General features: G+C 57.1%; 1 protein-coding gene across 3 annotated transcripts; it reads right to left on the bottom strand.

Annotated features, from left to right (window-relative positions):
- Positions 1-306: 306 nt before the first annotated feature.
- On the bottom strand, positions 307-53,663 carry TLN1 (talin 1). 3 transcript variants are annotated; one of them, XM_082241733.1, is made up of 57 exons: positions 53,576-53,663; positions 34,741-34,906; positions 34,368-34,465; positions 34,078-34,207; positions 33,733-33,885; positions 33,462-33,604; positions 31,907-32,034; positions 31,537-31,597; positions 31,158-31,262; positions 30,768-30,923; positions 29,057-29,158; positions 28,737-28,813; positions 28,459-28,639; positions 27,291-27,404; positions 26,861-27,178; positions 25,710-25,808; positions 25,519-25,569; positions 24,613-24,780; positions 24,060-24,354; positions 23,747-23,913; positions 23,122-23,250; positions 22,887-23,000; positions 22,098-22,211; positions 21,833-21,967; positions 21,478-21,606; positions 21,269-21,371; positions 20,830-21,038; positions 20,625-20,744; positions 19,556-19,753; positions 18,946-19,085; positions 18,687-18,780; positions 18,478-18,567; positions 18,225-18,347; positions 17,964-18,107; positions 17,367-17,528; positions 16,309-16,449; positions 15,941-16,122; positions 15,664-15,796; positions 14,393-14,494; positions 13,338-13,508; positions 12,989-13,138; positions 9,743-9,844; positions 9,479-9,598; positions 9,030-9,176; positions 8,494-8,660; positions 8,220-8,403; positions 7,923-8,048; positions 7,493-7,609; positions 7,211-7,396; positions 5,613-5,720; positions 3,933-4,038; positions 3,617-3,741; positions 3,319-3,444; positions 2,788-2,850; positions 2,442-2,624; positions 1,620-1,748; positions 307-1,408 (listed from the first exon to the last, which is right to left on the bottom strand). In XM_082241733.1, the coding sequence occupies exons 2-57, from the start codon at positions 34,868-34,870 to the stop codon at positions 1,277-1,279; spliced, it is 7,680 nt and encodes a 2,559-aa protein (XP_082097859.1). In that variant the 5' UTR covers positions 34,871-34,906; positions 53,576-53,663; the 3' UTR covers positions 307-1,276. The 3 variants fall into 3 exon arrangements, with proteins under 3 accessions (XP_082097859.1, XP_082097858.1, XP_082097860.1); XM_082241732.1 differs by having other exon boundaries at positions 34,741-34,904; positions 53,573-53,655; XM_082241734.1 differs by lacking the exon at positions 25,519-25,569 and having other exon boundaries at positions 34,741-34,904; positions 53,573-53,655.
- Between the last annotated feature and the right edge of the window lie 2,878 nt (positions 53,664-56,541).

The following is a 56,541-nucleotide window of genomic DNA, read 5'->3' on the forward strand; positions in this document are numbered from 1 at the left end:
CCGTGTCTCAGCAGGCTTTTCTTCCTTTCGGAGGAGCAAATGGGGGTGACACCTCCTGGGACGGGACGGACAGGGCTGCTTGTGGGACGTGTGAGTGGGGCTGGGGGGGGGGTTCCCTGCCTACGGCTGCAGATTATTAAGGCAGGCACTAGACTGGCTCTGAAACTCTTTCCAATCTTCCTCAGGCTCTTCTTGCCCCACAGCTGAGCCCCATGCATCACCCTCAGGATGGTCGAGTGGGGAAGAGAGACCCAAAGGTGGGGGGGGGGGGCGTAGCACCTGTTCCACACCACTGAGAGACAGAAATTGCAGGGAAGCCAGTTTATTCAAGGCAGGCCCTTTGCAGGCTTGGGGGGTGGGTGGGGGGCGTGTCTGGTTCTTTGTGTGCTGATCACACACACCCCACAATCCATAGACTCATGCAACTGTAGAGAGTTGGAAGGGACCCTAAGGGTCATCTAGCTCAACCCCCTGGGACACAGGAGTCCCTCCACCCGCCTCCCCTGGATTCCCTGACATAGAAAGGACACAGGCGGCTTATGGATGTATCAAAATTACAAAAGGTGAGAAGCCTCAGCAAGTGTGTGGGGGGGGAGGGTTTCAAAAAAGGGGGGTGTCGAGCCTTGTGGTTTGGGGGTTTGCAGCACAAAGCGAATTTGCTGCTGCTGCTGTAATGGGGGGGGGTTAGGGCAGGACCTGGAGGGGGGCAGGCAAGTGGGTGCCAGAACCAGGGGGGATGTTCTGGGCCCACACAGACAGGCACTTGGGAACAAGAGCAGCTATGACAAGAGAGGAGTGGGGGGCAGAGGCCTGGGGGGCAGCAGGCAGAGAGGGGGCTGAGGGGGGCTGCTGCCTCTAAGCCTCCCCCCGGCTCCCATTTAAGGCACCCAATATTTGGTTGGAGTGGAGGCTAATCCACATTGCACAGTCAGGCCACAGGCAGCGACCCCCCCCTCCAGAGCAGAGCCCCTCCCAGAGCGAGAGGCAGGCTGAGAAGCCAAGGCACAAGGAAGGAAGATTCTTGGAAGAAAAGGCGAGGGGGCTTGGGGAGCCTCCGCCCCCCCACGCTCTTCCTGGAAGGGCAGTCCAGAGCGTGGCACGTGGCGGGGGCCGTGGGGGCAGGGCAGGCGCAGGGTGGGCAGTGGCAGGCCCCCATCTCTCCCTGCTCGGGAGGAGGCCTGGCTGGTCCTTGCTGGGGGCGGGGGTGTCGGCATTAAATAGGGGAGCGGGGGGGGGGGGCCGCGGCGGTGCTCAGGGGCAGAGGCGATGGCAGAACTCAGTTTGGCCCTTCATCCCGCAGCTCCGTGGGCAGGAACTTGTACTGCTGCTGCCGGATCATGGCCAGCTTCTTGCGTGCCTCCTCCAGCTCCCGCTCCTTGCGCAGCATCTCTTCCTGGGCAGCAATGATCTGGGGGGGGGGGGGGAGAAGCAGGGCAGACCGTGAGGCAGGGGGTGGGAGCAGCTGCCCCATTGCTTGACAGCAGCGCCTGCACGGGGGGGGGGGGCACCTGGCACTCCCCCCTTCCTCGCTTGCAACCACTGGGGGGGCCAGAGTCCCACCTGCCTGCAAAGGCAGCCTTGGCCCCCTGTCCTCCCCCCACCCCTCCCTGGGGACTCACCTGCGCAATCCCGCCCACCATCTTCTCCTTCACCACCACCGTCTCGTTCTCCTGGTCCTGGAAGGCGGCTGCTTTCTGAGCTGCCTTCACCAGGTTGTCGGACGCCCTCTTGACGGCGTTGCCAGCGGCCTGGAGGAGGGGGGAGAAAGAGGGCTGGGACTCTCCCCCAGGATACAGGCATGGGGGGGGGGCAGGAAGGGGCCGGCCAGAGGAGGCTCACCAGCCCTGGCTGCCTGCCCCAAACCAGACACAGGAAACTTTGGGGATTATTATTATTATTATTATTATTATTATTATTTAGGTCTTGTGGGGTGGGATTAAGTCTGGAAATAAAACCTTCCTAGAAGGCAAAATAGTCTAACAGCCACAACGTGAGGCATGAACTGCAGGAGAGCAGAGCTGCCCTGGGCTGTCCATTCGCAGGACCCCTCGCCCGTTCCCCCTGCCCACAGCCAACTGCCCCCCCATTTGGCTTATGCTGGACACAGGGTGCAGGGTGAGGGAGGGGTCGGCAACGGTGGGGGCCAGGGGAGACATGCCCCCCCCAAGCCCTTCCTGCCCACCCTTGAAGACTTGCTGCTCCCACGATTTGGAGAGCTGGAAGGGATCCAAGGGTCATCTAGTCCAACCCCTGCAATGCAGGCCATAAAACGAGGGCCCCCCATGGGAAAACTCAAGAGCAAAGGCCGTCCTGTACCACCTCCCAGGACTGTGCTGCAAGGGCACAAGGCAGGGGGGCAGCATCAGCCAAGCGGTCCCCTCGCTGCGCCCGACTTGGGTGTTCCCGAGGCCGCACGGCCCCCGGCCTCCCTGCTTGCTCACCTGCAGGCGCTTCATGGCCTCCGAGTCCTGATCCGCCTTGACCTTGCAAGCCACCAGCAGCTGGGCGGTGGAGGCAGCCACCTGCTTGGCGGAGGAGATGAGCTTCTCCTCGCTGGCGTGTCCCTGCACAGCCGCATTGGCCGCCTCACACAGGTTGTTGGTGGCAGCGGCCACCATCCGCGCCTTGGCAGGGGAGGAAGGAAAGCGAGTGAGCGGAGGGAGGGGGAAGCCAGCCAGCCGCTCACCCAGGCTCCCCTGCAAAGCGGATGCAGACGGGGACTGTGGCCCCCACAGGGGGAAAGGAGCCTCTTTCTCCCCCCCCCCCTTTGGCCCCCTTTGTACTCACCGCTGAAATGAGGCCCTGGGACCACTGCCCGTCGTCCAGGGCGTTGGCAGGGATGGCACCCACCTGGCAACAGAGAAGGCGGAGGGGGGTGAGCCCAGAGGGTCCCCGGGAGGCCAGGCCTCCCCCCTCCCGATAGATAGATAGATGATAGATAGATAGATAGATAGATAGATAGATAGACAGACAGACAGACTTTATTCGCATTAGCCAACGGCCATAGCAACATAAAACAAGCAATATATACAAATAAAATATATACAAATAAAAAAAGACAGCAATGGGCAAAAAGGGCAATCAAATGACCAGGATTATCATTCAGATAGTGGCCCTTAATCTCATTGCGCCCTCGATCAGCCTAGCAACCTCTGCTGTTGTTCTGATCATTTTGATCTGCGGCCTCAGATGGGCGGCCTGGGATGGTAAGTAAGAGTGGGGTGATGATCTCCTTCCTCAGATCTTTATAAAGGGGGCGAGACAGGAGAACATGAGCCACTGCTCCCCCCCGCCCCCCGCCCAGTCCACAGGACTCACCTTCCCTTGGGCCACTAACTCTCTCTGGGCGGCTGAGGCTGCTTTCACCAAGGCGCTGGTTGCGGCTGCAATGGACTTGGCAGCCTCCAGAATCTGCTCCTCAAAGTTCAGGCTCTCGTCTGCCTGCTGTTGGGGGGAGAGCAGAGTCAGTGGGGAGAGAGGGGAGGGCGGGATCACCTGGCACTGTTGCAGGATTTCGAGACACCCCCCCCAAACCCCCCATTCAGAGACCAGGCCAGCAGACCCCTCCAGCAGCAGCCTTGGGCAGACGGGTGAGGGTGGCATCTGGGGGGCCCACCTTGGGCTTTGCCCGCGGCTTCAGCTGCTCCAGCTTCTTGGCGGCAGCCTCAATGGCAGCAGCGGCGCCCAGCAGCTCGTTCTCTGCGATGACGGTGGGATCCTCAGGGTCCACCCATTCCGTCCCTGGTGGGAGAGGGAAGCAGGAGTCAGGAGAGCAGAGAGCCATTCCTCCCTCCCCCGGGAGCCCCAACAAGACCCCACCCACTTTCTTCAGGCGGGCATTTCTGCCCCCTGCTGGCTTCACTTTCTCCTGCTTCAGAGGGGTCCCTTCCGGAGAGGGGAAGCAGGGGGCCTCCCCCGGGGGACCCACCCACCTTTCATGGCCTCCGCTGCCTGGATGAGCTCCGTCACCGAGCCGGCCACTCGCTTGGAGTACGCGGCCAGCTGCTGCTTCAGGTCATGGCTGGGTTTCTGTAGGATCTGGAGGAAGATGGGGGGGGGGACAAGGGGTGAGCCATGCCCAGACCCACAGGGGGAGGGCGGAAGGCGGCGCGTGTCTTGGGGAGGGTCCCCCCTGGCAGGGGCTTGCCTGCAGCAGGGCACCCAGGGGTGGGGGCCGCGGAAGACGTGGACACCCTGGCAAGAACCACAAGGGGTGAGGCCAAAGGAAGCCTGGGGAAAGGGGCAAGGAAGGTGCAAGAGGCTGAAGGAGGGAGGGGAGAAGGGGGAAAGAAGAGCAATGGAGGTTCAAGGCCGCACAGACTTCCCGGCCCCATGAGCTGCCCAGCAGCAGCAGAGCGAGGGGTCAGGGAGACCCTGAAGCTGCCTCCCCTGGAGAAGGCTGGGCACCTCTTGTCTGTTTGCATTGCTTAGTGAAGAAAGTATTGATCTGATGTGCAGAGATCTTTCCTATTCTACTTAATTCAAGAGGGTTCTGGAAGCGTCTCTGCGTGAAAGAAACAGGCAGAAGGTTCGTGGTGTTTGGGTTCTTCCTTCAGAGATGCTGAGGACAGTTGGCTTAAACTGGTCCTCTTATCTCTTCTGTCAAGGTCAGGCTGACTATAACAAGAGGCCAGAAGGAGCCTGTTTCTCTCTTTCTCTTGCTATCTCTCTTCCTTCTGGTGTTCTGTACATAGTATGCTGAGTGTTATGGTTCAGACTTATGAACTATTTTAAGTGAAGTCTGCTGCACCTGTGGACAGGGCCAATCCTGAATGTATGGGATTTGTGACCATTATGCTCATTTGCCTTCAGCAGCAGTAAAGCTCTGCTGGATGAAATATAACTGCCTCCGGTCTATTTTTTGGGGAATCTGCAACGTGCTTGTTGCTCTGCTAACTGCACATCAGAGTTCTGCTCTGGATCAATATTGAGTAGAATTTCAATGACGCCTCTAAGGGAGGCTGCTTGGCCTCAAGTCTCAGAATCGCAAGATTTAAAAGGACCCCAAGGGCTCATCTAGTCCAACCCCTTGTAGTGCAGGAATCCCAGCTGCCCTGACCCCGGGGAGCAAGAAACCTTCTGGGCTGCACCCCTGAGAGTGGGAAGACCTTCTTTTGCCCCTCCTTCCCGCAACACAGAGAGGCAGGCAGAACTGCCAGCTCAGGCTAGTCATGGCCAAGCCAGGATTAGAACCCAGAGCAACACTGCCCACCCCTGATCCAAGTGAGATGTTAGCCACACTGCAGCTGGGACTGGCTCCCAGCGGTTATTCACCACGGCATCCCAGAATCCAACACAGCACAGCAGAAAGGCAGGCACACAGCAAGGGCCCAGAGTTAAGGGGGGCAGGAGAGCCTGGCTCACCCCTCCCTTCTGCCAGGAGACTCCCCCCCATGCTTGTGAGCACACCCCCCCAGGTGCCACACACTCCCATGCAGGGCACTCCATACTCACAGGCTGCCCAGAAGAGAAAGAGAGAGGAGAGAGAGAGAGAAAAGGGGTGAGCAGGGAGGAGGAGGAGGAGGCTGCTGGGGGGGGGGCAAAGGGCCCCCGCCCCGAGATCCAGCCTCCGCCACGCAGGGTACAGGGAAGAGAGGGGGACATGCACTCACCACCAGCACGTGCTCCAGCAACTCCAGGTAACCGTTGGCACACTCCTTGCCAAAGCGCAGCGCCCGCTGCCGAACCTCCGCGTTGGCCTCTGGGTGGTAGGCAGCCTCCTGCAAAAGCCCCTCAGGTGAGAGACAGCCTAATGCAGGAGCCTGGCAGGGTGGTGCCAGGGCTGGAGCACTGGGCCCAGGTTTGCTGGGCCCAGGAGAGAAGCCCCCAGAGCCACGCCGGGTCCAGAGAGCCCCTCTGGCTTACCAGCTCTTCCAGGATCCTGGCCGAGCCTCCTCTGAATTGTGGAACTGGCAGGCACCCCAAGGGCCATCTAGTCTAGGGTTGACATATGTCTGGTTTCTCCCAGACAGGTCCTCTTTTTGGGGTGCAACATTTCAGTCTGGGTGGATTTTTAGAATGTGCCAAAATATCTGGGTTCTTGCCAACAGCCAGGAAGTGTGTGTGCGAGGATCACTCTTAACCTTTTCCTTGTTCTACAGTGCACCTGCAGGGTGCATTTTGGGATTGGGCTCATCATCAAACGGCAGATTGGCTGCTACTGGTCCTAGACCGGACCTCTGTTGGCCATACTGGTGCCCAGGAAGCTGCCCGTGAGCAGGCGGGAAAAGCTCCCTGCAGGGGGGTCTCTGCTGGAACCTTCTCGCTCTGTCTCCCCTTCCTCACCCCAGGGCCTTGTCCATTGATTGCAATTAAGCAGACTCTATTTTGCAATATCAGAAAGATCTAAGAAAAGAAACAGAGCGCTGGCTAGTAAAGAGGACCCCCCCCTCAGCTCTCTCTGTCCTAATTAAGAGCTTGGGGGGGACATTTGGAGATGAACCAACTCACCTCGGCTACCTCTAAACACAATTCTTGAATGTAAGTTAAAATACACAGCCCTCACGTAAGGCCAGGGAAAGCCCCTCTCCCCATTTTTGTGTGTGGGGTGTGTGCCCTATCTTATACATCTTGAAATCTTAGCAGACTGAAGAACCTAGAAAAGAAAGTGGTGGGGGTTTAGGGGGGGAAGAGTGGAGGAAATGACGGAAGCACTGGGCACCCCATTTCCCCCCAAAAGCTTTGCTCCTTTCCTTTGGTCACCGTTCTGCTTGGATCTTCATATTGTATTTCTTCTTGCCCTTATGTGACCCCCAAACCAAGGAGATAAGTAACTATACAACCTTTAGAAGACATTTGAAGGCAGCCCTGTGCAGATTATAAATGTTCCATGTTTTATTATATTTTTACATATGTTGGAAGCCACCCAGAGTGGCTGAGGCAACCAAGTTGGATGGGCGAGGTATAAATAATAAAATTATTATTATTAAAGATGATGTCCCTATTTTCACAGGAGACATGTTTGAGGGTACAGTGTGCCCAGTGTGTTCGTGCCATGGAAGGTGTCCTCCGTGTCCTCTTTTTCGCTCTTCAAAATAAGGCAACCCTATTCTAGTCCAACCCTCTGCAATTCAGGATTCGCACCTGGAGCCTCGTATATGCACTGCCCCCCCATCCTCCGCTGATTGTTCAAGGGGGTCCTGTGACCTTGGCCCACCTGTTTCCAAAGATTCCCCCCTTCAGCTCCCCCCACTGTGAGCACGCTCCCCACCTTGCAAGAGCGCAGCATGTCAGCGATGGCGCGGCGGCTCAGGTTGGCCGTGGCGATCACGTCCTCCTGCCGGCACGAGTTGCCGGCCGCCACAGCCTTGGCAGTCGCCATGGTGATGCCTTTGGTCATGCGGATGAAGTCCTCCGGTGTCGAGGTCTTGGCGGGCGGCACCTGGGAGCAGAAGACCTGCGGGGGAGGGGAGGTGGTCAGCCTGGCCAGGAGAGGAGGGTGGGGCAGAGCAAGGGGGCAGCAGCTCCAGCCCCCTCCCGCCAACACACTCACCGCAAGCTCCTGGCGGATGTGCTCAATTGTGGCTTCCAGCGCGCGGGTTCCCTTGGTGGCTTCGTCCTCCACGGCCTTCACCGTCTTCAGCAGCGATGTGACGTTGGTGACCATCACCTGCCAAGCAGAAAAGGGTGAGCTTTGGAGGGGGGGGAGGAAGAGGGCTCCCTGCTCCCTACAGCCCTAGGGGAACTTCCTCCCTTGGGAGGCCATAGCATCTGAGCATTGCAGAGGGGGAAGGGACCCCTGGGGGTCATCCAGTACAACCCCTGCCATGTCACAACCAAACCATCCCTGAGAGGTAGCCATCCAAGCTCTGCTTAAAAAGCCCCCAAAGAAGGAGAGCCCACCCCTTCCGAGGAGCCTGCCTTCCCTACACCCCCCACTCTGCCCCACACACGTCCCCATGGCCTGCTGCAGGGCCTCCCACCTTGGCCGAGTTCTTCAGCTGGTAGACGGCCGGGTCATCGCCAGACTTGCCCGCGGCAGCCTTGGTGGCGCTGATCAGGTCCCCGAGGGCCTTGGCCACGTCCTTCACGGCATTGATCAGGACCACCTGAGCGCAGAGAGGAGAGAAGGAGGACATGAGCAGAGCCTGCAGCTGGATCAGGCCCAAGGGGTCGCCCCACGGGAAGCCAGCAAGCAGGATTCGAGAGCAAGAGCCCTTGGGTGGTCAATGGAAGGACAGACCCAAGGGGAGGGGCAACCCAGCCGTTGTGGCCCTTACCTGCGTCTCGGGGTCCTCAGAGCCCAGGCTGGCGGCCCCCAGCTTCACCACCTCTGAGAGGCGTGTGATGGTGGCCACAGAGGACTGGGCAGCCTGCGCCAGCTTCTCCTGGCTGGCCGTGGCATTCTGCACCAGCACCTTGGTGTCCTCCACCAGCGCCTTGGCCGTCTTCAGGATGCCCTCCCTGCCAAAGAAATAGGGTGGGGGGTTAAGAGGTGGCCAGGAATTCTGGAAGGCCTGTTGAGGCCGAACGGGAACCGATGGGGGCCGCTACCTGTGGTCGGCAAAGGTCTCTGCGTTTTCGCGGTTGAGGGTCCCGGCCGTGGCAAACATGATGGTGGTGTCCAGGTCGGCGATGATGCCAGAGACAGCGCTGGCTGCTGTGATGCAAGCCTGGGTTCCCCGGTTGCCTGCCTGGAGGGCGGCCAGGACGTGCGACACCTGCGGAGGGAGACAGGACAGCTGGCCTCCCATCGGCACGGGGCTGACCCCCAACACGGTCCCAGGAGAGGATCCCAGGGGAGGAGACAAGGCAGGCGTGTGTTGGTGTGGGGAAATGTTAGGAGGGGATCTGCTGGATCCGGCCAGTGGTCCCTCTAGCATCCTGTTCCCCCAGTGGCCGACCAAAGGGAACCCAGTAAGCAGGATCTGAGCACGAGAGCCACTGGTTTCCGTCCGCTGGCATTTGGAAGCCCTGCTGCCCCCAACCTCGAGGGGAGAGCCCAGCCGGCAGAGCCAGCTCCTCTTCCCAGAGGCCACTGGGCCCTGGCCTCCCTCCACCCAAGCCCAGGCAGGCAGGCAGGCAGGCACCTTCTCGGAGACCCTGCGGGCGCACTCAATCAGCTCCTTCTTGGTGTAGGTGTCGCTGGGGCTGCACTGGAGGGCTCCGGCCTTCGTCACCAGCGCCGCACAGCCGTGGCCCAACTCCTGCACCCGGTTCTTGATGTGGGAGCCAATCTGGAGGGGAAAGAAGGCTGTGGGAGCCTGGCTGCCTGGCCCTCATCTTCTGCCCACACCTCCGTGCGCGGCTGCTGCTTCTCTCCCCCAGCCCCACCTGACCTCCAACCACCCCTTTCCCCATTCCAGCCGCCAGAGGCAACAAGGTCCTTCTCAGCCTTCTGGGTTCAGGAAGAGCAAGCAGAAGAGCCCAGCATTTGATGCCCTGCCAGGCCGAGGCTCACAGCTCTGGGCAAATCAACCTGCTCCTCACCACATCCCTGTCCCACTGCCCAACCACCAGGGACGTCCCCCCTCCTCACCTCATCATTCTCAGCTGTGATGGCAGCCGGCTTAGCCTGGAGCGCCAGCTGTCCGTAGTCGCTGGTGAGCTGGTTGGCCAAGGTGCCCAGTTCGTCCGGGTTGGTGGTGGATTTGGTGACCTGGAAGAGAGTAGGGACAGTTGGAGGGGGAAGAAGAGAGGGGCACCCCCAAATCCTGGCAGAAGGAAGAGGGGGGTTCTCAAAGGGGCCTGGCCCAGATTACCCCCCACGGAGGCCTCCCCCACAACACCCCCAATGCCTCACCATCTCCTGGACAGTCACAGCGATGGCCTTGGCGGTCTTCACCATGGTGGTCTGGTAGTCCACAAAGGTCCCCTCTGGCTCTCCCACGGGGCCCTCATCCAGCTGGGCGGGAAGAAAGAGAAACGTCTCCTTTCAGAGGATACCAAGGCTGCCTCTGACCCCCAAGCAGCTGAGCTCCACTGCTGGCCCTGGAAGAAGTAGCAAGGACCCCCTCCCACACTGGCCTCTGCTGCCTCTGGACCCAAGAGGCACCCAAGAAGCTGCCAAGGCCTTTCTGGAGACAACCCTGTGGGGGGAGGGAACTTCCTGGGGAAGCCCAGAAGGGAGTGCCGTTTGATCCAAGGTGGTGGGTTGGAACAAAGGCACCGGGAATTCCAACGTAAAAGGGAGCAGATATGGTCTGTTTACTTGTTCCATGTCCAAAGTGGAAATGAATCCAGCAAACACAACCGACATCTGGGGGGAGGAAAAGGCAGATTGACCATCTTTCTGATTGATCTCTGCTGACAGATCATTACGTGGCAATTGACAGCAATCAGACAAAAGGTCTGGGGATCAAATCACTCTGGGATGAAGACACGCAAATGCTCTGAGCAAGGCTGTTTGAGCCAAGGAACTGACATCACGTTCAAAAGCCGCATAATAATCCTTTATAATAATAATAATAATAATAATAATAATAATAATAATAATAATAAATTTTTATTTATATCCCGCCCTCCCCAGCCGAAGCCGGGCTCAGGGCGGCTAACAACACTAAAAAAGTGCAACAATATAAAAACATCATAAGAATTAATTAAAATCAAAATTAATGGCAACCATAAACTAAAGTATTGTAAAGATTGCTGAAGGAGGGAGTCAGGCTGTGCCCTAGCCAAAGGCCTGGTGGAACAGCTCTGTCTTGCAGGCCCTGCGGAAAGATGTCAAGTCCTGCAGGGCCCTTGTCTCTTGTGACAGAGCGTTCCACCAGGTTGGAGCCGCAGCCGAAAAAGCCCTGGCTCTAGTTGAGGCCAGCCTAACCTCTCTGTGGCCTGGGACCTTCAAGATGTTTTTATTAGAGGACCGTAAGTTCCTCTGTGGGGCATACCAGGAGAGGCGGTCCCGTAGATACGAGGGTCCTAGGCCGTATAGGGCTTTAAAGGTTAAAACCAGCACCTTAAACCCGATCCTGTACTCCACTGGGAGCCAGTGCAGCTGGTATAGCACCGGATGAATGTGATCCCGCAGCGAAGACCCCGTAAGGAGTCTCGCTGCGGCATTCTGCACCCGCTGGAGTTTCTGGGTCAGTCTCAAGGGCAGCCCCACGTAGAGCGAGTTACAATAATCCAGTCTGGAGGTGACCGTCGCGTGGATCACAGTGGCTAGGTCAGGGCGAGAGAGGTAAGGGGCCAACTGCTTAGCTTGGCGGAGATGAAAAAATGCCGCCTTTGTTATAGCTGCAATCTGCGCCTCCATAGAGAGGGAGGTATCGAAGATTACACCCAAACTCTTAACGGACGGTGCTGGCACTAATTGCACCCCCGCAAGAGATGGGAGTTGCCCCCTCAATCCCATATCGTCCCGTCCCAGCCAGAGGACCTCTGTCTTCGAAGGATTTAACTTCAACCGGCTCCCACGTAACCATCCAGCCACATGGGTATAAGATCTGCATCTTCTCTTTCTTAAACATTTATGGGACAAGATAATTTGTAACTTAAAGAGATTTCTCTGTCTACTGATGAAATTTCACAACTGGAAACCTTGTAAGAGCCGCTTTCTGTCTTTAAGAAGAAGAGAAGGAAAACTGGTTAAGTGTCCAAGGCAGAGCAAAAAGCCTGATTTATGGTTGACAATAAAGATTAAACAAAATTGTGAAGAATCAATATTTGTTTTTCTTCTTTCAAAAGAAGAAACTGGGGAACTGAAAGAAAGATGGACATTATTTCCTGTGTAGGAAAAGACTATTGTAGTGACAGTGATCTTAAGGTGGAAATCTTAGAGTCGGGAATTATGAAGAGATTGAGTTGTTAATAACATCAAAAACATCCAAAGTATCCAGTTTGGCAAATATATCTTTGGCTTCCGCAGTGACTGTTGGTATTGTTCGGCAGCTGATGGCTGAAGAATTAGAAATGATCAGATTGATGTTTCATGAAAAGGGGAAAGAAAAAGAATCAGAGAGACATGAAATGAAAAATGGAACTGGAGATTAGATTTCAGACAAAATCGATGAAAAGTTGGTAAGACTGGATGATGAAACACCAAAACTGGAGAAAGCAGGTGGTGAAATGGAAATGCCTTTCATCTGGGGGCTTGGAGGAAAAGGGAAAGATAAAATAATAAATGGAAAGATAGATATGAATGAAAAAACACAGTTGACAATGACTAATAATAATAATAATAATAATAATAATTTGGAAACCCCTCTTGGAGTTTCGTGGGAAAAAGAAATGAATGATTTTGAGACACGTGGACTCAGAATAAATATTACTGAACAGAAAGTGGAGAAGATGGATGTTATCATGGACAGAATGTCTTAAATAACATTTTTTATGTAACTGGCGGATGGAAAATTGGAGGTCCTTTTTATCTTTTTTAATTGTATCTTTTCGCTTTCTCTCTCTTTTCCTTTGCTTTCCTTTTTCTCTCTCTTTCCTTTCTTCCTGTTTCTTTCTTTCTTGTTCTGGTAGCTGTTTTCGTTTCTGCTTGTATTTACGTTAGTTTTCTACATCTCACCATATTATGAAATCTTCAAATAAAAATCTTAATGTGAATGCAGCAAACACAATCAGGATTTGCTTTTGCTACACTTTTCAGTCTGCAAACAATACGCAATTGATAGCATTCCCCCTAATCCTCAACTGTAGTGTAAGTAAAATAAAAAAATTCCTTCCAGTAGCACCTTAAAGACCAACTAAGTTAGTTCTTGGTATGAGCTTTCGTGTGCATGCACACAAAAGCTCATACCAAGAACTAACTTAGTTGGTCTTTAAGGTGCTACTGGAAGGAATTTTTTTTATTTTGACTATGGCAGACCAACATGGCTACCTATCTGTAGTGTAATTAGGCAATTATGTAAAATTCCGCTGCGGTGGAGTGGGACAAAGAACATTTTTGTGGGAAGCAGAAAACTGCAGCCAAAGAAACAGTCCTGCGTGGGACGGGGGGGGGGGCAGACCTCCCTGCCTTCTCCCCTCCTGAGGCCTTTGGGGGGGGGGTCCCATTAAAAGTCAAAGGGGGAGTTGGGCTCTGGGGAAGGAGTCACACCTGATTGATGGCTTGAGTGATGGAGTCCACCATGCCGCCCACCACGCCTGCTGCGCTGGCCGCCTCGTTCAGGGTGGCCGTCAGGTCCTCCACGGCCTCCTTCATCATCTGCGCAGACTCCTCGAGGGCTTCCTGCGTGTGGGCTGCTTGCTGGGGGGGGGGGAGAGAAGGCGATGCATCACCTGCTCTCTCAGAAGCGCCTCGATGCTCATCATCCACAGGCGAAGGCTCTCTGCCGCTCCCCACCTGAGCAGACACTGGTGTGGCACTCCCCACCTGCCCGGCAGGCCCCTCTGGGAAGGGCAGAGCCACATCAGCCTCCCTCCCCCTGCCCCCACCCAGCTGGCACCTTGGGGTTCCCTCCGGCCTCCTTGGCCGTGTAGAGCATCTGAAGGGCTGACTCTGCCAGCGTCTTGGTCTGGTCCAGGAGGTTCATCTGCTGCTGGCTGTTGAGGGTCTTGGAAGCAGCCCCCACGGCCGCCAGAACCAGGGGCTGAAAGTACTGAGCCAGCTGAGAGACCTGGAGGGAGAGAAGGGGCAGGTGAACGGGGCGGGGGGGGGGGCAGAAGCAGAATCCCAGTCTCCCTGGCAGGGGGCACACAGTGCCTGGGGGGCCAGCCCTCCTGCAGCTCCTGCCTTAGGCACCCTGGGTGCAGAAGAGGGCCACGTCCTGGCCCCCCCATGGCTTTTGCCGTGTGATTCAGTCACAATGAGCAAAACCTCAGCAGAAGAGGAGAACCGTAAGGAGGGAGGCAGAGGAGGAGGAGGAAGGAGAGGCAAAGGGGCTGCTCTGGCACTTCCCTTCAGTGGCCTGAAGAGTCTGCCAGGTGAACCCCTGGAATGCCACTCTAAGCCACAGGAGGGCAGGAGATCTCCCCAGTGAGCGTCAGGGGCCAAGCACCCCTCCTGGACTGAGTTTGCTGCTTTGCTCATCAGCCTGGTTGCCACGGCATTGAAGGCAAAGCCTCAGGTATGCCAGAGACGCTGGGGAAGAGATCTCTGGCCGCACCTGAGGCCTCGCCCTCAATGCCAGGGCAGCTGGACTGCCCTTCGCTCTCCCGCCCGCAGCTCCTTCCAGAAGGCCCACAGAAGCTCCCTCTCGGGCACCAGAGGTCCAAGGCCTCCCCTTTGCTTGCTGGTATTCTTCCCCACTCCAAATATGCCATCATCCCTCACAGGAAGAGCCCAAGCCAGGCCATGGCCCCTCTGGCGCAGGGATTCCTGCACAGGCTGGCAGCAGCGGCTCTGCAGGGATTCAGGCAGGTGGGCTGCCAGTGGGGCGGAAGCAGGGACCTTCTGCCTGCCTGGCAGCTGCTCTGGCCCTTCCCCACCGGCAACTCTCGTTAGGCAGCCCTTGGCTCTGCCTTCTTCCAGCCCCCCCCCGCCGGCCCCCCATCCTCTTACCTTGTGCCCCAGCTGGGAGGCCTCGGCTCGCGCTGCCCCAGCCACCGGCTCAATGAGGTGATTGATCTCCTGGACGGCCGTGAGCATCTGGTTGTGCAAGGCCTGCGAGGGAGAAGGGATCGAGGGAGAGTTCCTGGCAGGCCCATCTGGGGAAGGGGGCACAAAGCCCACCCGCCTGATGCCGTGGGTGGGGAAGACCCAGCTGCTCAGAGTCAGAGCCCCACAAGTTCCCCCCTCCCCACAAACACTAGAGCCCAGCAAGCCCTCCGGCACACGGGGGCAGCTCCTGACTGGGAAGGTGTTGAAGGCATGGCAAAGGGACTGGGCAGGATTTGTCCCATGTGGGCTGTGGGCCCGTTTTTCACCAGTGAATGGATGTTTCCTATTCCAATGACTGGTCTCCTGCCCCCCGCTGGCATCCTAGATGGCGGCTAACGGATGGAGGTTGAATCCTGACAAGACAGAAGTACTCTTTTGGGGGGACAGGGGGCAGGCAGGTGTGGGGGACTCCCTGGTCCTGAATGGGGCAACTGTGCCCCTGAAGGACCAGGTGTGCAGCCTGGGAGTCATTCTGGACACACAGCTGTCCATGGAGGTTAATTCTGTGTCCAGGGCAGCTGTCTACCAGCTCCATCTGGTACGCAGGATGAGACCCTACCTGCCCGCAGACTGTCTGGCCAGAGTGGTGCATGCTCTGGTTATCTCCTGCTTGGACTACTGCAATGCGCTCTACCTGGGGCTCCCTTTGAAGGTGACCCAGAAACTACAATTAATCTAGAATGCGGCAGCTAACTGGTTACTTGAAGTGGCCGCCGAGACCAAATAACACCAGTCTTGAAAGATCTACATTGGCTCCCAGTATGTTTCCGAGCACAATTCAAAGTGTTGGTGCTGACCTTTAAAGCCCTAAATGGCCTCAAAGGCCCAGTATACCTGAAGGAGCGTCTCCACCTCCATCATTCTGCCCGGACACTGAGGTCCAGCTCCGAGGGCCTTCTGGTGGTCCCCCCCCCCCCCCGCAAGAAGCGAGATTACAGGGAACCAGGCAGAGGGCCTTCTCGGTAGTGGTGCCTGTTCTATGGAACACCCTCCCATCAGATGACATCTGAAGGCAGCCCTGTTTAGGAAAGCTTTTAGTGACTGATGTTTTAATGTATTTTTAATATTTTGTTGGAAGCTGCCCAGAGTGGCTGGGGAAACCCAGCCAGATGGGCGGGGTATAAATAATAAATCATTATTATTACTACTCGCTCGCTCACTCACTCACTCACCTCCTGAGAGATGCCCTCGCGAGGCGCCAACTGCTGGCTGATGGCTGCCAAGGATGCCTGGTCCACGTCCCGAATGCACTTGGTCAGCAGCTCAATGGCCTCGTCGCACTCCCGCTGGCCAGGAGCCTTGTCTCTGCCGGGAGGAGGGGAGACCATCAGCGTGGCTGCACCCACCAAACACCCAGAGAGGCCGACTCCCTCTCCTTGGCACAGCCCTGGCAGCACGGGAAGGCATGGCAAGCACCCAGCACCCCCACCCGGCCGCTGTGGTTCTCACCTCATGTTGGTGATGAGCTTCTTGATGGAGTCGGAGACGGTCCGCGAGTGTCCGGCCAGCACTGACCACTTGGGCGGGTCCTTTGGGTTGACGGCCAGGGAGCGAGCTGTCTGGATGAGGCCGGCAGAGCTCTCCAGCATGGTCTTGGCAGAGGAGATGATGGGCTCCATGGCTCTGCGCCCCTGCAGGGTGGGGGGAGAGGCGCCAGGTGGTCAAGGGGAAGCTGGCGAGCAAGTGGGGGCACAGCTGGGGCTCTGAGAAGCCCCCCACCAAGTCTAACTCCCTGCTCCCCCCAAAGGATGCTGCCCGTGGCAGCAGAGGAAATATCTCCCCACCAGGCCCTGACTGGGTCCTGCCCCCCGACTTACCTCTGGGCTGATCTGAGCAGGAACAGTGGCAAACTCTGGGTTGGAGGCAAAGGCAGTCAGGTTGTCCACGGCCTCAATGAGGGGGGAAGTGGCCTCGCGGCAGCGCTCCCGGTTCTCTGGGGTGAAAGCCCCGTCCAGAGCCTGCAGGGAAGGACAGAGGGCCGGGCAGCACTGGCCTTTGGGCTTCCTCCCCACGGATTAAGCCCACGGCCCAAGAGGGCGTGGGGCTGCCAAGGTGGACTCCCCACTCCAGCAGCTCCTCCAGGGACAGGATCCCCTGAGCTCCCCATGAGCAAGGCCAGGCGGTTTGGTCTGGGCTGGCGGGGGAGAAGGACCAGGCCCTTTGGGTCGAATCCTTCAGCTCCAGCCAGCGCCGCCCCTCCCCTGAATCTGCTTTTTGTCAGATGCCAAATACTTCTGGGATTGCTCAGCCAGCAGCTCCATTCCTGGCAGGCGAATCTACTGGCGCAGCGACAGAAACGAGTCTCCTTGGACGTCCAGCGGCTGCACCAGCAAATTCTCCAGCCTGGCTCTGAGGCTTTTCTCTTTCATTTTTGTGTTCATGAAGGTAATGATCTAATCTCTAATCCCTAGTCCTCGTGCGAAGGACGAAGGGCCACTTTCCACTCTGTATCACAGCCCCAAAGCCCCCTTTCAGAGCTCCAGCCCCTGGCTCAAGACTGGCTCCCCACGCCGTTTCACGGGCTGAACCCCAGAGACTGGAGCCGGGAGCCCTTGCTCTGCGTGGGGAAATGGGGGGAGCTTTCCCTTGGGAGCTGGTGGTGGCAGAGCAGGGCCAGGGAGGGGCTGCCTCACCAATGCTTGCCCTTGACCAGAGATACAAGGAGTGAAGGGGGGAGAAAAAGAGGTTGTGAAAGAGAAAGAGATGGGGTGGGGGAGAGAGAACACAAAAGAAAGAGGGAGAGAAAGAGAGGGAGAAAAGAGAAAAAGATTTAGAGGGGAACAGAGAAAGAGAGAGAGAAAGGAGGGCTTCCCCCTTCCCAGGCTCATCACAGTGTCATCCCACCCACGTGCCCCGACACCTGTCAATCAAGTACCTTGATGGTCTTGACCAGGTTGGCGGTGCTGTTGGCCACCTCCTTGGCAGACTGGACAAACTGGCGCTTGGCCACTGGGTTGGCGGTGCGAGAGGAGGCCAGCCGGCAGGTGTTGCAGAGGGCAGAGGTGTGCTTGGCCACAATGGTGGCGGCTGAGAGGACCTGTGGGGGACAGGGGGGGAGGGTCCTCCACGTTAGGCCACGGCAGGCAGACGGCAGCCAGGGAGGTGGGGGGCTTTCAAGTCCTCCTGCCTGGCCCCGGGAGATGGGCATGTGGAGACTCGTGGCACAGGGCACAGGAAAACCCTTCCTTCCTTCCCCACTTTTGGACCCCGGCTGAAGCCTCGCCACCACAGCAGGTCTCCAACCTCCCAGTCCGAGGTGCCTCCTTGCTTATGGCACCGTCAACATAGGCAGCTGGACTTGGGCGCGTTGCTGGCTTCCATCCTGGCCCCTTGCGGGACTCTCTCCCTGACAAAGGACTAAACCAGCAACACACACACATGCCTCACGAGGGGCTCTGGCTGTGCTCCACCCCCCCACCCCACCCCGTGGCGCCCTTGCACAGCTTGGGTGATGCGCCACCCAAGGGCTCACCTGGGACTGGGTGCAAGCCGGGTCAATCAGGTTCTGGCAGGCCATCTGGATGGCTTGGTTGGCTCTTGCAAACTGGGTGGGGTCCACCAGGCCTTGCTGTCCTGCCTGGCTATTGGGGTCCGAGACGCCAACCAGGTAGGCAGCCTGGGAGCAGAAGGAAGAGAAGGAAGAGGTGGGGGGGTGAGCAACAGAGCAGCCAGACGCTCTCCCTGCACCCCAAAAGGAGAGCCCCCACCCCCTCATTTCCCGTGGCCTCCCTACCTGGGCAGCCGCTTCCGTGAAGCCGCAGAGGGCCTTGGAGGCGGTGCTGATGGAGTCGCCAAACTCGGGCAGCTTGCTGTTCTTGGCATTCTGGGAGATGCCGGCCATGGCTTCCCCCAGAACCTGCAGAAATAGGAAGGGGAAAGGGTGGGTGCCAGGCCTGGGAGGAGAAGCAGAGCCCCCCAGGGCTGGGGTCACAGGAGGCAGACACTGCCCGCCCCCCAAGAGAGAGAGTCGCCCCCTGGCTGCTCACCTTGGAGTTCTCCATGACACTGTCCAGGCAGTTGAAGTACGACATGTCGTTGACAGCCTGCGTGGGATTCTCCAGAAGCTCTCGCACCGTCTGGGGAGGGGGAAAGGCAGCTCAGGGCTCCCCCACCACCACTGCAGGCCCCTCCCGCCTGGCAGGCTGTGGCCCCCCCACAGCAGCCCCCGCCCCCCCTTCACTGCACAGAAGGCTACCTCCAGCTCCCGCAGGGCGTTGTCGCACTCCTTCTGGCCGGGCGCTTGCTGGGTGCACATGGTGATCAGCTGGTTGATGCTGTCCGTCACGGCCCTGCAAGGACAGAGGCAGCCCATGAGCCCCTCCTGTGCCCCCCCCCAGCCATGGCCGGCCAGCCAGCCACTCCGGGAAGGAGCTTCCACAGCCAAGAGAGAACACAAAGCAGTCTTCCCATCTCTCATTCCCCTCCCTCGCCCCCCTCCAGGAGGGAGCCCCTACCGGGCAGCGGCTGCCAGCTGGTTCTTGAGGTTGGGGGCCGCAGGGTCGGCGGAGAGGGCCTTGGCGGCCAGGAGGAGCTTGCTGGATGACATGGAGATGCTCTTCAGGTTGGAGACCACCTGGGCCTGGGCTTCCCTGGACTGCGGGGAGAAAGGGAGGGAGGCAGAAGGAGGGGTCACTCGGCCATCCGCCCCAGGCCAGGGGGCCTCGCATTCACCCCACAGCCCCACTGCCAGCCAACCAGCTTGGCACTGGCTCGTTCCTTGGGACGAGGGGACACTCCACTCAGCACCGGCACCTGCTCTCTTTACTTACGGTTGAAAAGCCACATAAAGCCAATCTGCTGTTTTACTAGGGAGCTGTCAGGGCTCCCAGGCCCAATTCAGCCAGGTGCTGAGCCTGAATGGAGGAGCGGAGTGAGGGGCCAGGCAAATGGACATTTTGGCAGAGCCCTGACTGAGCAGCCTGCCCTTCCTCCAGAGCCCGTCCCTCCGGGGAAGATGGTCCCCTGGCACTGCCCCCCGAGTCCCTCTCTAACCCCACTGCATGCACACACACAGGTTCATTTTGCCCCCTGCGTACAACCCTCTCTCCGCAAGGGGTCTCTTACCGGCGACTGGCCGGCCATCTCCACACCGGCCTGCAGGAACTCGTTGAAGTCTTGGCCGAACTTGCCGGAGGCCTTGGCCAGGTCCTGGGGGGTCCCGCGAGACGCCTGCACCAGCTCCGTGGCCGACTGGTTGAGGCCAGCAGCTGCCTGGTTCAGGTGACTCTGGGCCTCCTGGAAGTTTTTGCCACTGGGGGGGAACTGGAGGGCGGGAGGGAACGAGAGTCAGCTTCAGGCATGGGACTGACAACAGGGCTATGCCCCCCCCCCCGCTCCCTTGACATGCAAAGAGACACTGCCTATTGGCCAGAATCAATGACAGCAGCACCTCTTCCGTCTTCAGATACAAGCCCTGGGCTTCACTTGGACCAGGGATAGAAGCAAGAGTCAGGTCCACCTGCCCAGGTGTTACTTGGCTGGGATGGATCTGCTGCTCTCTGTGCTGATACTTGTACCGCTCCTTTCATGGACGTGAATGAATGTTTTCTTGTATCCATGGGACAGCAGGACGGACGAGTGGGAAGAAGGGGCCAGATTCTCCCTCGTTGGAGGTTTTAAAGCAGAAATCCCACGGTTGCCTGTCGGGGATTCTCTAGCTGTGATTCCTGCACTGCAGGAGGTTGGACTAGATGAGCTCTGGGTGACCCTTCGGACTCTACAATTTGTGTCCTGCCCCAGAATGGCTTTGGCAACCAGGAGCAGGACAGAAATGCTTTAAGTAACTGATGGGGTTTTGCTCTGCAGGATCACTAACGCTGGGGAAACCCAGCCAGATGGGAAGGGTACAAATAAGAAATCATTATTAGAATGCAGAGGCAGTCAATGGGGCAGCCCTAGAGCCACGAGCGAGACGTGTGTTGTGCCTGGGCCATTTTAAAAGGGGAGGGATAACCGCAGCCCAGAGGAGGGTGGGCAGACACGCTGCCCTGGGCTGTACAAGGGCCCCTCCGTTTGCTAAACTGGTCCCAGAGCTGAGGGGCCAGGAGACAGGCCTCCTTGAGGGCCCAGACCCCCCAGAGGGGATGCCCTCCCCGCCTCCCGCCAAGCCAGAGAGAGAAGGGAAGGGGCTCACCGAGTCAGCCAGGAGCCTCTTGCTGGCCTCGCCCACCGTGCGAATGGCGGCGTCCACATCCCGTTGGCCAGGAAGGCAGTTGACGCAGCGGTTGAGAGCCTGAGAGACGGCCTTGGCCACCTGCCGGGAGAGGGCAGAGTGGCTCAGTGGGGAGGGCCACTACCCCCACCCCACCCACGGCCCCCACGCCAGGCCGAGGGCTCACCTGCGCCAGGCGCTGCTGGCTCTCGGGGTCTCCCGGCTTGGCCACGGCCTTGCGGGCCTCCTCAATCAGGTTGCCGGCCTTGTCCATGACGTCGCCTGCGCACTCCAGCATGGCGGCCTGGACCTGCGGCTCCTCCGAGTTGGCAGCCACCCCGCGGGCAGCCTGGCTCAGGGAGCGCAGCGCATGGGCCACGTCGCGGGCAGCAATCCCTGGGGGAGGCAGGGCGAGAGGGTGGCATCAGCCCAATCCTGGCCAGGACAGCCCCCCAGGCCAGGACCCTCCCTCCCCAAGAGGAGGCGGATGGGTCCAATCCAGACCCATGAGGAACAGAGGGATGTCTCCTGAACTATGCATAGCAAGGGGAGAGCCTGCCACAGCTAGGGGGAGGAGCAACGGAGGCTGCTGGTGGGGAGGGGGCTTGGGGGGCACGGAGGAGTACCTGTGTAGTTTTCGTTGCCCTGGGCAACCTCTCCCAGCAGCTGGGCGATGGCGGAGCTGACGGCCTTGGTGCTGTTCCCCAGGTCCTGGGCGCTCTTCTCCATCTGCAGGACACACAGAGTCAACAGGCGCCCGTGCCCCCACCTCCCCCTTGTGCCTGCTGTGCCCCCCCCACGCCCTCTGCCCCCCCCCACGCCCTCCTCTGCTCACCGTCTCTCCCGGAAGAGGTTTCAGCTTGCCCTCTCTAGCCGCCGTCTTGGCTTCCTGCAAGTCCCGCTCCAGGCTCTGCACCAAGCTGAGGGCCGAGTCGATCTCCAGGGGGCCGCAGGCCTCTTGTGCCTGCCGTGGAACAGGAGGGTGTCACCCCAGGGGGCGCCACACATCATCCCCAGCCCCCGTCCCACACTGAGGGCTTTAGCATAGAAGACTGGCAGGAGATCTGTGGGGAGGAGGTCCCCTTCACCCCACAGAGAACCAATGGCCACAAGACGCAAGAGAAGGAGGAGGAGAAGAAGGGGCCATGTCTGTGAAGAGGGCAGGGGGCTTGACGGCTGCTCCTCCTTACCTTCTGTGCTGCCGTGCGAAGTTCGGCCAAGGCGGCTGCCAGGTTCTTGGCGCACTGGCTGAGCTGCATGGCGGAGGCCTGGTCCGAGATGGTGGGCACTGTGGCCTTGGCCGCGGCCACCATCTTTCCGCCGGGCTGCAGCGGGGGGAGGGAAAGGAGAGTGGTGACCACGAGGAGCCCCCAATCCTGAGGAGCCCCCCACCCTGGGTTGCCCACACAACCGCCTCCTCGCCCTGCGGGCGCCCTCCGCTGCCCATCCCCTCACCTGCAGGAAGTTCTGGCTGGCAGCAATGAGAGCCAGCTGGGCGCTGGGGCTGTCGGGCTGCGACTGGCTCCCCCGGACGCCCTGGACCAGCATGGGGATCTGGTCCGCCACCACCTGGAGGAGGGCGGGAGAAAGAGACGGTTGGGGGGCCTCCAGCTGAACCGTGTCCTGGGTCCTTCTTGCCCCAGAGGCCCAGGAGAGCATCTGGGGCTCAGGGGGTGAGCCCACCAAGACCCAAGGGAAGCAAGAGGCGCCCAGAGCAGGGAGTACTTGTGGCTGGTGTTTCTGATCAATGTGATAGCAGCCATTCATTCATAGTAATAATAATATATTATTTATACCCCACTCACTCTGGGCGGCTCCCAACAGAATATTAACAACAACAACAACAACAATAAAAAAGCAATAAAACATCAAATGCTAAAAACTTCCCTAAACGTGCCTGCCTTTATTTATTTACTTGGCAGCAGTCTCCTCTGTCAAATGAATGAATGTATGACGGCTAACATAATGTCATGTTACGGTTATTGATATCGCTATCAGTATTGTTATTAAAATAATTGTGTTACGCACTGTGTGTTTTTGTGCTGCAACCTGACCTATGATCTTTGGATGAAGAGCGGTATATAAATTTAAATAATAGCAATGGTCCCAACAGCAACAATGAGAGGTTGGAATGGCCTCTCACACCCCCCCCCCAGCCAGACACCCACACTGAAGCCGGGGGGGGCAAGCCCAGCCCTCCCCTCCCTCCCTCCCTCCCTCCCTCCCTCCCTCCCTCCCTCTCACCTTGCAGCTCTGCGCCAGCTGCTGGTGGGCAGCCGGGTTCTTGTTGGTGGTGGCTGCGTGCTGGGCGGCTGCGATGGTTTGGGTGGCGGCGGCCGCTGCTTGCTTGGCTGCATGCTGGGGAGAGAGAAGGTGGGGACGGGGTGAGGCCAGGAAGGCCCCTCGCTCTGCCCAGCCGGCCCGGCCATGGCAAGCGACGGGCATGGGCACACACACATGTGTCACTTGCAGCACTAACCTCCAGCCGGTGCACCAGCTTCTTCTTGATGGCGTTCTGGGCGGCTGCGTTGGTGGCCATGCGCAGGCCCTCAGCCGCCTCCCGCAGGCGCTGCTGCTGCTCCTCGCTGTCTGGGTGGGCTGCAGCCCCCTGGTGGGCCAGGGGCAGGAGAGGAGGCTGGTCAGAATGGCCCCCGCCAGGCTACCCACCCCCACCTCATGGGGACCAGGAGCAGGGAGCGGGCAAAGAGGCACCAGTGAGGTTCCCACCAGGCGCCCAGGGGGGCACCGGCAAGGGGCACCGGCAAGGGGCACCGGCCGGCTCTAGCCTGGTGCAGCTCCCAGGAAAGGTATGTGGCTGGCACCAGAGGGCATGAGGACAGGATGAGAGGGCATCACCCGGGGGAAGTGGACAACCCCCTCCCTGAAATGGGATGCAGCAAGGAGGGCATCATTGTGGGCACAGACGTGGCACTCAGTTGTTGCTTCCCAAAGAAGGGGGGCCAATCCAGGGCGGGGGAGGCTCTCCGTGGCCACAGCACCTGCACCCTCCCTCCACTGACAGAAGCCAATTCTGACCCCTCCACCTCGCTCCCCTGCCAGGCAGGCTTCCCCCCATCCGCCCAGTCCCTCCACCGACGCCACACCTTGGCGGCCTCCACCATCTTGGCCGTGGCGTCGGCCAGGATCTTGGCTGCACTCAGCAGTTTGCGCGAGTTCTCCAGGTCCGTCTCCCCTTCGGCATCTGCCTTGATGGCGTTCACCAGGTCGGAGGTGGCTTGAGCCAGGATGCGGGCCTGACGCACCATTTCCCCTGGGGAGGAGGAGGGGAGAGGTGAGGGCCAGCCCCACAGACACCCTCACCCATCCCTCCTGCCCACGTGGCTCCATGGACAAGCCAGCCCCCCCCAGCCTCTGTGGCTGGGCCCCAAGTGGTCCCTCCCCCCAAGACCCACTCACCCGCATCTCCCATGGAGCTGAAGATGTTCTCCGTGACGTTGAGGATGGTGTCAGTGGCCTGGTCGTAGCGGCCGATGGGCTGCCCGCCCGTGGCATGCTGCTTGATGTGCTCCAGCAGGTCGTTGAGGGCCTGCGTCACGGCCGTGGCCGCCACCCCCACCTGCTTCAGCAGCTGCTCGTCGCCCGTGGCCGCCTGAGACGCGTCCACACAGCTCTCCACCGACTTGGCCACCAGCTTGCCAGCTTCCACCAGCTGCTCCTGGCAGACGGGCGAGCTGATGGTGGGCGCCACCACCTGCCAAGGAGGAGGAGGAATGGGCAAGGCACAGGGCAGTCAGGGCACTGGCCCAGCCTGCCCCAGCCCCACCAGCCCCACTTCCCCCTTTGGGGAGATGGCAGGGGCCAGCGTGCGCTCCTCAAAGGAGGGCCTTCTCCAAACGGAAGCCCAAACAGTGCCCCGATGCCAAGGCATGTGTTTCCTGGAAGAGGAAGGGGCCAAGGCCAGCTGCTGCCCCAGGGTGCCAGGGGTGGGTGCTCAGGGGTGGGTGCTCACCTTGGTGCAAGCCACCAGCTGGGAGGTGGAGAGGGCGCACTGCGTGGCGGCAGCAATGACCTGCGTCTGCAGCACCGAGTCCTCCGTCTTCTGGGCCACGTTCTTGGCCTTCAGGACCAGGGCGGCAGCGGCACTGGCCACAGCCTTCGCCAGCTGCATCAGCATGTCCTGTCGGGGGGGGCGGGGGGAGGAAGAGGCGGCATTGGCTGGTTGTGCTCATGAAACATTCAGCAGGGAAACCCGAGCCGGGCAAGGAGGGCCCTTCCAGGCTCTCCTGGCGCAGGTGAGATCATTCTTCTTCCGCCTCTGCCAGCACAAACCTCACCCCTCCGTGCTCCTGCGGCACTCAGCCCCCACCCCAAGACCCCCCCCCAACCACCACCCTCTCTGGCCTCAATCACAGGCGCAGAGAGCACCGCGCACCAAACCCGTCACCAAGAGGAAGCGGCCACAGCCCCCCACCGCAAGGACCGGGAGCGGGGAGAGAAGATGCTCGGATTCCCCTGCTGCCAAAGCAGCCAAGACCCCACATGGGGCGCTGATGCCGAGAGGCTGGCACGGTTCCCCTGGCATCTGTGGGGAGATTTGGCAGCGCCAGCTGCTCTACCAACATAGGTCCCCGCTGACTTTGCTACCATGCCATGTGGCGAAGAGTCCCACAGGCAGCCTCCTGGGGGTCCTGCCAAATCTTGGCCCCTCTGGCCGGTGATCTTGGGGGCTTCCTGGCTTGTGGGTCAGAGCCATCCCACCAACTGGAGGGGCCAAGGCTCCTGCAACAGGGGGAGCCGAGCATGCGCCAGCGAGAGCAAGAGCTTGCCCCAAGCCCCTTGGCCAGCTGATTGGCAGCAGCACAGAGGAGGGCTCTGCCCCAGAGAGCACAGCCCCTGCTGGGCTCAGGCCCTTTACCGTCTTGGGGTCAGGGGCGGACAGGGTCCGAGGGTGCCGGCTCTCCACCATCTGCACACGAATCCACAAGACAAGAGAGGTTACTGGGCCCAAGCGCCACCCCACTGCCCATCCTGTGCCAGAGGGCAGGCGGCCTGCGCCAGGCTGTCCCCCGCCAGGTGTGCCCCAGAGGACTCCCGCTTCCCACTCACCTGGAAATGGGGGTCGGCGTCGCTCTCCCCGATCTGCTGCAGCAGCTCCCCACTCGTCTGCCCCACGGCGCCTGCAGCTTGCAAAAGGTTCTGCCGCGGCTGGAGGAGGAAAGGGCTGGAGGTTAGGGGCAGCCCCTGAAGGCAACCCACAAGGCCTAAACTCAAACAGGCAGACCCTCGTGGCAGAGTTGGGTGCCTGTTGCCTCTCTAGAGGAACGCTGTCCCTCAGAATAGGGGCAGCCACACGGAAGGCCCCGCTCAGAGTTAATGTGGAGGTTTCTGGGGTCCATGGAAGCTCGATGGAGAATCACTGCATCATAGAGTTTGAAGGGACCCCAGGGTCATCTAGTCCAACCCCCTGCAGAGCGCAGGGCTCTCCTGGGTGTAGGAGGGTCAAGGGGGTCTCCAGCACATTAACCCTGACATGGTGGCTGAGAACCTTTCAGCGCCGCCAGGCTTCTAAAGACATTTGCAAAAAATGTTTTCTGTAGAAGTTAACTGAGCTGCGGTTTTAAATATTGCTGTGATTTTAATGTGCATATATGGAGTCACAAAGAGTCGGACACGACCAAACAACAACAAACCGTATTTTTCATGTATAACACGCCTCCAAATTGAGAAAATGAGGGAAGATTGCCCAGACTTGATGAGCTTTTTTTTTTGGGGGGGGGGTTGACAAAAATTGCTCACCTGCAGGACTGCCACAGCCAATTGCACACACATTAGTAGAGCCATCAATCGTATGCACGCTCGCTGAAAGCAAGTGCCAATTGCTTGCACAACTGCTGCAGCAGCCAATAGCCAGCGGACCTTGCCGCAACCACCAATCCCTGGCAAAAATTCTGCTGACAATCTACTGTTCACGGCAGCCACCAACTGCCCGTCCCACCTCTCCACTCTCTGTGTATGACGACCCCAAATTTTAAGCATAATTTTAAAACAAAATAACCTTGTCTTATACGCGGAAAAATACGGTATGTTTTTAAACCACTTTGATCTTTTTTTAAAAAAAATGAGATTGCTTAATACAAGTATAAAATCACAGGCCTGCGGAGTGGGAGGGGACCCAAAGGGATGCCTAATCCAAGCCCTGCAAGGCAGGAATTGCACTGAAGAGGAGCTTTTCCCTGGACCCAAGCAGTCAGGCTCACCTCTGCGCTGGAGGGCTGCGCGGTCTTCAGCAGCTCAGAGACGGCCCCCGCCAGGTTCTTGGCCGCCTGCAGGAGCTGCCTGCCGTTGCCCCCCTCGTCCTCCATGAGGGCGGCCAGCAGCTTGACCCCCTTGGACATCTCCGTCAGGTTGGAGGAGATGGTGGTGACGGCGCAGCCCACGGCCGTGTAGTCCGTCTCGGCCGGGTCGCCTGCCGTCAGGTTGACCACGGAAGCCGTGCCGGCCGTGATGGCGTCCACCTGGGAGTGGATCTCATGCTTCGACTCGTCCATCTTGTTCTTGCGCCAGGCTTTGGAGGCCTGGGGGGGGGAGGAAAGGGGGCCGTTATTCCAGGACTCCACATGGGAGGCTCCCCCCCGGAGGGTACGCAGTCGCCCCCAAGGGCCCCTTCCCTTGGCCAGCCCCACTCACCGCATCCTGCCCCATGGGGGGCAGCGTGTCAAAGTCCTCCAGGTTGGACTGGGCAGCATGGACCGCCTGCATGCTGGAGAGGATGGTGCCCGTCAAGGCCTGCTGGGCCGAGGTCTGCAAGGAGGAGGAGGAGAAGAAGAAGAAGAGGAAGGGGGCACAGCCTGGCCCTCTCCTGGAGCCCAAGGGCCCCTGAAAGGAAGGGGCAAGCAGAGAGCCCCCGGGTGGGGAGGGGCACCCGTGGGCTGCAATGTGGGTGGGGCTACATAAGCACCACTCCTAGGGCCCTCAGCTCCTGAAGGTAACAGGCCCCTTTCTATGTCCAGCTGTCCTTTGTCAACAACAAATGGTCGCTGTCATTTATGGACCCAATAGGCATCTCAAGCCATTTGCACGTAACAAAATATGTGTTTTATCCAAGTAATTGTTGAATTGAAATACAATTAAAAGGTGTATATTAATAGTGAAATAGAATTAAAAAGAAGTATATTAATAGTAAAATAATTATTAAGCTCTAACTAAAAATGACTTTTTATTCATAACAAACTTAACAATGCACACACATTGGCATTTGGCAACAACAAAAGTTCCTTTTGAAACACAATTTACAAAGACTCAAAATCTAGTCTCTAGGAACTTGCTATAATATGAAAAAATAATAGGTGTAAATACTGTATATGATGTAAACTACTAATAATTATAAATATCAGAATGGAGGAGCAAATCCGTGATATTTGAGGGAGCAGGCGGGGCCCATGACTTACATCCTAGGAGCCTACACAACACAAAAAATGGTATGTAGGTTTTATTTCATTTGTTTTTTATCTTATATTTTGGAAATGGACATCCAGTTGTTTTTTTCCTTTAATTCCCCCCCCCCAAGAGAGTGGGGCCCTAAGCTATAGCTTGTTTAGCTTCTACGTCAATCCGGCCCTGACCACTCCCTAGCAGCAGCCACGGGTGCAAACAGGCCCAGAGGGAAGAGGACTCTGTGAATCATTGACTTGTAGAGGTGGACGGGACCCCTTGCGGTCATCTAGCCCAACCCCCTGCAAGGCAGGAACTAAAGCATCCCAGAGAGACAGCCACTCAGTGCTCTTTGTGCTTCTTGTGCAAAGAAACGGCTTGGTGGCCCCTGTGGGAGCGGAGGGGAGAGGGAAGGGCTCCTTACCAGGGGGGGCATGTGCCCGCGGTGCATCTGCCCGCTGGTGATCTGCTGCTGGGCCTGGGGCATGGTGCCCATCTGGAAGTTCTCTGGCCCGCCGGCACCCAGGCGGATGATGCCCGGCAGGGCCAGGGAGCCTGTCTCTGCCTTGTTGACCTGGTTGAACTGCTGCTGGAGGACGGTGGACCTGCGAGGCAAGCGGAGGGAGGGAGGAGAGAGGAAGCACCCCCACTCCGGGCAGCCCCCCCCCTGCCCCCAAAGCCCTCCTCTCCCTCCAGACTTACTTTTTGGGGGAGACTGACTCCTCCAGCATGGTCGATTCCTCATCCCCCTCCAAGCCAAAGTGGTCTTTGCTCTTTTTCTGCGGGGCAGAGAAGGGGGCAGGCAATGACTCCGCCATCCACAGACAAAGGCGGCCATGGGGCACAGGGGGCGGAAGAGCCGCCCAGCACCACCAGGGCAAGGCAGCCCACCCTCCTGGTGGGGGTCATCCTTCCCCTCGGCCAGCACCCTGCAGCGCCAGCTTGGCCTTGTCCTCCCGCATGCCCAGGCAGACGCCACGCCTGAGGTGGGCGCCCCTCTCCCTGCCTCCCCACAGCCTCACCTTCTTCAGGATGATGTCAATGTAGCCGGCAATGAGCTGGGCAATCTGCTCCCCCTCCGTCGTCTGGACAGAGTAGTAGCCGTCCTGGTAATCCCCAAAGTCCTGCAAGAGGAAAGGAAAAAGGTCTCTCTCTCTCTCTCCCCTGGCCACTGTAGGGCAGCCACAAGGTGGGGAAAACTGTGAAGCCAGATGATGATGATGATGATGATGATGATGATGATGATACCCCACTCGTCTGCCTAGGTTTCCCCAGCCACTCTGGGTGGCTTACAGAATATCTAAAAGCAGAGAGTGAGCTGCTGGGAGCCCTGCTCCTCCCCCCTGGCCTGGCTGGCTCCACAAAGGACTGCTGCTGCCACGGCTGCTGGGCAGAGAGACCTCCATTTTTGTTTTTGTTTTCTTTTTAAATTGCTTTTATTTTTCCCCCATGTCATTTTAAATTGTGATTGATATTGTTGCAGAAATTATGGGGGTGGGGGCACATGTTTAAAGTTAAATGTTCCAAATATTATGCCTGAATGTATCCTTTCAACTTGACAGCTCAGGGAAGTTACCTAGCTTTAACAATCATATAAAACCAACTCCTTTGCCAGTTTCCTCCATTCCAAAGCTATTTCCCCCTTGAAAAAGGACTCCAGGAAGTGCCCAGAGGTGACAATTGCGGAGCTGATTGTTGGCCAAGGAAAGCCTAATCCCATCACCAGGCTTGCCAAGGGGCCAGACATGCAAAGGAAGTTCTATTGTACTTTGGGTGGTGGGTACTTAAGACATATTTGTCTATGCTAATCTTATACCTGAGTCTTGCCCTGCCATGTCTGCTTAGGCTAATCTTGTACCAAGGACTGTCTGGACATGTTTGCCAAGGTTAAACTAGTGTAACCCCTGTCTACCCCTCCCTTTTGTGATATGTCAGTGATGTAGCAATGATGCTGTACGAACTGTACTCTGGGATATGGTGGGAAAGTTTTAAAAGTCATTGTCACCCCATCCTCGGGGTTCAAAATTCCTCTTTGAACCTGTTGCACAATAAACTTTGATCTACAGCTATTTGCTCCAGTTGGTGGCTGGACTCCTCCTTTATTCCGCAGGGACCCGCGGTCTCTGCCCGACCAGCTGGGGGACTGCGCAGCCTCACACCTAGATTTTTCCGGTAACAATATTAATGCTGTAGTCTGAGTTTTAGATTTTATGATTTATGTGGAAATTGTTTTTCCATTTGGTTGTGTACCTTTTGATGTGTTTTATTTATTGTTTATGACTTGGGTTATGTTGGTAATTACGTAAATCTTGTCATGTTGTAAGCCTCCTTGAGCATTGTTTTAACTATGGAAAGGCGGCAAATAAAACGATGATGATGATGAAACATAATAAAAACATCAAGCATTAAAAGCCTCCCGATACAGGGCTGCCTTCGGATGTCTTCTAAAAGTTGTGCAATTCTTTATCTCCTTGACATCCGAAGGGAGGGTGTCCCACAGGGAGGGCGCCACCACCGAGAAGGCCCTGCACAGCTCCGTCCTCATTCCAGACATTGTCTATTGCGATGTTCAGCTGGGGATGCAGCCCTCCCCCCTGCCCGCCCTCTGCTTGCAGGACGCGGCCCCAGGCAGCCCCCTTCTGCCGCTGCGCTTCTTCCAAAGGACACCCGGGGACGGGGCAAAGAGAGTTGGAGATGGCGGGGGGAGGAAGAGGAAGGGGGAGGAAGGCCTACCAGCGTGAAGCTCTTGGGGGAGGCGGCCCAGCGCTTGATGTTGGTGAGGTTCCACTCCTGGATGACCTCCTTGGTCTTCTCGTCCACCCGCATGACACACTCCTTGGTGATGCCCAGCAGGCGGGGGACCAGCTTGTTCTTGCCCTTCATCTTCTCCTGCAGGGGGGGGGACACGTGGGTCAGGCCCAAGGGGAGCCCTCAGCTCCCCCTGCACCAAGGGGGCACCAGCCACCCCAGAGCCACCGTGCTCACCTCAAAGGGCGAACATGCAGGAGAGGCCCCCCCGCCCCCCTGCCAGGCGTAGAGGAGCCAAGGGTGCAACAGCCCCACCTCAGACGGAGGCAGGGGGCTCCCCGATAGGGCAGAGAGATGGGGCAGGGCCCCCCTCACCTTGACCAGGAAGAAGGAGACCCCGTAGGTCTTGAGGGATCGGGCCAGCTTCACGTAGCGAACCTTCGCCTCAATCTCGCTCATGTTGCCGCAGTTCTTGTGGGCCTGAGGGCAGAACAAAGGGGGGTCACTCTTCTGCTCCACCCACCCCCAGGGAAAGGGTCCCCCTCTCCCGCCAGAGCCGCCCCACACAGCAGAGGCGTCCCAGGTCCCCACAGGGGGTCCTCTGGGAAATGGGCAGCAGATCCTGTCAAAAGCAGGTATTTTGCCAGGTGTGCCCCACCCCCAAGCCCACTTATCGGTGGAGGGGGAGGAGTGTCCCCTGTGAGCCCCCTTCCCCTGGAGGTCCAAGGGGTCCCCCCCCCCCGCTTCCACTCACCATGAAAATCTTGCGCTCGCCTTTCTGCTTGATGTACTCCTTGGGCAGAAAGTCCTTGAGGCTGGAAAAGGGGGAGGAGAGGAGGGGGCATGAGGGGGGGAGAGCAAGGAAGAAGCCCAAACCTTTGCTGCCCAACCCAAACCCATCCCTTGGGGGGGGGCAGTCCTGCCCAGCGCAAGGAGGCCTTGCCCAAATGAAGGGAAGTGCAGTGAAGAACTCCTGGCGGACGGCTGCCCAACCTCGACTTGAAACCCCCCCCCCCAGGAAGGGAAGGCCACTCGCTTCTGCGCGGCACCCTGTGACCCAGTTTCCCCTGGCGCTCCGCTGCGAAGCCCACGCCAAGCGGGCAGAGACCAGCAGGGGCACTCACTCTAGGAATCCTGCCTTGTGCTTCTGCTCATTGTGGGGGCCAAACTGGATCTGGCACTGGAATCCCGCAAACTCACAGGCCTTGTCGAAGGAGACGGGGTGGGAGCCGTTCAGGATGTCGTCACGGGCCTGAAGAAGGGGGGGGGCGGGGCACAGGGAAGTCATTCTCCTGAATTAATTCACAGCTCATTCATATCTCCTTCATGGGCCCATCCCTCCCACCCTCTACACAAGGATTTTGGGCTGGGGGGGGGGGAGGAGAGACCTGCTGGCCACTCCACCAACCCAACCTTCATGGGACCTGCCAGGGGTACCTTGGGGGCTATTTATTTTATTTCACAAATTTTATACACTGCTTGATTGTAAAAAAGAAAAACAAAAAACGCAGCAAACTCAAAGCAGTTAATAAAAAGAGAAAACATTAAAATTGAGTTCAAAGCTTACAGAAAATAGAATCACAGAATCCTAGAGTTGGAAGAGACCACAAGGGCCATCGAGTCCAACCCCCTGCCAAGCAGGAAACACCATCAGAGCACTCCTGACATATGGTTGTCAAGCCTCTGCTTAAAGACCTCCAAAGTAGGAGACTCCACCACACTCCTTGGCAGCAAATTCCACTGTCAAACAGCTCTTACTGTCAGGAAGTTCTTCCTAATGTTTAGGTGGAATCTTCTTTCTTGTAGTTTGGATCCATTGCTCCGTGTCCGCTTCTCTGGAGCAGCAGAAAACAACCTTTCTCCCTCCTCTATGTGACATCCTTTTATATATTTGAACATGGCTATCATATCACCCCTTAACCTCCTCTTCTCCAGGCTAAACATGCCCAGCTCCCTTAGCCGTTCCTCATAAGGCATCGTTTCCAGACCTTTGACCATTTTGGTTGCCCTCCTCTAGACACGTTCCAGTTTGTCAGTGTCCTTCTTGAATTGTGGTGCCCAGAACTGGACACAGTACTCCAGGTGAGGTCTGACCAGAGCAAAATACAGTGGCACTATTACTTCCCTTGATCTAGATGCTATACTCCTATTGATGCAGCCCAGAACTGCATTGGCTTTTTTAGCTGCCGCATCACACTGTTGGCTCATGTCAAGTTTGTGGTCAACCAAGACTCCTAGATCCTTTTCACATGTACTGCTCTCAAGCCAGGTGTCACCCATCTTGTATTTGTGCCTCTCATTTTTTTTGCCCAAGTGCAATACTTTACTTTTCAGTGTATACATTTCAGTGTATAAAATAAAAATACTAAAACAGGTTAGAACTCCACTTCTACTTTCTAAGCATCTGGGGGGGGTGTCTACACAAGAATGTTTTTAGCAAGCGCAAATATGTGCAAAGCAAAGGCACCTGCTTGATATCAAGAGGCAGGGAGTTCCAGAGGGCAGGTGCTGCCACACTTAACGATCAAATGCTTACAAAGGCAGAAAGTGGGGCTGATGTGGCATCTATGGCGGGGCCCGTCCCCCTGAGCGGCCGCATGTGGGGTGAGGGGGTTTCACAGGTAAACTGGGGTTAGGATAATGCCCGAGACTTGCAGGGTTGTGTGACGGGAACAGTACCTGCACATAGAGCAGGTTGAGTTGCACAGGATCCCGCGAATCCACATTTTGGTCTGAGTAGAAGAACTTCCGTCGCAGGAGGAGGGTCTCGCTGTCATCGATGCCCTGCTCTCGGAGGGTGCGCCCGTGGTCCAGCCAGTTCACTGTGGGGGCGCAGAGAACATTGGGAGGGGAGGCAGGGGGAAGGAGAGCCCCCCACTCTTTGTGGAGCATCCAGCCAGCCCCGCTGCTCCTGGAACCTCGTGGGTCGTTCCCCATCCCACCGACTTACACTCATCGTCCGTGTGGAGTTTCTGCTTGAGCTTCTCCATCTTCTTCTCATCCCGCAGGAGCGTCTTGTCCTTCTTGAGGGTCCCCGTCTGCTCCTCCTTCTTCTCCTCCACAATTTCCCGCACCAGGGAGTACTCGTCGTAGTTTGTGATGCCTGCCAGGCGGGGAGACCCCCGGGTCAAGAGTGTGGGTGGGGGGAGAGAGGTCAGTCCCACCAGACTGGGAAACATTCCCAGAGAAGGGCCTCCCTCTTGCCTTCCGCAGAGCAAGACAAGTGTCTCTGTGTTGGGGGCAGAGAGGCCTTCTCTCTCCCTCCCTCCCTGGATCAAGCCCCCCCCCCACTCACCGATTCTGGCGCAAATGGTCATGAGTATGTCTGTGACCGTCTTGGAGTCGTCCACCATGACCGTTTTGACTGTCCCGTCCAGCATCCGGATCTTCAGGGGCCTCTGCTTCTTCTTGTACTCCAAGGTGTCCTGGAACGTTGTAGGGGGGCATCAGAGAGGGCCAGAGGAGAGAAATTGGGGGGCAGGGGAGGGGAAAGAGGGGGCCAAGCAAAGGAGGAGACGCCCGCCTGGCAAGGGAGGGGGCGGCCAGGGGACAACCCAGGCGGGGAAGGAAGGAGGGGGGACGCACCCCATTGCGGAGCATGTAGTAGTCCAGGGCCTTCCCAGCTTCCAGCCAGATGCCCTTCTTGGGATCTTCGTCCGACAGGAAGAGGCCAAAGTCGGTGGCTGGAAAAGAGCAGGAAAGACTCTCCCAGGGCAGGCCAAAGGGCAGGCCCAGTGGCTGCAGACGGAGGTCCAGGCAGGGCTTTGGGGAGGCCCAGCCCGCCCGGCCCCCCTGTGCTTGGGCCTCTGCAGATGTCCCCCACTCCCCGCCTTTCTTCATCAGAAGGGCAGGCCCCCCTCTCTTGCCTGACGTGGGAGATGCAGCTGAGAAGACACTCAAGGCCCCCCCCCATATCAGCTGCTCCAGCCTACCCAACCCCCCTGCCCCTCCGACTTACGCTGGCCCATCTGCGCCTCCGGAACTCGCTCCCGGATCATGCGGCAGGCGTCGTACACCATGGTGGATGGCTCAAACTGCATCGTCTTCACCACGTTGCCAATGCTGATCTTGAGGGATAAGGCAACCATGGTGGCGGCTGGGGGGTCCCCACTCCTGCTTCACCTGCGGGGCAAAGAGGGGCCACAGCCGCTGGTGAGCAAGACCCCCGGAGAGGCCACAAGTCCCTTCAGCCAGGAAGCACTCGCTGAAGCAAAGGTTGGTCAACTGACAGGGGTTCCTTCCAGCTCGGCCATTCAATGGCTCCAAGCCCACTTGGGTGGGCATCCACTCTTCCCCCAAGGGCCAGGCAAGGTAGAACCCCACTTGTCTTTTTACAGCTGAGCCTGAGGTTCAGTGAAGCTGCAGGCAGCGGCAGAGGAAGCCTCTCGGGCACCTGCGGTGGCGTGCCCAGGGGCAGGGCAAACTGCCCATAGGGGTGGGATGGGGCACTCGGCATCCAGTGCTGTCCCTGTGCTGTGGCGCCCCATGCCATCCCTATGCCGCCAGGTGTATTTGCAGGATCAGTGGTCGGATTTTCACAATTGGTGGGTGGCACTGGCACCACCGGCTGCTCGGTGGGCAGTGCTTGCACCCCCGGCTGTCGCAGCCAGGACTGCGAGCACTGCCCGCCAGGGGTGCCAGACAGCGCCGCCTGCTGATCGTGGAAATCCGACCACCGATCACATAAAACTCGCCAGGGATGCGAGCGCCGCCTGCTGGGGGGTGCCAGGCTGATCACTAGGCCTATTTGCGCGATCAGTGGGCAGATTTTCACGACAACAATCGCACCAATTGCAAAAATTTGCCTGCCAGGGGTGCGAGCGCCACCACGCAGGCTCCTGGCTGCAAGTTGGTCAGGCCACCAGGCCAAGGCAAGCGAAGAACCTCCGGTGCGGGATGGGAGTGGAGAGAACGGAAGATGGCAGAAAGTCAGAGCATCGCCCCTCCCTCTATTTTTCAGCACCCCTTCAGGTGCTGAGCAATGCTGGGCTTCCCTTGATTATAAAGGCGGTTTGGCAAAAGTGCAAGACGGAGCTGGACCCAACACAAGCTACCTGGGTCCCCAACACAAGTCACCCTGAACTGAAGGAAGGAAGGAAGGAAGGGTAGCAGTTCCAGGAAACAGGGCAGTTCTAGCTCCAACCAAGGCCCTCCTCAATTTTGTGCAGTGTTAGAAACTCAAGATATATAAGCTAGGCGCCAAATGGCTCCTTAAACCAGGGTTACAGTTGCCAAAACGGAAGGTCTAGTTGCCATTTTTGAGCCAGATGGCTCAAAAGTCGATTTTTTGGTTCCTGAAATTCATTCTGGTTGTGCAGATAAAACACAATGGATAGAATTCTACAGGATATGCAGAGCCAGGGTAGCTCAGGGGGTTACAGCGTAGTCCTGATAACACCAAAGTTGCAGGTTTGATTGCTGCATGGGGCAGCTGCACACTCCTGCATGGATGATCTGCAGGGTCCCTTTTTTGCAACTGGATGGGTGATTCAGGGGGTCTGCAGGGGAGCATGGGAATAAAAGAACGTCTTTGTTTTTTGCTGCTGCTGCGCTGCCGGGCGAATCAGCTGCTATCCTGCAGACTCCCTGATTCACCTAGCAGAAAGAAAGAAAGAATAAATAAATAAATAATTGTTGCATCTGTCTTTAAATATGTAAATGATTAAACATTCTGTTTTGGTACCTGCAATCCAAATCCCAGAAGCCATACGGCTCCTAGCCTGTGCATCCCAGTTTCTAACGCTGCTATGAGGATGTGCTGCTTGTGTGTGAAATAGTCCAGACCCGAGGATCCCCAGGCAGTCACCTCCGGATGGCAGGGATGTCAGGCGCTATCCTGGCACCCGGGCATCTTCCTTTGGTCGCAAGCGGCTGATAGCCAGGTGCAAAAGGCGCCTGGTGGATTTTGATCGTTGGCCAGTGCCCACCTAGTCCAGGAACCCAAAGTCCTCCTCCTGGTGCCCCACCTCCAGCTCAGACCCCTTAAAGGGTATGTGCTGCAATAATATGGATTTTTACAAACTACCAATTCATTTTGAAAAAGGACAATGCACAATCAAGTCATTAAAGCACCATCTAATTATAAAATAATAAAATGGAGAACAAATGACCAACCCCAAATCAAACTGATTCTGCAGAAAAAGCTTGGCGAGACAGAAATGTTGTCATCCGGGGCAAACTGCCCAACTACAAGTGCCTGGCTGGCTGCAGGAGTGGTGGCGATCCAGAGGGCAGGTGCAAAGCCCCCCATGTGGGCTGTGGGGGGGGCAGGGGGCCTCTGCAGGCGAGGGAGCAAGTGGCCCCTGCAGCTGGGAGGCAGCGGCCCCAGGACTGAGCAGGAAGGAACAGCGAGTCGCTCTGGAGTGACAGCCCTGCTGTCCAAGAGGAAGGGAGCCTGCCAGGAGCCCCGGCTGATAAGACCCTGCGGCAAAAAGGAGCCAGAGATACGGAAAAGTGGCTGGCGAGGATGACGGAGAAACCGCAGGAGGGAAGCATGTGGCTCCAGGCTCCACTGGAAGAGGAGCCTGCAAGATCGGGCCAGTGGGGGCACTGAGTCCAGCTCCTGTTCTCATGGCGACCAGCCAGGTGCCTTTGGGGGGAACCTGCAGGCAGGACTCGGGCACCAGAGCCCTCTCCCCTGTCGCCGTTTGCCTCCGCCAAAGAGGCTGAGAGGAGCCAACAGGGGCGAGGAGCTGGGGAATGGAGGAGGCAGGCAGCCAACAAGGATCCTGGCAAACTCCCCCAGGCACTTCTTCCAGGGACCCCCGAGGCTGGGTCCCCTCTTGTCAAAGGCTCATCTGAACAGGAGGTCCTCTTCCACTCGAGGGGCATTGACCAGGGACCCCTGGGCCCCCCTTGCTGGCTGCCTCCCAGGGCCCTCAAGGGCGCCAAATCTTGGCCCCGTGAGCCAAGGGGCACCTGAAGGCAGGGTTAAATGCAAAGACAGAAGCTCAAATGACCCCTTCATCCTCAGTTACGGTCACCACAGCTGTCTAGTTGCCTTTTCCCCCAGAGAGATTTATTATTATAGGTTTACAACACATTAAAACATCAAATAAAAGGATCCAGAATAAAACAGTGACCAGGCATCTCCACGCTGCTGCCTGCCAGTCAGATGGTGGAGACGTCAGTCGCCCAACCTGCTGGCAGGACACCTTCGCTCTGTCGCAACTGGACCCACTGCCTGAACTGCCTGCTGCACCTTAGACCAGGGGTCACCCACATGGCAACTACGTGGGTGCTGGTGCCCTGAGACCTTCCCTGGTGACTACAATGTGCCCCCCTTTGCGGATGTTAAGCAGGAAAGAAGCATGCTTTATTCCTAGCCAACAGAACAGGGTGCGGTGTGCCTTTTGTTGTGGTGTTTGTGTGTGTGATGCCCACCTGTGGCTTGCAGGTGGGGGGCAGGAAGGTGGGCGAGCCTTGCCTTAGACTCAGCCGTCTAGACAAAGGTCTCCTGGTCAGGAATCCACCCCAGCTCCCTCCTGGGCTGGGTTAAACCAACCCTTCTGCCCACCTGATCTCCACCAGCCCAGCTGAGCAGCTGAAGAACCGGAGGATGTGGGCAGCTGCAGCCTGGCAAGGGAAGCCAACTGTTGGGGGGGGGGGTTGGCTGGCTCCTACCAGGACAGGGACCCTCTGGGTTTGGGGAAGGGGCTGCGGATCCCAGATCCCCCTGGCCTGCCCAGCTCAGCTCCTCTGTGGTGTCCCAGTGCCTGAACCCAGGGAGCTTCATCTTGCCCTCTCCTAGGAAGCTGCTCCAAGCACCAGAGGGGCCCCTGCCAGGCCAGGAGGGCGGGCACTCTCTCCCTCAGGCACTAGTCTCCTGCCCTGGCCGAAGTTGTGTGCAGAGAGGACTCCCAGAGGCCTGGCAGGGCCCCTGTCCCAGAGGCCTGGCAGGGGCCTGCTTTGGGTTCGCCTGCTTGCCCCGTGGCACCATGCCTCACTGGGCTGTGAACCAGCTTCTGAGCACCCAATTCTGAACAGCACAAGCCGCGCCCCCCCCGGCCCAAAGTGTCTCACTTGGCTGCGCAGGTCTTGGCCAGCTGTGCTCCACCACTGGAAAGAAGCAGCTTCCGAGCAAACGGGCCTCCCAGGGCCCTCAAGCAGTGGCCCTCCTGCTGCCCCCGGGCTCCGCTCTGAGCAGTTTCTGCAGCCAGGATTCTGCCTGCCTGGGCACACAGCTCCTGCTGCTGCTGCTGCTTTGAGCTCCTCCCCCCCCCTCCGCCTCCTTCCTCCTATCTCCTCCAGCCCATTTCCTGACCAGAGACCAGCGACCAGCCTGGCTCTGCCCTGGCCTGAGCCTCTTCCGCCCTGGGCCAGATCCTCCCTGCCCCCTGCACAGCTCTCATCCTCTGCCAGGAACTGAGCTCAGGGGCAGGAAAAGGTCCTGCCAGTGACCCCGGAGGCTCAGCCCGGCCTGCCGTGGCCCTGGGACAAGGCCAGGAGCACAGAGGGAGTCTCCAGGAAGGAAAGGGTCCTTCAGAACTGGGTGCCATGTTTGCCCCATGTGGTCGGGCCCTATGTGGTTGGGAGACTGTGGGAGCACCCACAGAGGGTGGCCAGGCAGGGGATGCAAGCCCCCAAGGTGGCTCCAGCTCCCCCCACATGCCAGCTATGGGTCAAAGAAAACGAAGGGCTCCTCTTCTTTCCACCTCCTCCTCTGTCTCTTCCTTTTCATCAAGGAGACGGACTCAGACAGAGTTTGCCAGAGGCTCCTTTTGTGGCTTCCGCTTTCCGTCTGCTGCTGTGCTAACTGTGGGGTTTTTGGACCTAGAACCTGCTAGCCATTCTGGGAGGCCGGTTGCCCCCTGAAGGCAGCGGGTGGGAGTCAGCAGGCAGGCTCCAGCCTCACCGCAGCGTTGCAGGCACAGGGAGTGGGCGAGGGGTGGGATTTTGCAAGAAGGGAGAGCAAAGGGAACGGATTTTGAAGCGGCAGCGGAAGCCCGAGAAAGGCGGCAGGAGTGTTGCAGGGGCCCCGCCAGGCTGGGGCTGCTCCTGGGGGCCAGCGCCCGCTCTGCTCTGGCCCCAGGGTGGAGGGGAGGCAGAGCGCCAGCAGCAGAAGCTGTACGTGGCCCAGGAGGAGGAGGAGGAGGCCGATGGAGGAGACCCCCCCCTCGCTCCACAGAAACATTCCAGGCCTGCATTCTTGAGCAACTCAGCAATGCAGCGCCTGCAGAGGCCCAGGCTCCCCATTGGCTGACAGAGCCCATCGGGCAAGGGAAGGGTTTGCCCCCCCCCCTTGCAGGCCAAGGAATGTCAGAAGCACCCTGGCAGAGGGCGGCACGTGTGGCACAAAGGCACCAACACGCCACCCATGTGTGCCACCAACCCCCCTCCCACCAAGGAAATGGGGAGAAGCAGCACCATTCCAGGCACAAAGCAACACTTGCCCCCCTCTGCACAGACCTCCTGCCGCCCCGACTTTCTCCCCACGCTTGCCCAGGCTCTGTGGCCAATGGGGAGTCTGGGCCGGCAACCGGATCAGCCGTTGCCCTTTTGCCCAGGAAGTCTGCCAGCCGGGCTGCCCAAGCCCAGAGAGAGGCAGTGTGTGTATCCCGCAGCCAGCACAGAATGCCTCTTCCAGCCGCCTCCAGTTAGGGGCATTACTCAGCACATGCCGCCTCCGGAGGGATGGGATCCGTGTCAAGAGCCAGCAGGAAAACCAGCCTTTCACAAGAGGAGGGAGGTGGCATGTGGGCCTGGGAGGCTGCCCCACCCACCCAATTTGGTAAATCCAGAGCCAGGGTCCCCCGCTGCATGAAGACCCTCTGGCCAGGCAGGGCTTGTACCTTCAAGGGTCTTTGCCCTCTCCCAGATGAGGACAATGGAAAGAGCCCCTGGGATCTCTCTCCAGCTTCTCCCAGGGGGGCCTCGCCAAAGCCCCTTCGCCCTCTCCTGGCAGATGTTTGGGTCAGCCAGACTGTGTGGAAAAGAAGGAAGGAGGGAAGCCACAAGGAAAGAGGCAGCCAAAATCCAGGCGCCTGCATATCCATCATCCCTGTCCAAGGCCCATCCAGGCCAGCCCTGTCCAGCTTCCCACAGCAGCCTCTCCTGGGGAGCTCAGAATCCAACCCTGGCTATTTGGCTGCCAACACCTGCGTCTGGCAGGTAGAGCACCCTCCGGGCACAGAGGCTCCGTTTGCAACTAGCACTTCCAACTGGCATTAGTTTAAGCTGTGCGTTTGCCCAACGGTTCTCCCAGGCTCCTTCTGCTAATCCCTGCCTGGCGCCTGGTCTCTTGCCGAAGCTCTTCCTTCGCAGCCACCTGAGCTTCTTGCATCTACAAATACCGTAAGTCGCCTTCTGACACACACAAGGCAGAGAGGAGAGGCCTGGGGCTGCCGTGTCAAAGGTCGTGCGGATCCCGGGAGGCAGAGGGGAGTTGGTGCCTCCCCAGTCATGCCCACGGGTGTCAGTGCCCATGCTCAGACAACCCAGAATCTCAAAACAGGAAGGTCCAGGCGAGAGGCAGCCCAAGGGGGTGCCAGGCAGCAGCTAAATGTGGGGGGGGTGAGTGCCAGGCAGATGCTCTCCCAACTGCCCCCCTGAGTTGTGAGCTACCAGAGGCCCCTTGACAAGATGCCCCAGAGGGAGCGCTGTGAGGGGCTGGGCTGTTCAAAAGACCAGCCTGCTCAATGCTAGGATTGCTGCTCTGAGTCCCAAGGACAGCCCTCCTGCTCTCAGGGCCCCAGCAGAGATGGAAGATGCGCAGGGAGAAATACCAGGCACGCTCCCCCCCCCCCCCATGCCTTGAAGCTTCGCCTGCAGATGCTGCAAGGTGAAGCAGAGAGGATCTTGCAAGAGACAGCGGGGGGGGGGGCTGGCGGCCAGGCGAGTCCCCCAAACAGGAAAAAACACGTCCTTGCTGACAGGCAGCCGCAGAGGGGAGCCAGCTCCACGCTGTCTAAGGTGTCACCCAAGAATGCAGGCCTGAGTCAAGGCTTTGGCTTCTCCTCCTGCAAGGCAGCAGCCGGACGGATCCAGGGCCAGGAAAGGACTCCTCAGGAGGAAGAGTCAGCCAGCAAAGCAGAGCTCTGGAGCCCATCCCAGGAGAGGCGTCCAGAATCTGCGACCAGAAGGCGCAAGTGGGGATGAGGCAAAGGCACAGGGGGGGGGAAGGGCTCCCCATGGCTGCTGGTCCTGGTGGGGCGATTCCTGCCCCCTCCAACAGCCCAGCAGCAAAGGTCTGACCCCCAGGAGCCGGAGCAGGATTGGGCCTTTGGGCTCCTGGCAGGTCAGGGTGGGCAGGTGGGTGCTGGCCAGAGGTCCAATTCTGCTGCAGGGCTCTTCCTCATATGGAGGGGCCGGCGGAGAGCAGGATGGGAGCAGGGGGGGCCTGAGCAGGTCAGAGGAGCCACAAAGGGGGGGCCGGATGAGAATGGGAGCCTCTGAAAGGAGATAAGGAGTGGGGGGGGAGGACTCTGTACACTGAAAGAGAAGGAGCCGTTCCCAGAGAAAGAAACCCCATCGCTCTGGGGGGAGCCACAGAGAAGCAGCGCCGGGTTGCAGGGGGTGGACTAGATGGCCCCCAGGTCCCTCCTGACTCTACAAGGCTCTCATTCTGCGAAGGAGTCCCTGAAGGGACAGGGCTGCGCAGCCAAGACCCCGCACCTCTGTGGCACCCCAAGGTCAAGGGGGTTGGCCCCTTCGCAAGCTGGCTTCCATGTGCCCCCAGGGGACCCCAGCCACTCAGAAGCGCAAGTCAGGGAAGGCCTTGACCCCAGGGCAGAAGACAAGGGCCCCCCCTCCTTCTCACCAGCCCCCATCCTTTTGCCAGAGTTGGGAAGTCCCCCTTCCAAGCTCTGCAGGGCTCAGGATCACTGAGAAAGCCAGGCGCTGGCGGGTTCTGCTTGGGAGCAGGGCTCAAAATTAGCAGGGAGCCAGGTGCTCCATTTGCCAGCATCTCAAAAAGTCTGGGTGCCGTTTTTTGTGCCAGGCTGACACTCAAGGATTACTGAAACGTACATGATTTGAGGCCTCAATGGATATTTTAAGGACAGGCAATATGTTAAGGAGTTTAACAATAAGTGTTTTGTACGGTACCAATATTTCTGTGGTAAACACCAAATTAAACATATATTAACAATTTCTGATAAAAATGTTACAGATAGGTAGCCGTGTTGGTCTGCCATAGTCAAAATAAAAAAATTCCTTCCAGTAGCACCTTAAAGACCAACTAAGTTAGTTCTTGGTATGAGCTTTCGTGTGCATGCACACGAATCTGAAGAAGTGTGCATGCACACGAAAGCTCATACCAAGAACTAACTTAGTTGGTCTTTAAGGTGCTACTGGAAGGAATTTTTTTATTTTGATAAAAATGTGTCACTTATGTGAATTGTGTATTAATTCATGCTATGTTTAAAGTATTATATGTGTTGGTAATGTGTATCAGTTTTTTGTTGACTGTTTTCTTTTCTTTTTGGAATTAATAAAGCATATTAAATATATACATTCATGCTTATTCAAATACCGTATTTTTTGCACCATAACACTCACTTTTTTCCTCCTAGAAAGTAAGGGGAAATGTCTGTGCGTGTTATGGAGGAAATGCCTACGGGTGGCATGCCTGCAGATTTTCCTCCTCTAAAAACTACGTGCGTGTTATGGTCGGGTGCGTGTTATAGAGCGAAAAATACGGTAATTAAAAGTGTTGCCGCCCCCCCCCCCATGACGACTAGACCCACAACCCAGGTCCCAGAAGCCATTTGGCTCCTAGATTTTCTATCCCAGTTTCTAACGCCGCTTGGGAGCCCCCCCCCCGAGGAGTGGGAGGGTCTTCTCTGCCCCACACCCAAGTCTCAGTGCCAGTGTTAGAAACTGAGATATAACATCTAGGAGCCAGGTGGCACCTTCAGTCTATAGTTTCCAGAACGATAGGTCTAGGCAGATTTTGCATAGCAAATGGTTTGTGTGCCTTGAGTTTTTGGTGCTGCGCTGCCCTGAAGATCAGCTGGCTGGTGGGGCATCGCAGCCATGCCAGCCAGTCAGATGGAGATGTCAGGTGCCAAATCTGGAGACCAGACGTTGCCACTTTCTCGCAGGTCAGTTGTCTGTCGTGAAACACGCCTGGTGCCCGGCTAATTCCAAACGCTGCTCAGAGCCTCCCCTCCCCATAGCAAGGGGGCTGACAGCACACCTGCCAATTGCCAGGAGGGGAACTTGATGCTCTATCAATCTCATCACCTCCTGTGCTCCGGCCTTTTCATCTTAAACCGTTTCTGGGACATCATTATCGTTCTGTAAACTGCCCCAATAAGTGTTTCGTTTTGTTTTTTAATTGAAGGGCAGGTTATAAATACATTTAACAAGCAATTGGGATTGAAAGTGGCCACCAGCTTGGCTAGCCTTGAAAAGGGAGCAGACACATGCATGGAGCAGAGTGCGACCCACAGCCAGGGCCCACAAGAGCTCTGCTGTGCCTCCAGGTGCTGGGATTGCAGTTTCCCCACTGGGGCATCTGGTGAGAATAGAATGATAGGCTAGCTGACCCTTGGCCTGATCCGGGGGGGGGCGGGGTGAGGAAGGGAGGTGCCTTTGGCTGGGGGGGAGGCAGGAGGGGCTGCTGTCCTCTCATGTCTCTTCCAATGGCTTTGGGGGGGGCTGGTTTGGGTCGCTGTTTCCCCCCTGGTGTCAATTCCCTGGTGGGACAAACCATCCCTTTGAAGCTGTTTTCCAAGAGGATCAAGCACAAGCTTTGTGAGGGGAAATGATGCAAAGGGAAAGAGCAACCCCCTCCCCAGGGCTGGAGTCCCGATTCAATCTGCCCCCCCCCAAAAAAAAACCACACACACACGTTTGCAGCTGCTTCTAAAAAGAATCTAGAGGCCCCTGCTCTCCAGGGACTTTTCAGTTTGGTTCTCGCCCTGCAAGGTCAGAGTGTCTGGAGTGGGGGAACCATCCGGGACCCCAAGTGAGCTCCCTACAGCTGCCAGGGGGGCGGTGAAGGTCCACAGCAGAGGCAAGCCTGGACTGAAGACCACCTTCTTCCCGTCCCCTCTTAATGCTCCCAGTTTGTGCCAAGAGCGCTCTGGGCCCGGCTGGGTGCACTTGCAGAGTCCGCCCTGAGCTGCCAGGCCAGAAGAGGAAGAGGAGGAGGGAGGGGCTTGCATGGGGGGGCACCTCTGCACGGCCTGCTCTCTCTGCACAGGAAGTTGTGCAAAGCAGCGTGGTTAGCACTCAGCTCAGCAAGTGGTTCTGCAGGCCTCTGGGGAGCTGGGGAGACAGACACACAGCCAGCCCCCCCTCCCTGCTTTGGCCAATGTATTGATGGGCCTTGTGCAATCTCTCTGGCCTCACCAGCTCACCAGTAGGGGCCAGGTTCCTGCCAGAACGGCATGCACACACGTTCTCGTGCAAAACACTCAGCGCTCAGGCCTGACGGGAGCCTTTGGGAACTGGCCATTCTGCACACAGCCCAGCGGCCCTGGGGAGGGCTCAAGGCAAGGCGGCTCTGCCGGCATCCTCCCCAGCCCCAGCCCAGCCCCCCTTGAGGTCCTTGTTTCCGCTCCCCACCCCCACTAGGGCCAGAAAGAGCAGGAAGAGGAACTTCAGGCTGGGAGGGAACAGCTCAGCTCCTCCCCCCACCCCACTTCCAATGCTGCTCTCAACCAAGTCACAGGCTTCTCCAACAAAGAGACCCCAAAATACTTTCCAAAACCCCTAGTCATCTTTGCTCCAGCTCTAGTCAAGCTGCAGCCCCAAAAGGAAAACTCAGTGAAAAATGAGTCGGCAAACTTACTATACCGGGGGGGGGGGGTGGAAATCAGTGGCAGAAACTCCGATATATAATCTCATTGCCAAATGGCAGCTTAAACCTAGGCTGCTGTCGGTACAATGGAATGTATAGGTTCTGTCCCCCCCCCCATGGGATGTTGTTGTTTAGCCGTTTAGTCGTGTCCGACTCTTCATGACCCCATGGACCAGAGCAGCAATTATTATTATTATTAATTATTATTATTATTATTACTACTACTACTACTATTACCATCATTTCTATACCACTTTATATTTTAAAGAACAAGTCTCAAAGCCATTTACAGCACATTAAAACATCAGATAAAACATTCCAGAATAAAACGAATTCAAGCTTCAAGGGGAAAATATCCCAGGTCCTTCTCAAAGGGGCGTTTTGTTTTCCTTAGTCACCAGCCTGGCATCCAGAGATCTCCCTGTGGTCACAATGGGATCCACGCCAGACAAAAAATGCACCTGGCACCTGGCTAATTTTGAACGCTGGTGGAATTAGCTGGTGAACGCCTTCCCTACTTGGGTGCCCAGCAAAATGTCAAGCCCGTGGCCCTCCTCCACCTCCGTCACATCACCCAGCACATGATCACACAAGGGACTGCGCCCAACCCATCGGGCACAAGGGAATGCTGGACGCCTCCCAGGCCTGACTCAAGACTTCTCAAGGAAGCAGAATGCAACCCCAAGGACCTACAAGGTCACTGGGCCTCAGGGGAAGAGGCATCTGCGCCCCAAGATCCACACGCTGCACCAATGAAGCACCTCCCCAACAGGGGTGCCAACTTGAAGAGAATATGGGGGGCCCAGGGAAGCCCCACCCCACATAATTGCATGCACGCACACCATTTGGATGACGCCAGACCAGAGGGGCTATTGGCCTGTCCAAGAGGCTCTTATGAGGCTCCCGAATGGGAGAGCCTGGGAGAGGCAGATTTGCAGGTGGAGGTTCAACAGGGCCCCACTCCTGCCCTCTGAGGAGCAAGTGGCTCCCTGGGGGCGCAGCCAGCCTGCCTTGCTCCACCGCTCCTCCTTGAGAGCCGAGCAGCACACCGCCATGCTCATGAACTGGAGGGTTGGAAGGACTCCTGAGGGTCATCTAGCCCAACCCTTGGCAACACAGGGACCACAGCAAATGCCTATCAGTGAAAGACCACAACTGAGTTGAGAAGGCAAGCAGGAGCACAAAGCGAACCAAGATCCATCATTCTGGGCTGGGATGAGTCATGCACTGGCGCAGGGCGACTCAAGGGAACTCAAACATGCATGAGTGGGCACCCCAGGCAGCCACCGCCTTCTCTTCCACCCCCATCGCTGCCATCACTGGATCCTGAGTAGCCCAGCAACCAATCAGAACGAAGCACCAGCCGCCTGTAAGTCCCAGTGTTGTCTTGAGCCCATGTCAGAGAATCCTCCATGGCAACAAAGGCAGCAGAGAAATCCCCGTCTCCATTTACCTGAGAGCAGGGCTGGCCAGGGGGGCCTTTCTGCATGGGCAGGTGGCGTCACCCCCTCTGGCCCTTGCTTGCCATGCTTGCTGGGGTTGATGGGAGGGAGAGGGAGGTGAGCAGCACTTGCAGGGCATAACTCTGGCCACACACACACACCAGGGAGGGATTTGTTGGTCCTGAGAGCCAGGATCTCCAGGGGGCTCCTGCGGCCAGTTTGCACCATGCTCTCCTGGCAAAGTGGCTTGAATTTAAGCCCCAGATTCGGAGGAATGGGATCAGCAGTGATGCTCTTTAGAGGAAGAGAGTTCAGCTCATGCAGCCGGCGGGTGTCAGTCAGTCGCTCCAAGGTTCAGACCAGCCCTGAGCCCTGCGCCTGACCTGGTGGGTGAAAACCACACGGCCAATCAGCCTGGGGCGGCAGAAGCTGCCAGGACCTATTTAAAAATTAAATGGTACCATTTCTTGCAAAGGAAGCAGGCATGAGACGTCTGCCCAAGCGATCCTGACTGGACTTGCTGCCCTCCTGGATAATTATTAGCCGGTCTTGGTCTTCAGCGCTGCCATTTCCTAGCAAATTATCTGAGCAGGTTGTGGCAACTCAACTCTCGGCTTTCTAGAGGATTTGGGATCCAACTTATCCAAAGTCAGACCTGGCTTTGGAAAGGAGTTTTGGATGCCTTTGCTCAGAACCGGACGGTTGGTTCTTCTGGATCTCTCCGTGGCCTTTGAGGCCACTGGCTCTAGACTGCTCAGGATGGGGACTGGAGGCAGAGCCTGGCGGAGGCTGCCAGCCTGCCTGATGGATGCTTGACCCTCTGTCCGCTGCCCTACAGGACTCCTCAGGGTTCCATCTATCCTTTCTCCTCTCCAGGGATGCCAGACAGGGTTCAAAATTAGCCAGGTGCCTTTTGCGACTGGGGATTGTCAGAATGCGAGCACTTTGAGAAGCCTTGGCACTGGGACTCAAGAATAAAATTGCTGCAGCAGCTGCTGAGAGCATGGGAGGAGAAAGGCTCCCCCCCCCAACTCCAGAGCAGGGTGGATTGATTTAAATCAAATTGGTTTAAATCACGATTTAAATCACTAGTCAGTAAGACTTGATTTAAATCATTTTTTTACAGAAAAACTCATTCTTGCTGGTATAATCTTAATATTTACAACCAGGTGAAGGTTTCATTTTTGGAATAATAACATTTCAGAGTAGTTTGTACAGTTATATCAAAAATTGCTGATTTGGTTACTATTAGAAACACAAAGACAGGTAATTATGAAATTTTTGTTTATATTTGGGCAACTTTTCTGCTGTACTTTATTGAAAGGAGAAAAATAATCATTTCCTTAGTAACAATTTAAACAATTTATTTAACTAAAATTGTAACATTATAGCATATGTATCCATGTTTGTTAACTGATGTGGTTAAACAATAAAAAAAACTTTAGAGTGAGTTTTAGCACACATGAAAGACTTAAAACAAATCCTTATTTCCCAATGAATAGCCTTTTAACTATAATGTAACTTAAATGGAAAATTATCTTTAGAAAGATTTTTCCTCCAAAAGTATTTTATTTTAAAAATCTGATTTAAATAAAAAAAAAATCCAATTTAAATGTTAAAAAAATTATTTATTTTTATTTATTTGAAAAAAATCATTGGTTTTTATCCACCCTGCTCCAGCGTAGGAAGAATCACTGCCGCATGTGCAGGGAAGTGCTGCGAGTCACCAGGCGGGAGCTGAGGGCGCGGAGGGAGAAAGGCCTCCCCACCCAAGTCCAGAGGAGGATCCCTGCTGTACAGCCAAGCGCCGCTTCCCCCACCAAAGAGCGAGCCGCCCTTGCAAAAAGGACAACATGGTGACTCGCTTTCTGCTTCTGCGCCCATAACCTGGGTTCCAGGAGCCATTTGGCCACTAGCTTTTCTACCCCAGTTTCTAACACTGATGCCATCAGTACGCAAAGGACTCTCACGCCTCTCCGTCCTCCTTTTCCTTGGATGCCAAGGAAGCAGAAAGGGCTTTCCAAGGGGTCAGTTCTGTCTGGATGGGGCGGCCCTCTCCTTGCCGGCTCCCACAACAGCTTGGCCTTGGCTAAGGGATTCCACAATCAAACATGCCCCTGAACGCTAATTACTATGATGACATTTTGTATAGAATACCTGTAGACTGGCAGTTCTCAAAGCAGTGTTCGAAATTAGCCAGGCGCCAGGAACATTTTGCACCTGGCGCGTTACGTCCGGGTTTCGCCGCTTGCAGACGGTCAAAATGATGTCACACGCATGCGCAGAAGCAGCGAAACGCGACCTGCGCACGCGCAGAAATGCTATTGTGCCTTACATTCTGTTTGGGATGCGAACGGGGCTCTGGAACGGATCTCGTTCGCATCCCGAGGTACCACTGTACAGCGACAATCACGCAATATGGCTAAAGGTGGAAAGGAGGAGAGGTTCCAAGAGAGGAAGGTTGGCTTTTGGAAATGATGCAGTATGCAGAACTGGCCAGATTAACAGCAAAGATCAGAGACCAAAATGATGGAAAAATTCCTGAGGACTGGAAGCTTTTTACTGAGTATTTAAAGAACTGCTATAGCAAAATGAAAAAGCGAGCGGGACTTGCAAAGATGAGCAACAGCATGAATTATTAAGACAAATAGGTTAAATTGGGTGCATTAAATAAGGGAAATGTGCAGCATTTAAGGGTAAATATGGAAACCATGGAAGAGGAGGACAGGAAGTCAATAGATAAAGTAACTTGGGGTTTATGTTAAAATGTGTAAAGTTTTCTCTTTTTTTGAGAATAAATAATAAATAATATTTTTTAAAATACTACAGTGCAAGGATCCATTGCAGGCAGGACTGTTTAATGTGGTAAAATAAAGCTTTAGAGAGAGTATTCAGAGTTTCTTCATTTCAGTGGGTCTACTCTGAATACAGTCCATGGTTTTTAATTTAAAACCACTGGCGGAGATGATCCAGGGGCCTGTCCTGTTGAACCCCAGCCCTCTTCACTAAACAGGGCTGTGGGGGGCTTCAAGGAGCTGCCCACCTAACTTCCCAAAGAGGGAGAGAAGGAAAGACAGAGGCATGGGGTGGGATACAGCTTGGCACCTGCTGGAACAAAGCCACTGGACCTGCCCCCCCCCCCAGCACCTCATCCGCCGGCCTGGCAGGCTCACCCTGGATGGCTGGAAAAGATTGCTGGGAGATTCCGGACTCTCAGAAACAGGATCTCCAAAACTATTTCCCTTGAAGACTCACTTCTGCCTGCTGGTCTGCTCAGACAGTCCATTTCTGCAAAAGGCATCGGAAGGAACTTCTGCAGGCCTTTAACCCAGGGCAAAGAGCGGACGGGGAAGAGGCTTAGGCAAATGCTCAGAAAGACCAGGGCTGCCATCCTCCCCTGAATTAACTGGGCACGACAACTGCACTGCACCATCCTCAGAGCTGGGGCAGACTCTCTCCAAGTCTACTCAAGCGCCACAACCTGAAGATGAACCGTGAAAAATGTGTGTCAAATCTTTTCAAAGGGAAGGAAGTGAAGCCAAGTCGGGAAGCCTCTTCTGCAGTGTCCCAAGACTCACTGTAATAAAATGTCATCTCACAAGTATTTTTTTCATTTCTTAAAATAATCATAGTCTGCCGTTTCTGAGCGTGGGAAAAGGGAACCAGGGGAGTAGAGACAGGTAGCCAGGAAGTCAGAGGAGGGGGTTCCCAGAGGGCAAGCAAGAGCCCCCTTCACCCACCCACCACAAAGCCCACCTGCTTCTGAGTTTGGCAGGAGCACAGGAAGGGGGCAGAGGGGGCAGGAAAAAGTGTCACACACTTGGGAAACCTCTTGGCAAACTGCTGATTCCCGCCCCCCTTTTGAAAAACCCTGTAGCAGGTTCCACAGATGAGACCTGCAGCCAGTCTCGTTCTTGTCCAGCCTCATCGCAGCAGCCCTTCCAGGCAAAGAGCAGATTCCAGCAGGGAGAGGGAAGCTCTGCAGCCTGAAAACATTCACCCTCCTCGCCCCCCCCTTGCAATCCGAGGCGTAAACAATGACTGCTACCAAATATGGAATTTGTAGCCGGCCAGCCACAGAGGCAGGAGCCCCACAGCCTTCCAGCCTCCTCCAGGCAGCCGATGCAGAGGACCACGCAAAGAGGGGCCCCCATGCCAGTGACTCAGTGCAAAACCTGCCCTGAAGAGGTGGCACGTGGTGCAAAAGCAGGACCCCAAGCGGGAGAGACCCCCATTCTCAAGGGGGCTTCATAGGCACAAATCGGTTTTCTATAGCGGAAGTTGCACTCCTATCAATATTGGCATTTCCACACACAACACCCTCAGGCAAATCAAAGAACTGGGCCCAGGCACGTCTCCTGCTCCCTGCCAGGCCCACAACAATCTCTGCTCTCTGAAGGTCGCCCCCCCCCCCAGGCCACAAGTCTCTCCCCCTGCCCCAGAAACACAAAACACCCTGGGTCCTCATCCTTCACAGGCTGGATGCGTTCCCACTAGGCTTGTGGGGGGCGCAGCCCAGGGGCCATGATTCTGCCCTACACCCCAGCCACCACTGTGGGGCCATCAGCTGCCCCCCACCTTCTCCTGCCCCTGAAAGCGCAGGCGGTGCCAGGCCAGGCTGCTCTGAAGCAGAAGCCCAGAAGGTCATCCCCACACGAGGGCCGAGCCCAGCCACGGAGCAAGGGCCCCAGGGCTCAGGGGCCCCCTCTGCTGCTGTGCCCACCCAGCCCCAACCTGCCTCAGGGGCGAGAGAGACAGAGAGCCCTATTCTCTGGAGCCAGGGCGCCCTTGAAGTGGAGCAGCGTCTGCCTGCATCTTACACCCCACGGGGCCTCCGCCTCTGGGTACAATCGCCACCTTGTTCTGGGATCAGGGCAGGACACACATCACAAGCAGCTTAGGGGATCAGCAGACTCCCCTCTGGGGGGAGCAAGGAGGGCACAGAGCCCAGGTGGGGAGGGGGGCAGCTGGAAGCCAGGCTGCGGAGTGGATCAGGGGGGCAGCTGGGAGGGTCCCAGCAAAGAGAGGCCGCTGCAGCTTGAGCTCCCCAAAGACAAAAACGGAGACATGACAACCGCACTACAAATGAGGAAATGATTAATTTAGCAACTAGCATGAGGCAGAGAGCAGGCCGGAAAAACAGAGGGGCATCAAGTCAGAGCAAGGAACAAGCAGCTACAACTTTACTCCATTAAGAAAGGAGCAAAGGGGAACCAACTTTTAATCTGTTTCCTTGCAGTAAAGAAAGATGGCAAACTGCTGGTGGCTGTTCTTCCGTTGCCAGTTGGGAGGGAGCTTTTTGGGGCTGGGGGAGCTCCGATTTCCCCTGCAGACCCTGCCCGGGGAATGAGTAGCTGGTCGTGGCTCCGTGCGAGGGGCTACGAAGAGGGAGTGGAAAGGGCTCCAGCAGCTGAGTGCAGGGAACCAATAGGGGCAGAAAGTCCGGCCTGAAGGCTAGAGAAACAGAAGGACTTCCACGTCTGTCCGGAATGCCAGGCAGGCGCCCCACGCCCAGGAAAAGGAGGGCATCTCTGCCCTGGAAGCGCCGGCCAAGGGTCGCCAAAGTGGGACCCGCACCGTCCAGGGCCTGGCGCGCAGCCCCGCGAGTCGGGAGCGACTCGGCCTAACGGGAGAGCCTTGCAGAAGCGGCGGCAAAGCGTCGGGGAAGCAGCGCCGTCGGAGGAAAGGCGGGAGCAGGACTGGCCGCGGCACTTCGCCAAGCCACGCGCTCCGCCTCCGCGCTCCCGTTTCGCGCGCGGCCCGCCGAAGGCAAAAGCCCGACAGGCAGCGGGGCCTCGACGGCAGATCGGCCCCGGCCCGGCCGGGCTGCGGGGAGGGAAGCGGCGCCCGCCGGAGACTCTGCAGAGCGGCAGCCTGCCGCTCGCCGGGGCGGAACCCGGCCGGGCCTGATTCACTTCCTGCCCAAGGGGCGCCCTCGAGGGCCGCGCCCAAGCCCAGGCGGCAACCCTCCGCTTCCCGGGCGAGGGAGCCCCGACGAGGTGGTCGCCGCCGCCACCGCGGGGATGGGAGGTTTGCGCCCATCTGGAAGTCACGTGCAAGCAGCCGGGACCGGCCCGAGCAGGAGGAAGCCGAGACCCTCCGGGAGGCGGTCTCCGCCCGCCCCGTCCCGCTCGGAGCCTCGCCCCGCGCCCACGCGCCGCCCTCCGCCAAGGAACGGCCCGTGCCCCGCGGGGCAGAGACCCTTCCTCCCCGCCGGAGAGCTCTTCCCGAGGGCAGCGGAGCCCGCCTGGGCCCGGCCCCGAGGCTACGGGAAAGCCGTCGGGCAGGAAGCCAGGAAGGCGGGACCTGCCCTGCCCCAGCCGGGATGCGCCTGGCACGCGAGCGGGAGGCGGCCGGGGCGGCGGCACTGGGGCGCCCGCGGGCCGAGGGAGGAGGAGGGCGCGGAGCGGGAAGGGACCAGACCCGACGGAGCCCGGACGCCGCCCCGCCGCCGCTCGACTTCTTCTTTCTCCCTCCCTCCCTCCCTCCCCGCCCGCCGGGGGGCGCCTGCTCCTCCTCGGCCCCCCAACTCCTGTCCGGATCAAGGGAAAGAGAGTCGCCTCCCGCCCCCCGGAATGAGGCGGGGGGCGCCGTCCTACCTGGGGGGACGCGGCGGCGGCGGCGGCGGCTCCTGCGGGGCGCGACTGGCTTCTGGGGGCGGAGCGCCGAGGGGCGGGAGCGCGACCTCCCCTCCCCCTCCTCCTCCTCCGGGTCCCCCGGACCCGCCCCCCGCCCGGCCGAGGGAAAAGCGCCGCCCGCCCCGTCTGCCCGCGGCGCAGGCGCAGAGCCGAGAGGAAGCCGCCGCGGCCATGTTGGGGGCGGGCGCCGGGCTCTTTCCCCGGCGGCGCCCTCGGCCAATCAGCTGGCGGGACGAAGCCTCGCGGGGCCGCCCCGCCGCAGTGCGCTGAGCGGAGGCTGAGCAGGCTCTCGCCGGGTCGCTCCCTCCCCAGACACGCGTCTGGCTGCGTCTTGCGGAGCCCAGAGCAGCACGTGGGAAGGCTCGGGTTTGGTAGGGACGGAAAGGCGGGGGGAAAGCCCCTCTCAGCTGAGGACAGCGCGAAATTCAGCCAACAAAGGCCATGGCATGTCCTTCTGGACAGAGGGGCTTACAAGCCTGACACCAGTGTTCTGGAAGAAGCAAGGAGCACCGGCGTCGAAGCAATTGCTCTTCCACATCAACTTGGTGGGACTGGTCATGTGCGGATGCCTGATTCTCGTCTTCCAAAGCAGCTACTCTAATCCCAACTCAAGAATGGAAAGCGAAATACAGTGGTACCTCGGGTTACATACGCTTCAGGTTACAGACTCTGCTAATCCAGAAATAGTACCTTGGGTTAAGAACTTTGCTTCAGGATGAGAAAGAGAAATCATGCTCTAGCAGCAGGAGGCCCCATTAGCTAAAGTGGTGCTTCAGGTTAAGAACAGTTTCAGGTTAAGAACGGACCTCCGGAACAAATAAAGTACTTCACCCGAGGTACCACTGTACTGGTGGGCAACAAAAGGTTTAAAGATGCTCTCAAGGCCAATCTTTAAACATGTAGTATAAACACTGACAGTTGGGAAACACTGGCCTATGAGCGCACCAACTGAGATGTCATGGGCTTTGAAGACACTCGAACTCAGGACTCAAGGGAGAAAGGTGCTAAGAGGAAGGCATGCTTGGCAAACCCTCACCGGGATCAACTCCTGCCTGGAAACCTGTGTCCCCACTGTAGAAGGATGCATGGATCCAGAATTGGCCTCCATGGTCACTTACAGACTCGCAGCTAGGACCATGTCCATGGCAGACAATCTTACTCGGCTAGGAGGAATCTCCAGAGAAAGGAAGAAGCAGCTTACAAGCCTCAAGACCTGAAGGGCCGCCTCTCCCCTTAGGAAGGGACCCAGGCTCTGCCACCCTCCTCCTTCTTCGAGAGGATCAGAGAGGGCAACACCAGAACAGGCCTTTTCTGCAGTGGCTCTCCGTTTGGGGGAATGCTCTCCCCAAGGAGGTTCAGCTGGTGCCTTCATGATCCATCTGTAGGCGCCAGGCCTTGGAGTGATTAACATTAAATGTGTGTGGGAAAGCCTTCTGTCTGGTCAACGACCCAGTTAAAAAGCTGGACTGTTCTTCCTGCAATTTACCAATTTCTGATCCCCAAGAGAATTTCTCTTCCTATTCCTTGGCTGCTAAATTTACCCAGGAGTCTTTGGTGAGGGGTTTTGTCAAAAGCTTTTTGAAAGTCCAAGGACCCGATGTCAACTGGATCACCGCTACATGGATGCTTGTTAAAGAACTTCTTCTTGTTGGTCTTAATGCTTTTAGCAACATGCTCCTCAAAAGATTTTTCTTAAAGCACCCTTTACTGTCTGCTTGCCCTTTTTTGGCCAGAGTTTTGTGTTCTTCTTCTGCTCTATTCATTTGGACAACAGTTCCAATTTTTTAAGGGACGCTTTCTTGCCTCTAATAGTTTATTTGACTGGTCTTTGTGGTATTGTCCCTGATCGGTGGTACACACTCCTCTTGAGTTTCTAATACTGTGTTAAAAAAACAACAACACTCCCAAGCATTTTGGAGTGATTTGACCCTCTTGACTTCACATTTCAACTTCCTTTTTCCAGCCTCCTCATTCTGGGGAATTTTCCTTTTTGAAATCAAATGTGACTGCGTTGGATTTTCTTAGCAATTGGCCATTTACATGTAGATTTAATTTAAGAGTGGTATGATCACTTCTTCTGCAGCAGATATTCCCACTTCTGCAAACATTTTTTGCACCTATATTGGCTGGTTTCGGAGGCAATGGAATAGGCTGATATTCCTTACCCTAATGCAACACAATTAGACTTGTTCACACTGGAATAAAAGGCATCTCTCTATTTTTGTAACATCTTTTGGAGACAGGCCAGATCTGCATACCAGACACTGCTATTACCCACTCCCTATCTTGCAACAAGACGCTCACGTCTCCTTATAAAAATAAAACATTAAATTGGCCTGAATTAACCAATCCACCTTTGTAGATTAGTTATATATTTAAAGCATATACGTTTAACATTGAAACTTTTAGTATGCTCAGATGTGAACCACACACTGCCTTGTATCATTTTTGATAATATGTCTAAAAGGTAAAGGTACCCCTGACCATTAGGTCCAGTCATGGACGACTCTTAGGGTTGCGGCACTCATCTCAAGCCGGCGTTTGTCCACAGACAGCTTCTGGGTCATGTGGCCAGCTTCTGGTGAACCAGAGCAGCGCATGGAAATGCCGTTTACCTTCCTGCCAGAGCAGTACCTATTTATCTACTTACACTTGACATGCTTTCAAGCTGCTAGGTGGACAGGAGCAGGGACTGACCAATGGGAGCTCACCCCATTGCGGGGATTCGAACCACCGACCTTCTGATGAGTAAGCCCAAATCTCAGTGGTTTAGATCACTGTGCCACCCGTGCCTGCATAACTTCTATCCAGATGTTGGCATCTGTCTCAGGAGACAATGGAGGAGAAAGGCGTCTTTGGGGATGAAGTCAAACTGGGCGAAGGTTACAGCTCCTGCTGTGGTTGTAGAGACCCATGTGGGAGAGACATGT

Source organism: Podarcis vaucheri, assembly GCF_965113315.1.
Source record: "Podarcis vaucheri genome assembly, chromosome: 11".
Taxonomy (NCBI): domain Eukaryota; kingdom Metazoa; phylum Chordata; class Lepidosauria; order Squamata; family Lacertidae; genus Podarcis; species Podarcis vaucheri.

Excerpts from the sequence above, each read along its gene's own strand:
- TLN1 (XM_082241733.1), bottom strand. The coding sequence starts at position 34,870 with ATGGTTGCCTTATCCCTCAAGATCAGCATTGGCAACGTGGTGAAGACG. Across the intron at positions 30,924-31,157 it reads TCTCCTTCTTCCTGGTCAAG|GAGAAGATGAAGGGCAAGAA; the intron begins GTGAGGGGGGCC and ends CCCCCCCTGCAG. Across the intron at positions 8,404-8,493 it reads GAGACCTTTGCCGACCACAG|GGAGGGCATCCTGAAGACGG; the intron begins GTAGCGGCCCCC and ends TTTCTTTGGCAG.